This window comes from Lycium ferocissimum, chromosome 2 (genome assembly GCF_029784015.1).
Source record: "Lycium ferocissimum isolate CSIRO_LF1 chromosome 2, AGI_CSIRO_Lferr_CH_V1, whole genome shotgun sequence".
In the NCBI taxonomy this organism is placed as follows: domain Eukaryota; kingdom Viridiplantae; phylum Streptophyta; class Magnoliopsida; order Solanales; family Solanaceae; genus Lycium; species Lycium ferocissimum.
In genome coordinates, this window is record NC_081343.1 from 35,163,315 (window position 1) to 35,235,403 (window position 72,089).

Genomic DNA, 72,089 nt, shown 5'->3' on the forward strand with positions numbered 1-72,089 from the left:
CTCACCCCTACCTCGGCTCCCGTCGAATCCGGGGAGTCTTCCGTCGGACGCACCGACGAAGAACCAACCGTCGATCCGCGGGCCGGACCCCAACTCTGCCGCTCATCGATGGGCAATCTCTCATCATATGCCCTACCTGACCACAAGCGTAACAAGCATCTGAACCCTGGCGGCACTGTCCAGAGTGTAATCTACCGCACTGACTGTATCGCGACACCGGAGGTCTCCTATGACTATAATCTCCCCCAAACTGAGAACCTGGGGCCCTCGAACTCTGGCCCTGTCCTGAACGGAAAGAGCGATCAGATCTTCTGCCCGTAAACCGGGAGGTGCACTCGTCACCGACCGGCCCGAGTGTCTAGAATATGTCCGCCTTGGACCCCCCTCTCGTACTCATCGTTCGTGCTCATAGATCTGGCCCTTTTGCTTTGCCCTCTATCAACATCACGATCACCCCTCTGTGGAGGTTGTTGTCCTTCGAGATTCTAGGCATGGGCTTGAATGCGGGAAATATCCATCCCATCTTGCAATGAAGCCGTTAAACAATCTTTAAATAAATGTGGCCCTAAGCCACTCACAAATCTATGCACCCTGTCGCCCATGTCGGCTACCATAGTAGGAGCATATCTAGCCAAAGAATTAAATTTAAGGCTATACTCCCGGGCGCTCATGTTACCTTGCTTCAAATTTAAGAATTTATCCTCTCTAACTCGGCGGACCTCTGGCGGCAAATAATGACGAATGAAAGCATCAACAAATTTTTGCCACACGGGAGGAGGCGCATTCTCTTGCCTCGATGCTATCCAATTATTGTACCATAAAACCGCCACATCTCGGAGTCTATATGATGCCAACTCCACTGATTCGATCTCGGAAGCATGAATAATCCGCAACGTTCTCAACATTTCATCAATAAAGCCTTGCGGATCTTCATCCGGCTTTGACCCGAAGAATTTCGGAGGATTCAGGCTCATGAAGTCACGGGCTCTAGTACTAGCTGAACGATTACTAGGGCCCGCATTTTGCCGTTGTGCCAGAGCGTCCACCAACTGTGTTAATAAATTAATAGCCTCGGTCACTTGTTGACCCGATGTAGCTTGGGCGAGGCCCCCGGAGGCATGGTGAGCAGGAATGAAGCCCTTCGCTCTTCCGTAGCTTCGGAATGGTAAGTAATGGAGGCATTAGATAAGCCCTTACGATGTGATTCTCCTCATCTATATTCATAGGCGGCTCTCTTTCTGCCCGTCTTTTCATCGTAGTCTTGCCCTTCTGGGCGGCTTTAGCTTTTCCTTTCGGCGGCATTTCTGAAATCACAACATACTATTAGGAAGGATAAAATCTTAGACTCGGCTCTATTGCACGATTTCCTAAGAAGAAAGATGGTCATTTTTTCTAAATGCCCTGTAGCCTCCTGTTTATTAGCGTGGTGCGCAACACACCATAAACAAGACTCTACTAGACACGGCTCGTAGACACTTCCTAGGACCGAATGCCGAATACCACTGGTCACGACCCGAACTACATGACGGGTATCCGGGGCTAACCACCGAACACCACTCGTATTACTACTTATCTACTCCCAGTCATAACATATACTCATAATCATAGAAATCTATGAACATTTGAAACATAATTGCTTTTATAAACGTAAGCCCTTTGGCTATCAAGATGATATAAACATGCATATACACACAAGCTATGGGACCATACTACCCACACTGCGTATCTACGAGCCTCTACTAGAGTACTAGACATATGGATGGGAGAGGACCCCGTCGTGCTCAATAATGGATATATACACATATGTACCAAAAGAATAATCAACGGCACCTCCGGAGAATGGAGTGCTCTCAAATCAGCCGCTAGCTCCTATGAGTCTGGATCACCTCCCCCGTTCACGCGGGCATGAACACGTGTCCGAAGAAAAGGATGTCGCACGAATATTGTACCGAGGCGTAAGGCATAAAAAATAATAAGACATCAATGAAATAAGGAGGCATCAATGAAGAGCAATCCGTAACTGACTGAATCATAAAGGAAGTAATGCATGCTGGCTTACGGTCATACTCATCATCATATCATATATGCATAAATGTATAAGCTGCCCGACCATATAGGTGCGGTGTGATAATCAATAACATTAGCAATAAAGATTAGCCCGCGTCCGGTGCCTCCCGCGTCCGGGGTATCATCTCATGCCGCCCACTAGTGGTGTCTGCCCATGCCATCTGGCCATGGTGTATAGCTGCCCGCCTTGGCGGTGACTGCCCGGCCAACTAGGCGCGATGTAATATCATCATGTACTCATTATATCATGCTCATCATAGTATACTCATCATAATATGCTTATCATAACATACTTATAGCAATACATGCATAGAGACTCATAAATAATCATACTTTATCGGGGTGACGTAAGGTCGTGGACCCCCGATTACATTATGGAGCATTCGTAAGTGTTCTGCCTCACCTTAAAGGAACAAACATAAGGTGAGTGTACATAATGATTAACATCAATAGATTTCATATGACTTCATTAGCTTTACGGGGACATTATATCATAACTATAGTATCTCTTGACTTAAGCTTGCCATTATCATTATCGTATTCATCTCATATCTCTTATCTCGTACGGCTATTCATGAACAAGGACTCATAGCTTTCACAGGGATGGAACATTCATAAGAAAGAGGAAATTCATGCCATAGGACTCATGCCTTATAAAGAAAGGGCTAGCCTCACATACCTTTATCGTTTAACTATTCTATCGCTTGCTCGTTCTCCTTGAATGCACTTGGTTATACCTTCAATGGAATTCGTGTCGTCATTAGATAAACAATCATGAAAACGTACTTACTAAAGCTAGAGAAATTTGGGCAGCATTTCCTTTGTTTATACTACTTTCCTCCATATTCCATATCAACTCCCAACATTCGTAACAACAATCACAATATCATAAACGATAGGCATCATCTAATTACGTTTCCCACAATTCATGATTTCACTACAATTCTTCATAATTATGACAAAAGTCAATCATCGCATTATTTCATATCCAATACTTCTTTCATGTTCTAAATATCATTTATAACGTATTTGTATCATCAACATAACCATTTCCATGATTCAACTCAACTACCATTCAATAATGACACTATCCTCATATTTGTGACCCATTTCCTATACTCTTTCACAATCCATGTGTTTCAACTTATAAATACTTCAAATAACATGAAAAAGTCATGAAACTCACCTTAGATAATGGAGGAATAGGCCTTGATTGATGATACACTTTTTGCACAAAAACCCTATTTCATCTCTCTTGGGTTTCCTTGATTTGTATGACTTTTAATGGGTTTCCTTCACTTGGTTCACTTGATTTCTTGTTGATGATCTTTGATTTCTCTTGTTTTCTTATGGATGAAATGTTTGGAACACTAGAGTTTTCTTGAATGGAGGAGGTGAAGAATGAAATGAAATGAAATGAAAGTGGTCCCTTATATAAAATTAATTCAAATTTCCGACCAAGATATACGGACCAACATACGGTCCGTATGTTTTCTACGGGCCGTATGTCTGGCCGTAGATCTGGTCCAGTGAATTATGGTATTCTGGGATGAATCTACGGTTGGACATATGGTTCGTAGATTTTATACTGCCAGTATGTCTGGCCGTAGGTTGCCCAGTTTTTTCGAGAATTGTTTCGTCGACTCGTTTGATCTCCAATCCTTATGGAACCTTCTTAACACTTGTTTATCACTTCATTACCATTCTAAGGGACGTTATAACTCTTCCTTAGGGCATCATTCATACACCATTAGTTCAACACTCGTAATTCTTATTCGTTACTCGACATATGACTCGCTACCCTTAACAACTTTCTTTCCTTAACTCGAATGTCTTTGGAAATCTTAATAGAACCATCAAATACTATTTCTTACTTGTCCAAACCTCGTATACATCATACCCCTCGCTTATCTATTCACTGTACACTAACGGGGAATTTTCCGAGGTGTAACAATACCAACCCAGGTAAAAGCTTACAATGCAACTACAGGTAAGTTCTTTAAAACCCATCATTTTAAATTTCAGGCAAAAGCCTTGTCGGAACCTTCCCCAGACGGGGAACCATCAACGAGTAGAGTGAAAGAACAGGCCTAAGGTAAAAGAAAAATTGACCACATCAACAATAGGCCTAATTATTTTCCTTCACCTAGGGCCTATAGACCCAATGTACAATACCCAATAGTAATGGGCCCCTACGGGCTACAATCCTAAAGATTTGGCAGATAGAATCCAAAAAGATCTGCAAATCCGCACCCCACGCCAAACCAAAAAAATGGAAAAGCAGGTGGGCCCAAGAGTAGGGCATCTAACAAATGCTTCCACACCCAAACCAGTTCCCCCTTTGAGTATACTAGAAAAACTCTCCACACCCAATGGGGTGGTTTTCCGGCGCTCAAAAATCACCAACCCCATGGAAGATACCATATCTCTCCACAATCATTCTCCAGCTAGTGATATGACTGTTGTCCCATCCCAAGATATCACTATTATGACACATGGTGAAACCCAAACGTCGTCGTTTGTTTGAAACGCATCATCGTCCTCAAGAGCAAGCCCAAATAGACCTTGAACCTAGCAAAAATGGGAGACCAAAACCAACCGTTGAACCCCCTATCGGAAAAAGCGACACCGCCGGTAAGGATAGAAAGGATACCGACGTCTTGGCCAGAACTACCACTGCAGGGAGCATGCTTGACTCTCAAATGTCAAGTGAATCAGTCTCCGGTGACACTACTAGTCCAAAACCCCCAATATTTAGCACAAGTGGTAACAGTAGCTCTGAATCAAGGGTTCGAGAACTATGGCAGTCAACTATGGCAAGTAGCAATGTTGCAAGCCCAAAACATGCCAAACTTCTTAACCCTAACCATGGAGGACATGAATACCCTAATGAATCAGCTGAGTGTGATGCTGCCTCTCTTCCCAATCCAAACCCCGATGAATCCACTGATAAAGCCTGAGTTCATCCCATGGACATCGAGCCGGACACTTTTTCTTTTGAACCCGGAATCACCGACAACCCAGCAATAGCAGCTATCCCTTACTGGACTCTAGAAGCCAACCAAACAAAAATGCACAAGCGACTAAAAGAGTCAAATCAGGTGTTGGAGGACATTCTAGTGCTTTCATAAAACAAGAAACCAATGGCCATGCTCATTCTCAGCAACAAGGAAGTCACCTTCAAAGCGCCCTGGCCATAAGCTCTTATTGTACTATTTCCTCGAAACATGATAAAATGCAAAATAGAACTCCGCACGAAGATGACAATGGAGAAGTCATAGGCAAATGTGCTTCTGGACCTAACAATGTTGGAGAAGAATAAAAGAAGATAATGATAGAAAACCCGTCACCCATGGGGAAGGGGAAGGATCAGAAGAGAAAATCTCCAAAATCAAAGAGTTATCTCATGAATTTCCTAATTTGGAATGCTAGAAGTGCTAATAGCTCCGAGTTTAGGAGACAATGTGAAGCTATGGTAAGTGTGCACAAGCCTGCTTTTCTTGTCCTGCTAGAAATGAGAATGACCCAGCATAAGCACCTATGCAACGTCTTAAAATTCTCGGGTCAAATACAACTACCTGTGGTGAGTTTATCAGTTGGAATTGTTGTGCTTTGGAAGGAAGAATTACTTAAAGTGGAGAATGTCTCAACCACAAATCAAGGCATCAATGTCACTGTTAAGGTTTTCCCATCCCCTAACCCATGGATTTTTACTGCTGTCTATTCTAGCCCCATTTATGCTAATAGGCGTATTCTTTGGGAAGAGTTAACCAACACTTCTAGGACTAATAACCTTAGCTGGCTTATGGCGGGTGACTTCAATGAGGTCTTAGGGGCACAGGATAAGTTGGGAGGTAACAACATCAATATTTCTGGGTCTAACCTGTTTTGGAAATGCTTAAATGACTGCACTTCACTGGTAGTAAATACACTTGGTGTAATAATAGATTCTCTAATGCCCAAGCTTTAATCTTTGAAATAATTGACAGATGTTTTGCTAATGAAGGCTGGATTCTTGACTTCCCTGAATCAAAAGTCACTCACCTGCCCAAAACTCATTCAGACCATTGGCCAATGCTGTTAACTTTGCACAAAAATTCCCCTACCACCATTGATAAACCCTTTAGGTTTGAATCAATGTGGTGCAGTCACCCATTCCTCCCTTTGCTTATCCAACAATGTTTTAGTACAAAGGGGAACCTTCATGAGACTACTGAGAATTTCCAAAACCTTGCCACCATCTGGAACAATCAGACTTTTGGAAACATCTTCCATAAAAAGAAGAACATCTGGCTAGACTAGGGGGTATCCAAAAATCTGAGAGGAATCCTATTAGCATATTTTTGCAAGACCTGCGAGAACCTCCAAGTTGAGTACTCTTCCATTCTCAGAAGTGAAGAAGAGTTCTGGAGACTTAAGTCTAGAATTTCATGGCTGCCTGAAGAGGATGCCAACACAAGATTCTTTCATACCTCCACCACTAACAGAAGAAGAAAAAATAAAATCCTTTCATTGACTAATGAGGTTGGGCTTGATATAACTGAACCCCTTGAAATCAATAACACCATTAGAGACTATTTTGTCAAGCTCTAAACTTCTGACCATTCCTACCTAATAGGCACTTTCCAGAAACCTATGAGACACACACCCTGAGTAATGCTTCTAGAAATGCACTAGATGCCCAAATTAGAGATAGTGAGATTCACCAAGCCATTGTGTCCTTTAAACCCCTCAAGGCCCCTGGGCCTGATGGCCTCCATCCTCTGTTTTATCAGAAGCTCTGGAACACTGTGAAAACTAAAGTTACTGAGTTTATCAAAGGAGTTTTTCATAACCAAGCCATGGAACCTAAGATGAATACAACTTTACTCTGCCTCATCCCAAGATGTCCTGATGCTTCAATGTTAAAAAACTTCAGACCCATTGGCCTTTGTAACATTGTCTACAAGGTTTTTACTAAAATCCTGGTTAATAGACTAAAACCTTTCCTGCCTACTATCATTGGTCCAAACCAAGCTAGTTTTATGTCCAATAGGAGGGCTACTGATAATGCCATCATTGTCCAAGAGTACATCTCTCATTTCAGTAAGATGAAAGGGAAGAATGCCAACATGATCGTAAAAATTGATTTAGAAAAGGCTTTGACAGGATTGAATGGTCCTTTATTAGAATAGCTCTCAAAAAGCTAGGCTTTCCCCCTAAGTTCGTATCCATTATCCTCTCTTGTATCTCCACAAGCTCCATCTCCATCCTAGTCAATGGTGGAAAAACTGAATTCTTCTTACCTTCTAGAGGCATAAGACAAGGTGACCTAATATCTCCATACATATTCATTATGTGTATGGAGATCCTTCCAGAGAAATTGATCAGCAGGTTGTTTTAAAAGACTATTTCCCCATAAAGATCACACCTGCTAGGCCAAAAATCTCCCATCTCTTCTTTGCTGATAACTTAACCCTTTTTACCAGAGCAGATGGGAAGAATTTTAACACCATCATGAATCTGCTGAAGGATTTTAACAAAATCTCTGGCCAAAAAATTTAAACTTTGACAAGTCCAAAGTCATCTTTTCCAAAAACTGCCATGACCACCATACTTCCTTCTGCTCAGGGATTCTCCAAATCAAAAGGGGTAAGGAGTTTGGCAAGTATTTGGGTTTTCCTATCTTCTACACAAATCCTACCAATAGTGACTTCAAGTTCATCTTGGATAACATGCACCAACTGGTTGGACAAAATTCCTAAACATGGCTGGTAGCACTGTCCTTTGTAAGGCAACCTTAGCTAGCATCCCTACCCATGTCATGCAATACATTATGATCCCAACCCACATCTTGAAGAACTTCAATAAAATCTAAAGAGATTTTATCTAGGGTACTACTGCTTAAAAGAAAAGGTTACACCTCATAGGTTGGGAATCTGTCACCAAGCCTAAAGAGGAAAGGGGCCTCGGCATCCCTAAAGCTGAGCACATAAACAAGGAAAGCCATGCCATTCTTTCCTGGAGAATGTACAATAATCATAACTCCCTTTGGGTAAAAACCCTTTACCATAAGCACTGCAATAGAAGGGCTGGGACTCATGCTAAATCTAGAACCTGGCAATGCATCCTTAATGGGTGGAAAATTTGCTCAAACAATACTAAGTGGATTGTTCATAAGGGAACCAGAGTCAACATGTTCATGGATAGCTGGTTGCAAAACCAAGAGCCTATAAGAAACATCATCCATGGTCCTCTCAGCCAAGAGGATCAAAGGACTATGGCCAGTCACTTCCATACAAATGGGAAATGGGACCTTGGGATTTTTTCCTTTTCCTATGTTCAAAACCCTTAGGAATTCCATTGAGAGTACCTTCATACCTCACTCCACCACTTCTGAAGACAAGCTAGTTTGGAAAAACACTTCTGATGGGAATTTCTCTATAATGCAAGCTTACCTCTCTGTTCATTCAGACTGCTTAAAGAACCAAAGCCAAACTACAAAATCTTTCTCCTGGATCTGGAAACTTCAAATCCCAAATAATATTAAATACTTTCTCTAGCTACCTCACCATAGAATACTGCCCACAAGTGCCTATCTCCATCACATACGCCTGAACATCAACCCTATTTGTCACTACTGTAATGAGGGTGCTGAAAATATTCCCCATATCTTCTTTAATTGCCCTAATGTTGTGCAATACTGGAACAACCTTAGAAACAATTGCACTAATTCTGATTGTTATAATGACATGCTTTTCACCAACACTGAATGGCCTGACACTTGGATAAAACTTAGGCATGAAAATTTCAATAGCCACAAGCCTTAGGAAAACCTCTTCCTTTTTGTTTTTGGGATATTTGGCTAAGTAGGAATAACAACCTCTTTAACAACAAGAGGGACAAAATCCCTATGAGCAAAACCATCAGTCAAGCGACTGAATTTCTCTTTTGTGCTAGAAAGAATATCTGTAAGTTAACCAGGAATGAAGTCACCTTAAAATGGGAACCCCCTTCTAGGGGTCACTTTAAGCTTAATACTGACAGTACAGCTAACTTAAAAAATGGTATTGGGGGGATTGGGGGAACCATTAGAAACTCAAATGGTGACTGGGTTTTGAGTTTCTTTAAAAGTTCCATCAACATGACCAATAACATGAATGAAATTCTTACCTTTCGACAAGGACTGCAAATGGCAGTAGTTAATAATCTTATGCCATTACTGGTGGAAGTTGACTCACATGAAGTAATCAATATGCTCAATAATGGGAATGAAATTTTTAACCCCATTATTTTTTACTGCAGGTCATTGCTAATGAAGCTGAGGAAGCCACTGGTGCAGCACATATACCGAGAACAGAATAGAGTGGCGGATGCCTTAGCAAAAGAAGGAATGAAGGAAGAAGTTTTTGATCACCTGAAGTTTTTGCTAGTTCCTTCAGTGTTTGCAAATGAAGTATTTTGGGCAGACATTCTAGGAGCTACTTCTAAATGATTTATTCCGAGTTGTAATGTTTTTGAGAAACTTGTAAACTATGATGCTACCTAGTGTAGCACGAATGGTGCAATCTGCACTAACTAGAATATATATATATATATATATATATATATATATATATATATATATATATATATGAAGTATCGTTTATTGACCAAAAAAAAAAATTGAACATAAACTTCCTAATCTCAACATCTCCACCTTAGCCTTAGTAAAAACAAGACTTTCTATGGCTATGTCGACATCTTCATGACTTCATCCTCCCTACACTTGTTGAAAAAGGACTCTTGGTCACATTTCCACAATCTCCATTAATGTCCAAGCCAATCTCACAAACAAAACACTCCCACCTAAACTCTTTCGCTTACACTATAACGATAATAACTTAAACTTATATACATCTGAATGCAATAATCTTTCATGGATTGTGTTAAAAAAAGTTTTATACTATCACTTCAGGGGCAGACCTAGTATATTAGCTATATATAGGTTCGTCCAAAGAATAGTTTTGGTACAAACCATTTATATACATACTAGTTTCTGGAAACGTGCGTTGCACGTTTGTTCCATATCATTATTATAAAATTTACATATACCTAAAAAGTTGAGTAATAAGATATGAATATCGGTGACGTGAAGGGTGGAGTTGCTAATTAGTAAACTCTTTGTTTCATAATGTGTTATGTTCGTATTCAACTTCAGTTAGATGTTTCCTCTTTAAGATGATTATTAATCTTTCCTTACACGAAAGTCGAATTTAATATTGTTCATATGTGTAGCACGAAAGTCCAATTTAATATTATTGTTCATATGTGTAGTATTAGACAACACTTCTGAATTCTATAATATAAATGGGATTAATAATTGATTTGTTAATTATGATATTACACAAGAATTTTGCATATAAACACAAACAAAACCTATATATTTTAACTCCCTCGAGCAATAAGAGAGAAAACGTCGAAGAAGTAAACACCAACAACGTATCGAGAGAAATCTCATAAGTGGGGAGATCAACAAAAATAACAAAAAATGTATACGAAGAGAGTTCTTCGGGCAGCCAAACGCTTGTGCGGCCTTGAAAGCAATGCTGGAACTCCAAATTTGGTAGAATGTACAAAGCACATGTAGCCATCCACTTTAGTTCCTCTTATCAGATTCATTGAGGTTAAGGTTGGATTATCTTTTCTTTGAAGACTTCTCTTTATTTGGAATCTGAGCTTCCATCTCCTCCGACTCTCGGCTTTAAAATTTTCACTGGGGAGTTTCTTGATACTTTGATTACTACAAGCCTACTCCAGAATTGAAAATAATTCGCACATCATCTGCCAATACTTAGATTAACAATTGTGAATAAAGAATGGCGTTGTCCATTTGTTTATGAGTCTCATCGACACTTGCAATTGCAAATGATAGAACTTAATAGCTGCAAATGAAGAAAGAGGGATTTGAGGAATGGATTGGACAGAAATGCAATAACATTGTCCGGTGACATGGTTTATACAAAATCTTGGGAAATCATTATATTTATAAGCCAAGAAGTAGGTTAAAAATTTTATGTAGAAATCTCAACAGTCACATTAGAGAAAAGGATTTAAATATTTGATGGTTTCTTTTCATATCCGTTACAAGCAAAATATGGTACATTAATATTAGAGACTTTTGACTCCCCAGATTATTGCTGCTTTATTAATTAAGTTTAACTATGCAATTATTGTTGAAAGCTGTCAAAATCAAAGAAAACGTACACAACGTTGCCTTGAGATCATTCCGTTCAGCAGGTTCATTGTACATATAGTAACTGGTGTGTTGTTGTCTTGCTAATTGTAACTTACAATTAAATAGTAGTCCATCAAACTAACAATGTATAATTACCAATTTGTACAATACAATAAAAAGAATATGATAAGACAGAAGGATGGGGCATTTGGTATTTCAACTTTGACATTTGGAGCTTCCCGCTTTCAGTATAGTATGATGATGATTATATAATTCACTAAATTGGTATTAAAAATAAATTACAAACCAATAAATCAAAGGGCTTGTGGCAGAATTCTAAATTTGAATTCTGAATGTCCAAACGCCTATTTATTGTATAAGATAACTAGTGAATGTCCGCGCTTCGCGCGGTTATAAAATATATTATGTTATAATTATGGAAATTGAATATAGATAAGATTAGTGTAAATAAGTAAATAAAGGCCTACACTAATAAATCTACATGTTGTTTAAAATATTTATTTCTTCCAAGGAAAGAAAAATGTTACAATATATATAAATGTACAAAAGTTAAAACTAACATGCTAATAAATATAAAAATGATAACTTTACTGAAAAGAAAAAAATTACGTGGTTGTTACCCTCGGATCCTCCCTCTCTCTCTCTCTCTGCGTAGATTCATATACCAAACAAAAAAAATCAAACTCTCAAAATACACAAATAACTCAATAACCTGCTATTAACAAATTAAGAAGGGGAAAAAATAACACAATAAAATAAGATAATTATACTGTCAGTAATGACTAAGATCACTATTTAGCCTGTCAAAATTTGCTGAAATCCTCATGATCCATTCGACTTGTAATTTTTGCCTTATAAACTTTTACAAATTTTTCCTCAAACTGTTGCAAGGCGCTACTCATTAGCGAGCATAGGAGACCTTCATTGCGAGCCATCTTTCTCTTTTTGCTTCTGCACAGAATCATCACCACTCACTATACCATTTACATCTATATAAAAATATTATTTTCAATAAAACTTGATGCATGATATACAGATTCGAGGCATACTAATCTCTTCTAATCAACAATAATTTATAAAAGCTAAGGGCATTTAAATGAGAATATACAGTGTTGAAACACAGGCCAGAAATGAACTTGTAATTTTGTGGCTTATGACCTTCTGCAAATGTGTCCTCTTTCTGTTACACAGTACCTATGCATGCATCATCACCATTCATTATACCACTTATTTTTATATTAAAGTATTCCAGTCCAACAAAACTTCATGCATGATATACAAATTCCATATATATATATATATTAGAAACTAAGGATTTTATGGAAGAAACGCTAGGAAAAGAGAGCTAAAAAATAAGCAATTATGTGAAGAACAAATTACAATAGGAGATGTTTAAACTGAACCATTGGCTGTAAAACTCAAATTGTTTCTTTTCCGGGTGGTATTTTCGACTCATATATCATCAAAGGGAATGTCTATTGCAAGGAATATTTTGGGCTCAAAAATATTCAAGGATTACTGAAAAGACTGAGTGGTTTGGTCATTAGTTCAAATTCCATCAATGCATAAAAAAAAGAAGGTATATGAACACAAGGGATATGAATGGTCCCCAATTAGCCGTCAGTTCATTCGCTAGAATTTAAGGAAAATATTTATTACATTATAATTGTAACTGCACTATTATGAGTCAACTGTTACACTCTTCCTTTTGGAAGGATGAAATAATTAAAAATATACTTGATAGGAAAAATGAGAAGAAAAGTCAAAAAAAAAGGAAAAAAAAAGATAAATCACTTACTAGGATATATAGAGAGGTGTCACATCACCTTGTCTATACCTAGCTTTATATTATATATAGATTATGTCTTATTTTCCATATTACTAGTGTCAGTCTTAACTAGAGAGAGACGAAAGTTTGAATCTTGCTTTGTCCTATGTTCAACTAGCTACGCCTGCAAAACTCATTAGTCCTATTAACAAAGTATGCCACGTTGCTATCATCCAAGTATAGTTTATACTCTTTGATTTGAATATTGAATATTCTATGCTTCGGAAAGTCGCATCCCATTGGCTTAATTTCCTACTTCCTTTGAGGATATCGCAGCAGACCACGTTAAATGTTTCCTTACCAACAGCACGTGCATTTACTCGGGTATATCAAATGTATATGTATATTAAAGTTTATCAAAAATCTCAATCCCTTTGCTTAGTGATAGATGAGGAAGAAGAGCGTTGACCTCTGCTTTGAGATATATGGGGCTTAACTGCTAAGCTTCCAGATTTTGTCCTCCATTTTTTGCATCCATAACTCTGCAACTCAAGCACCATGAGGTTAGCTCCACTATTCTTTGTTTTTGTCTTTCAATGTACATGTGTTAATTGTACCATTAAGGTTGTTGCTTCATTTTTTTATGTTTTGGATTGATTATGGACCTTAATATATAGGACTTCCAGCTCCTATGCTGTTTGATTCATTGTTATTCTCATTGGACTTCACTGTCTCTGATTGCTGCTGTTGCAAATTTGATATATATGTTCCAATATTTATGTGTTGCTCCGTAAGATTTTTTTTTTTTCTGCTTTTCGGTGTTTGATCTGATTCTGTATGCTGCCAACAAGCTCTCTCTATGCCGTTCGATTTGTATTTTATGGCACTAGTGGAGGTAGAGCTCCTGCTTGAACTTGTATATGCAATTGATTTTTTTTTTAAAAAAAAAAGTATAGTAAAAAAAGAAAATTACTTAGTTTGACACTAATCCTACAAAATAATAATATTGTGCACCAACTGACTTGGAATGCGGGATACACGCTATGTTTAATGGCCGCTTTAGTCATAGTGTGAATTGTGACTAAAGACCAACAACACTTGTGCAGATCTTGTGTGCACCAAAATGATCAGAGCTCATGAATCACCTCTCTGTTTAATGAATGCTTTTTTCATCGTTAAATGTGAAGCTGTCTATCAGGACTATCATACCCATTTCATATCTACACATTTTAATTTGATCCCTCCATCTATGGTCATCAACAATAACTACATACCTGCTGTAATCCCACAAGTGAGGTCTGGTAGGATGTAGGCAGAGCTTAGCCCTACCTTTGTGGGGGTAGAAATGGTCTTTCCGATAGACCCTCAGCACAAAATAAATGCATCCAGCACAGGGTTGTAAATAAAATAGGACAGTAAAGTAGCAAGATACAAAACAAATGCAACAACAGATAGTAGTATACATTGAAGACTAAGAAACTACGCGATATCAAAAAATACACCTAAAAAGAGAGAAGAGGAGAGGGGAGCTAGCCCCCTGCCTCTCCCCACAAAGTGTGACAACTCTCAACTACTTACTAGTCTTCTATCCTAATCCTCGATCTCTATACCTTTCTATCTAAGGTCATATCCTCGGTCAGCTGAAGTTGTACCATATCCTGTCTAATCATCTCTCCCCTGTTCTTTTTCGGTCTATCTCTACCTCTCCTAACCCCTGCTACAGCCAACCTCTCACACCTCCGTACTGACGCATCCTCGCACCTCATCTTCACATGCCCGGACCATCTAAATCTCACTTCCCTCATCTTGTCTGCCAAGGAAGCCACTGCCATCTTGCCCGTATAACTTCGTTCCTAATCATATCTCTCCTAGTATGCTCACACATCCATCTGAGCATCCTCATCTCTACGATGTTCATCTTCTGAAAGCGGACGTTCTTGACAGGCCAGTTCTCTGCCCTATACAACAAAATTGGTCTAACTAGCACTCTGTAGAACTTACGTGATAAATTATTCTTATCACACGGTACCCCCGAGGCGAGCCTCCTTTTATGGTTATCGCTTACTAGATTTGATTTCTTGTCAATTGTAGTTCAATATGACTGACTCTTTAGTCGACCTTATGGGATATGTTCTCATTTAGGGTCAAAGGTCTGAGTTTGAACTAAGTTCATATGGATATTGAATCATGTTTATGCATCGCTGAAACTGTGAAATTGGACATCTTAATCATCGTCCATTTGCATTTCTCTTTATCATGCCTCTTCTCCTACACCGTCTAATGTGGTTGCCTTCAGATCTATGGTCTTAAATTGAGTTTCTTGAATCTTCCTCTAATTAAGTCATTGCACTTCTTTGAGTCTCACCTATGGTAATGCAAACCGCTATTGAGACTTCAAATTTTTTGAGAAATACGTAGATTGTCGCTCAGTCGTCAATTGGCCTCGATGCACAATGTTTGGTGGTATGTAACTCTTCTAACAACTTTTGACGTGAATGGACCGAAGTAGCAATGTGTTAGACATGAATGGACCGAAGTACAAATGTGTTAGTGAAATTGCCTCAGGAGCTGGTTCATTGTGCCCGTGACCTTTTGATGTGGTCTTTTAGGTCACTCTAGGTTTGTAAGGTGAAATAGCATATACCTTAAGTGAAATTAGTGCTTACCTGATCAATTATCAGGGCATAATGTCAAATTATCAGGTCAAGTCTCAAGTAAAGTAATCAACTAAATTACCCTGAATTATTGACTTACGGTTTTCATTCTCCCCAGAGACCTAGATTAAATCTATCAAAACTGATAATGTTTAGAGATAAAACAAGCTACCGGATTTTATTGTGATCTAACCAGTTACTGTTAAGCATAAACAGATCAGAAACTGTGCAATTTATCTACAGGGAAAAGTTTTTAATCCACTTGTACAGATATATATGGAGCTGATTTATTTGATTCAAACATTCACTTAGCTGCTGCTTCTATGGTTTCTTTTTATATCACGGTGCAAACTGTAGCACAGAAAGGTGCAGGATAATCATGGGATATGGCTTTAATTTTCATATGTAGAGGATGGCACCTACCGTAAAATATGAAAGCTATGAGAGTTGACATTTCCTTTAGAACTATAGTGATTTTCCAGTAAGTTAGAGGCTTTAAATTTGTTAGATGTCGTGTCGAGCAGTTTGAAATTCAGAGGTCATAGGTACATTGATACTAAATGGTTTGGCTTCAGTTAGTATTTATTTTCTGAACTTTCATATATATATCTTGTAGAGTATCATGCTGACCAAAACTTCCTACAAGGAGCAGTTCATGAGGCATTTATGTCCACTGAGCGTGAAATGTTTTTGTTATTATTGCTGTATCTATGTAATCCAGTTTTTGATCGTCAGAAAAGATATTACTTGCAAAAAAACAATGTTATCCCTCTTAGTTTTAAATTCAATATATACTTATCTATCTGTTAGAATTTCTGATTTTACATTTAATTACCTTAATTCTTATGATTTTGATTATAAAAATATTGATTCATTACAGGTCAAGGACAATTTTTGGGATTTCTCTTTCCCTACTCATCATCAACATGGCAGCTATAATGGAGCGTGCTGATGAAAATCTCCTTCCAGCTGTTTACAAAGAAGTCAGTGAAACTTTTAAGGCTGGGCCATCTGATCTTGGTTATCTCACATTCATAAGGAATTTCGTCCAGGGGATTGCATCACCAGTGGCAGGTATTTTAGTCATAAATTATGACCGTCCCACTGTTCTTGCCATAGGTATCCTGTGCTGGTCCCTATCAACTGGTGCAGTGGGTGCTAGTAAGTATTTTATGCAGGTTGGATTTTGGAGAGCAATAAATGGCTTCGGACTAGCAATCGTGATACCTGCACTCCAGTCCTTTATAGCAGATAGCTATAAGGATGAGTCTAGAGGAACTGGATTTGGATTTCTTAGTCTTGTTGGAACTGTAGGTGGAATAGGAGGTGGAGCTATTGCTACTGTTATGGCAGGCTGCGAATTCTGGGGCATTCCAGGATGGCGCTTTGCCTTCGTTATGATGGCAACTTTCAGTATTTTTATTGCGTTTCTTGTCTTCACATTTGTTGTTGATCCAAGAAAAAGAGGTAGTATGGAGCATGACATTGCAAAAAATAGTACTGACAGGTACAGGTTGGTTGTTGTAGCTTCATTTTCTTTGCTCTAGTTAAACATTCTTTAACTCTTTTCGTGATCCTATTTTTAGGGAGGACTTGATAGAGAAGGGGAGTACCAACTCAGTGTCGATTTGGATAGAGTCTTGGACAGCCATGAAAGCTGTCATGAAAGTGCAAACGTTTCAGTTCATTGTTTTGCAAGGTCTTGTTGGGTCCTTACCTTGGACAGCCATGGTTTTCTTTACATTGTGGTTTGAACTAATTGGTGAGTAGCCTGTATTTCATGTTTAGTACGTCGGCTTCTCTTTTACCTATTAATTACTCCGTCAACTCCATTTTATATGGCATTCTTAATTTCATTTTTATTTTGTTTCAAAAACGACACATTTATATATTTGGAAACTCTTCAACTTTAAACTTCATATGTTTGCACTCAATGACAAGCTCTTATAGCCATAGAAATGTCGTGGCATGTTTAAAACCACAACTTCACAATGTACTTTTGGTCTTTCTTTTTTCTTGAATTCAGTGCACAGTCAAACTACGCTATATAAAAGGAAAGAAGGGAGTATCATAATCAGTTCATGACTGCTCGTTGTGTTGATAATAAACATGAATTGATTATGCAGGTTTTGATCACAATAGTTCAGCAACCCTTGTCAGTCTATTTGCTGCAGGATGTGCGATAGGATCCTTTTTTGGTGGTGTAGTTGCAGATAGAATAATTCGAATGTACCCTAATTCAGGGCGTATCATGTGTGCACAATTTAGTGCTTTTATGGGCATCCCATTCTCATGGTTCCTTCTTCGAGTTGTCCCCCAGTCTGTGAGCAGCTACTTCACATTCGCTGTGACACTATTCCTGATGGGGCTTACAATCAGCTGGAATTCTACTGCTTCAAATGGTCCCATGTTTGCAGAAGTTGTGCCTTCAAAACACAGGACCATGATTTATGCATTTGATCGTGCCTTTGAGGTTTCGTTTTCTTCCTTTGCAGCGCCAATTGTAGGAATTCTCGCGGAGAAACTATATGGTTATGATACCAAGTCTGTTGATCCGGTGTTAGGATCTACGAAAGAGGCCTTAGCATTGTCAAAAGGCCTCTTTTCAATGATGGTCCTGCCTTTTGGTTTATGTTGCTTATTTTATACCCCGTTGTATTGGACATTCAAGAAGGACCGAGAGAATGCAAGAATAACCAGCATAAAAGAAACAGAGATGATATGACAAACACTTCTTCACTTTTTTGTTAGTTAATTACTTCTTCTAAGTTTTCTGAATTTTCACTTACTGAAAGCATTAGCGCGGATTATTAGACCTCTACAGAGTTCATCTCTTAAAACAGAGGAACAAATGCATTGGTGTTGAATCGTGTCGATGTGGCTATTCTGGCATAAGAGATTCTGAGGCACTCCAATGGTAAAGCAGTTTGCTAAGCATAAAGGTGATGTGCTGATGATGCTGCTTGGGAGCTACATTTGTGAGTACCCCTGCCAATGTAACTTTTGAACAAAATAGCATGCCGGGTGAATTCAAGAATAGATGCATGTTGGCATTCCAGCCTTCCTTCTCCTTTCAAGAAGAGCTAATGGGAGTTTTTCGGTTTGCAAATAATAAAACCTATTGTGTATTAACTCCACAATATCTTTGCACGTTTGCACGGGTGTCACATACATGTGTTGCATAAATTGTAATTAGAACGAAGTTTTAGTCACTAACATGACATCTTATGAAATTTTAATTCTCTTATTCAAAAAATTTGGTATTTTTCTTTCCGTTCCTCTTTACTTTTTTGACCAAATTTTCTGGCCACAGATGACTATAGCTATATCTTTCATTTCTTTCCAAGATGGAGTACTTCAAAGTTCAAACCAACCTCGAAATAGAGATTCTACACAATGTTTCACTACACATGAAAGCTAGTTATTTTGTAATAACATTCTAAGGATTCCTCATCAACTATAAATGTTTATTGTTCGAGCAATGAATTCCAATAAAATCTGTCTGGTCTTTTCGGCATCAAATTCATGATAACTGGTTTTTCCAAAATAAATCACAACGTATGAATACCATGTACAAATGAATAAAACAAATCTATAGTAAATGTATCTTACATTTAACCTGTATGTTATACATGCTTAACATTGAATCCTTCAACAATCAGACACACAATTTATGGAGCTATAAATTTGTGAACACGATTTACAGCCAGCACCCTTTAGATTGACCTTATTGTCTTTCTCACATTTGATTTAAACAACATAGGGTTGTCTCTCAACAGGCCTCACTGCAGAAAAAGGAAAAAATGAAACCAGAATGCAGGAAATAAAATTGGCAAAAATGAATACGCCGTTGCCGGGGACCGAACCCGGGTCACCCGGGTGACAGGCGAAAATACTTAGCACTATGCTACATCGACAGCTTTTGGTTTGCTTCGGCACGGCTTGCTTACTTATAAATCAACTTTGGTATCTGAGACAATGTATCTATGTTAGGAAACGAGGCTTTCCTTATCTAATCTCAAAGCAGAAAAAATCCTTCTCTTCCCTTAGCCATCAAAGACCAGTAGTGACATGCACAGAATATTGTCAGCTCAATATCACTAATTTATACTCAAGACTTGTAAGTGAGTTTAATATGAACTGCATTGATTTTATTGACAGGTACTTTGTATTATTTTCGTTATCCTATTATATATACATACAACTATATGAGAAAAAAGTTTGTGAAAAAATGTCAGATGACACCATTACCAAAAGATGTCTCTGCAACAATATCAATGTCAAACCTCTGCGAACAATGTTTGTAATGACACCCACAGAGTAGTTTATACCACTTAAAGTGGGAGGGGATTGGGGTAACTCATACAATAAAGTGGCATTTAGATTTTATCTTGGAGACAATCATAGGGCGCACGTACGTTTGGGATACAACTATAAAAATTGAAAACGCATTGTTTGCATCATGTTAATTAAATAGGAGTATATCATATAGTTCATACAGCTAGCTAGGTACCCCTATTTAACATGATCAGAAGTATGCCCGTGATCCGATACCCAACGTACTTGTCAGCTATATCAGCAAATAAGTTAGTTACTTTACAAAGATGTTCAATTTATCATCACTACTACTGCAAAAAGAAAGCAAAAGAGTCAAAAAGAAAAGGAAGAAATAAAGAGAGCCACTATGACCCCATTGGTGAATTGCTGCCTATTCATGATATATAATTTCCCCTATCATGTCCCTCGTTCATAGATGAGTTTAAATTCTGTAAATTAGTAATAATTTCAATATTATCAAATCAGTTAACAGATAACTACAAGTAATCATCATAAAAAATAATGAGAGACATATATAAATGTTATTGGGTGCTTCGTTCTTGATCCAAATACTATATAATTTAATATATAGATCTACTAATTATAACATACAAATTAATATATTGTCTTAGCGCCCAAGGTACCAACTCTAGATTAAAAGTTAGTTGAGATGTAAAAATCTCGAGTATATGCCACTGATAATCATACTATACCAAAAGCGGGGAGCTCCAAATGTCAAAGTTGAAATACCAAAATGCCCCTTAAAAGTTGAACGACATTATTATTCTTCTGTCTTATAATATTCTTTTTATTGTATTGTACAAATTGGTAATTATACATTGTAAGTTTGATGGACTACTATTTAATTGTAAGTTACAAGTAGCAAGACGACAACTCACTAGTTATATATGTACAATGAACCTGCTGAAGGGAATGATCTCAAGGCAACGTTGGGTATGTTGATGGAAATCAGGCATGTTGACACCCAATTTCGTCCCTCCTTTATTCTAATTTATTTCTTGGAGTTTCTAAATTTATTAACGAGCTAAGTATTTCGTTTTCACCACTATTTTATTTTTCTACTACTATTTACTTTCATTACTTTATTACAAATTTTAAATGGTTCGTCACATACTAATTACCATTTGTATTTACATAGCATATATTGTACTAGATATTAAATTAAAAGCCAAGAATAAATTAATTGAAGCAAGAAAAGGGCCACATTTTCTGACCAAAAACAATTCAGCCCAATAATTAAATCACCCCATTATCCTTATACCCGATCCAGCCCACTACCCGGCCCAACCTCGTTATTTTCATCAGAAAACCTAATCTCTTTCTCCTCTCCTCTTCACGCCGCACTTTTCTTTTCTCTCTTCCCTCTCTCCCTCACCCATTTTCAGTTAGCATACAACCTCTATTTCGCCTCCACAGATTTTGCCTTCCCTATTTCCACATAACAACGTTCCTATATCTGCTTTGCTCTGTCGTTGACAGAGAAAGGATCTTCGTTTTCTCACTACAAACACAACAAATCTCCGAAGGGCAGAGAAAAATCGATCCATTTTGGGATGAATCTGCAGCAAATCACATGCAGATAACGGGTCCATTTGACCCGATTCAAAATCATTCAAAAACCCCGCTCCAAATCTCAGTCCGTGACCCTCTTTCAAAACCCTAATGCTGCCTATAAATACGCCTGAAATCTTCAGCCGAAAGGGGGATTTTTACCGCATTCAACATATTGATCCTTCCATTGCTTTAGATTTTGAATCTGTTCAAATTCCAGTCTGTTTCGAGTCACTTTTACTTACGTTTCAAGATTATTCAAAAAAAATCAAACCAAACTTCCTTTAAACAAGAGTATTCGGTTCTATCGAAATCTTCGGTTCGAAAGACTTTTTTTTTTCGAGTTCGAGTTCGTCGCAGTCGAGTGTAAATCCGTGACGCCAACGCCCCACTTCACTGTACCCACAAAAGGTCGGTCAATCTCCCTTCGTTATCTATTTATTAGTGGCCTATGTACTTTCCTGTTTGTTTCACATGTTGATGTGTTCATTTGTCCGATAATTAGCTGTTAGGTTGGTTTGATGTTTGTTAATATTAATAGATGACTGTGCCAGTTTCTGCTTAGATTCGGCTTGTATAGGTTCATATATGTTTAGCATATAAATTAGTTGGTTAGCTTAGCCTTAATGTGTGTTGATATATATCTACTTGAATATCAGATTTAAAGGGATAATTTGTTGGCATGAATGTGGCAAATGAGTTTAAATATTTACATCCTCAATTTCGGATCTGTTTAAATCATTGATAATCACCGTAGTTAAAAGCCTGCTTGCCTCTTTGTTGTTGCTGTTGTCATTATTTAAACAACTAAGTGTTCTGCAAAAGTTTTAAAGTCAAATAAGCTTTCTAAAGCTGTTTAAAACTTCAAATCTTTTATTTCTATCCAAGTGCGAATCAAACTCATGAGGTTGAGCTATAGCTTGTAATCTGTAAAAGTCGCCTCCCTTTCTCTGTTTCTCTCAGTATAATGCCAAAGTGACCTGGAACTCGGTTTTCCTTCGTTTTGTGCTTAAGTGGTAACTGATTTGTCACCTCTAATAGAGTCAAATGATTTACAAGAAGTGTTCAATCTAAAGTATGTCTTCTAAATGTTTGAACCCTTCCAGTTCCTTTTAGTTCCGAACTGTCTTTCATCCTGATGAAATAATCTAAGCAACTAACTATTATTTCTTTAAGATTTGATCGAGATCAAGTTGTCTTTCGAGTACATGTTCAGTTAAGTATGTCTTTTAAAACAGTTTAACGGAATCTTCCAACCCTTTGCCTTTGTCTCTGTTCACTATGTTCATTTGTTGTTGAGACTAGTTGCACTTTCAACTTTAATTAAACCAATTCGATATTTTAATTACGATCAGTGGTACGTTGTTTTGCTGATAGGAAAGTGTATTGATTTAGAAGCATGCCTGACGTGTCTATTAAGCCATCTCTTTCGTGTTAAAACAAGAACCTGCCTAGACATTACAATGCCCAGCTTTGTTCGTTGTTTCTTCTTGAGATTTCACCTACCTTTTTTGATAATTTGCTTAGATATAAACATCTTTTCCAGATTGTTTAGATGATCAAATGTTCTGATTTGTTACATATTGTACTTGATAGTACTGTTGATAAAAAAAGCATGTTAGCAAGTGTTTCGTTTTAGTGCTGATTCAGTTTAATTCAATTTTGTGAGATGTTGTGCCTCTATTTGGTTTGTGTATGAAGCATGAAGTAATTTTCCTTTAATCAATGCGGTTTCCCGTGTCGTTATGTTATAGGTTAGTTCAAATGCGTAAGTTTGAATCCTTGCTATTTTCCATGGCTTCTACGTATGTAGAACATGAAGTAACTTCTCTTTATTATGGTTCATAAACTGGTTTTAAGGAAAATGTTGAATGGTAGTCATATTGTAGGCCTCGGAGTTGAATGAATCTCATGCTCAGTCTTGTGTATATGTTTGCTTTCACCCTGTACGTAATTCTGTGTATGGAATATGATCTTGAGAATAAATGTTTTGAGACGTTTAAATGAAATCACTGCCAAGATGTTATGTAAGCACCTGTCATCACCAAAGTATAGATATAGATCTTAGATGTTTAAATGGCTGAGTATCCAGGACTTAGAGCCTGTCCAAAACCGAATACACATTCGGTATACATCTGAAATATACGCTGTGGTGTGTGCATCTTAGGTATATTGCATATAGGATTAAACAGATAAACAACACATAAGGTCCGATAATGCATACGTGTGCATCATATGCTATTTGGTTTATGGAATATATGCATATATATACACGAGATATACCTAGATATACACAATGTATACATGATCTATTGGTTTGTCTCGAACTTACATTATACATGCTTAACTTTATTTATTGACTGCATACTAATCTTTTTTCTTTCGTTTTATGCATGACTATCGTATACGAGTCCCTCGGACTTGTTTTCTCCGCATTTTGGTGTTGGGCCAAAAGCCCAACGTGATCTCCTCCGTGTCGGCCCTTCCTCTGTCCGCAGCAAAGAAAAATGAAAAGAAGAATCGGGGCTGAAGCCCAAACACCACGGCAGCAGTCTCAAAAATGGGCTGAGCCCATTTAGCTTATTGCCTCTTTATTTTATTTTTGTGCATTTAATTTGTATTGCATGACTAACTCTTTGTTTTGTTTTGTTAATTTAGGTGAACCTTAGATGATTTAGTAGTTTTAATTTTAGTAATGGGTAGTTAATTTAAGAAAAAAATTAATAATTAATCCCATAAGATTCATTTTCTCCTTTTACATTAGAGTTATTTATAGTATCTTAATATTTATTTTCAAAATAATTGATTTTTAAATAGCATATTTTGAATTAAAGGAGTTATGTCTTATTTATTACTATCTTAGAAATTTCGAAACATCACTAATACGCAGACATAAGATCAAATATATTTTATAAATAACTTTCTAAGTTTGGAATCAACTATACATATTCTTAAAGAATAGTTAATAAAAATAAAGAAAGACTCTCATCAACTATTTTGTTTATACTACTAGAGATGTAAAAACCAATTAATACCTCGCCATTTGAATTATGTCAGATATTTATTAAAACGCTGCATAAATCCCATTCTCTTCTACTTATATATTTTATGCAAATCTTACTTTAAATAGCATTTTTAGCTAAAGCCTAGTAGTATTTATAAGTTTTATTTTGGCATCTAAAGTTTCCTTTTTACGTAAGATTATTACATTTGGACAAGCTTTACTCAAAACTGCATTTTTTAAAAACCTTAGTAATATTTATGAGTATTAATCAAACGGCATCATTACACTCTTTCTTCAAAACTCTAACAATTTTTATAAATCTTATTTTGAATAATCTTACTATAATTTTTATTTAAGACTTTAGCAGTATTTATAAACTATTTTCTGAATATTAAAAATGTTATATTTACACTTAGCCTATTTAATTATAAGTCCGGTCGGATTAACCATTGTTAATGGAATTTAGAGGATGCCTAATACCTTCCCTCTAGATTAGTAGATCCCTTACCCGGAATTTCGGTTTCGCAGACTTTAACATAAAATCAAACTTTAGATAATTACTTTAATTATCTTAGGTGCCCTAATTCACCATAAATAATTAGGTGGCGACTCTTAACTTTAATTAACCCAGGAATTACCCGGATGTTGTAAACTATTTTGACTTAGGTGAAAATAGGGTATGACAAGGCATACGCAGCGGAAGCAAATAACCAGGATCAACTTGCATGTAATATAGACAACACATAATCAAAGATTTTAATCAAACATAAAATCGATACTTATCTCTTGGAGCGTGACTGCGGCTGCAAATCGAACCTTCAAGCACGAGCAAAAGTTGTCCACGTGTTCATCCTTCAGTTCCACAGTCTTCTGCTGTGTAACCCGAATAATACCAGAATTTGCGAAATTCGTGTGGGCGAATTTCTATGGAAAAGTTGAAGAAACTTCTAAAACCCTTGCCTCCTTGTGGAATAAGCCCCCTGGATTATAACTACAGGTTTTAGGGTTTTCATCCTTTTCCAAAACCTATTAGGTCTTTATTTTCCACCAAGAAATAATATTCCATTTAATTCTTTATTATTTGGGCACAGCAGGGACCACAGAATTTAATTAACGAGGCTTCCTATTATGGAATTAATTCGAAATATCTGAATTAATCCTACCATAATAAATTACGAATTATTCCACTAAAAAATCGTAAATCGCACTCCTCGGTTCAATTTCGAAATCTTTCATTAAATCTTATTTAACTCCCATGTTAAGATTACGTATACCAATCAATTAAATTACTGACAATTTAATTCATTGACTAATTGAATCCTTTATATTTCTGCTTAACTTACTTCATGTGACAGATACAAAATCCACCTGCAGGGTTTTCACATGAGACTTATAAGCATCTATAAAGGGGTATCATCAATCTCAAAGTCGAGACATGAATTCTATCAACTAATTATTATTTCACAAATGTAATTTTTCATTATCCAATTTACCAGGAATACATAGACCCGCAATTGAGTCGTACCTTTTAATAAATCAAAATAATGAACAAATCACATTGATCATAATAATTATATCAAGATTAAGAGTATAAGTACATTTAATGAACTAGAGAATTTGTTTTATATATTATTCGCATAAAAACACTTATCTCTACTTGGTCCGTTTTAATACATACAAAATGTACTAGCACAAGAAGACGGAACTATACCGTTCCCATAATGAAGATACATTATATTAATCTTGGGCTACAATCATACCGATGGCTTTGTCCAATTTCCATCTTAGATTGTGAACATAAATTTTACACTTATAAGAACCGACGATTTAATCTTCCGTGTATAAGTTAAACTCTATACACTAAATCATCTACTATATAAGTAAAGGACACACATACTAGTACATGATATATTTAATTCTTTATTAAACAATGAATAAATAATTGTTCTATAATAAATACTATATCCAAACACATGGTTAATAGTATATCCCAACAATCTCTCACTTACACTTTTAACCATGACAATTGTTAGAATATACCATGTCTAAACGCATGGTTAATGGTATATGCCCCAACATATGTTTTCCTTGATTTTGACAGCTTTCAACAATAATTGCATAGTTAAACTTAATTAATACAGTAGCAATAATCTGGGGAGTTAAAAGTCTCAAATATTAATGTAAGAAACCATAAAATATTTAAATCCCTTTCTCGAATGTGACTGTTGAGATTTCTACATAAAAAATTTAACCTACTTCTTGGCTTATAAATATAATGATTTCCCAAGATTTTGTATAAACCATGTCACCGGACAATGTTATTGCATTTCTGTCCAGTCCATTCCTCAAATCCCTTTTTCTTCATTTGCAGCTATTAAGTTCTACCATTTGCAATTGCAAGTGTCGATGAGACTCATAAACAAATGGACAACGCCATTCTTTATTCACTATTGTTAATCTAAGTATTGGTAGATGATGTGCGAATTATTTTCAATTCTGGAGTAGGCTTGTAGTAATGAAAGTATCCAGAAACTCCCTGGTGAAAATTTTAAAGCCAAGAGTCAGAGGAGATGGAAGCTCAGATTCCAAAGAGAAGTCTTCAAATAAAAGATAATCCAACCTTAACCTCAAAGAATCTGATAAGAGGAACTGAAGTGGATGGCTACATGTGCTTTGTACATTCTACCAAATTTGGAGTTCCAGCATTGCTTTCAAGGAAGCACAACCGTTTGGCTGCCCGAAGAACTTTCTTCGTATACATTTTTCGTTGTTTTTGTTGATCTCCCCACTTATGAGATTTATCTCGATACGTTGTTGGTGTTTACTTCTTCGGCGTTTTCTCTCTTATTGCTCAAGGGAGTTACAATATATAGGTTTTGTTTGTGTTTATATGTGATGCAATCCAAATTACCATGGTGACGACTCAAGTGTTCAAGCCGAGGAGACCCAAATTGAAGCTCGAGAGGATGTGGATTGAAGCCCAAGATCCGCCCCATAGAAAGAACAAGTCTAGCGACCCAAATTAGGACTTCTAGAAGCTCTAGTGTGAACATGAGGGCTGGTCTAATGTGAACGAAGGAAGCTTCCCTTTTTGTGTTTTCTAGGCTTATTAAAGGCTATTTTGACTTTCATAATGTATAGTGGCTTTCTAGGCTTCTAGGAGTATGCATTTTCTAGTCTTCTATGCACCTAGAAGACTACACTTCCATTTATTTCTTTTGACTAGTATATTTTAAGAACCTTATTTAAAGGTGCTTGTAAATCATTTGAAGGGAACCTATCTTGAAATATATGAATATTGAACTTTTCTCTCTAGTTGAGACTTGTTGTGATTTGGTGGACTCCAAATTGTACAACCTTGTTTTGATCATTCAATTTGCTAGAGATTGATATTCTCTTGAGGATTGTTGCATAAGATAGGTGCCTTTGATCCTTTTGGAAGGTAACTAGGACTAGTTCTTCTAGTTATTGTCCAATTGTTTATCAATTGTGTCTTTTTTCTATCTTGTCTTTATTTCCTTGCATCATTTGGTATCAGAGCCTAGTATAGATTTGTTCTAACAAATCTAGTCTTGGGTTTGGTATTCACAAAAAAAAAAAAAAAATCTGGAAAAATAATAATCCAAAATTGGTTTGAATTCCTTGTTTTATTGTTGATTCTAGTGTTAGATTCGAGTTCCTTAGAGTTCTTAGGTTCTAAATCTGAAGTTTTGAGTCAATTGAAGTTAGATTTTCAATTTCCACCATTGTTAGACCTTGAAACTTGAAGACTCAAAGTGGGTCTTATAGAAGAGGTTGAAATTGAGGGTTGAAAGTTGTTGGGTTGATTTCTCCTGGTTAAGAAGGGCAAGAATCCAAAAATTGGAAAGATTTGGAGTATTTCGGTGTTCTTGATCTTTTTGGTGAATCTGATTTTTGGTGTTTGAAGACTTGTGTTCTTGGATGTTCATATGTTCAATAAAAAGTTCATGAACTATTATTTCTAAAATCTCCAATCGTGCCATTAGTTTAGGTGTTTTGGGTGATCCATGGTGATATTTGAAAACTAGACATCAAGATGGTCATTTTGGTATATCATTTGAAATGTTTTGAATACTTGTGTTCTTGAGTGTTCATAAATATTTTGTGAATGTTCATGTGTGTTCTTGATAATTTTTGATTTACTAACTTTGTTTGATCTAATTTTGGTGATAAGTTAAGCTTTCAAGGTGTTAGGGAGTGTGAAAGTTGTTTTGGAAGTCAAAGGGACTAGTCAAGAGTTGATTCCCAAGGAGTTGGTGCATTGAACCCCTCCAAAATGTGGAGAAGGGGGCTGCACTCATTAGGAAAAGTCAAAAATCAGTTTGGAGTGTGTGAAAGGGTGTAGAGGCAAACAAATAGTCAAACCATTAATTGACACAAGTTCTCAAGTCAATTCTTGGGAAGACTAACAGTCACCTTGAGAAAAGAGTGTCCAAGTTCCTAATCACCTCTTGGGAAAATGAGAAGTTAAGTTTGCAAGTCCCTAGTCATCTTTTGGGAAGACGAGAAGCTACATTGAAACTTGTAGTAATTAAATTCCAAGACAAGTTGGTCAAAGGATATTAATTAGCAAGACTTAAGGGGGGGTGCCTTGCACATTTTAAGGGGGGTTGGGAAGCTTCTTAATCCTTTCTTTGTGACATAACTTCTAGCTAGTATCCATTGAGTAATTACCTACTCAAAGTTTACTAGTTCTTGAGCTATAACTTTTTCCGTGCTAATTCTTTCAAGCTTTTCTCATTTTAACTCGTCGTGAATTGTTTGACTCAAGTGCGCCACAATTAAAAGAGTCGTCCGACTATAGAGTCCATAATCTCACTCTAATCCCGAAGAGGTAGCATCTTTTGTATAATTTGGGAGATTGAATAGGAGTTGGTCAATCCGAGGAAGCTAAGTACTACAAGACGGAGTGAACCAAACCTATTGTATCATTGAGTGAACCGAGCGCCACCCAAATAAAGTAAGGGGAGTGAGTAAGGTGATTTTTAACTCATAACCTTTTCTTTGAGCTTTGTTATGCGGTATGATGGACCAAAGTGCAATGAGGACTAAACCCATTCAATCGGAAGTAAGAACTAGATGGCTTACACAAAGGAGAGGACCACTATTTCCAAGAAAAGGAGAGAGATTGCCTAAGCCAAGGTTTCAAAAATTGAAGGTGAATGTTTGTGGGTATAATGGCTTTGATCTAGAGCTTGACGATTTGTGTGACTCCACATTTATCTCTCTTATGCGGCTGATTGGTTGAATTTGACATGGGTTAAAAAGAGATATCCATATGACTATAATGGGTATCAAGTTGAATGGATGGTCAAGGTGGTAATATCTCGTGGAGATTATGTTGAAACGGTCCGATGTGATGTGTTTCCCCTAAAAATAAGTCACTTATGCTTTGGACGACGGTTTCGAAAACACGACGTTCCAAATGTACGAGATTGGATAAGGTATGTCATGGACGAGGAAGGATGGCCTCTCTTTCCATTCCCACTTCCGAAAGAAAATCCCAATAGTGCATATGTCTCTTCTATGCCTATAGGGGAGTGTAATGCCATGCAAAATGGGAAGTCGGGTTGATCTGGAATGAGTGGGCTGCCACAAAAGAAACAAGAGAGTGGAATTGAAAAGAACATGAGAGAAAAGAAAAATAATGAGGGAGATGAAGTTCTTCACTCTAACACTCATAATGTTTCTTTTTCCTCTAGTTGTTTGAATTCTTTTGTAGGTATCATTGGAAACAATCTTGAGAATGAGCCTCATACAATGGAAACTCATGAAAAGGATGCAACAATTTCGGAAGAGCAGAATTGTCCAAAAGCGGGACTTGAAGGTAAAAAAGATCAATCTTGTGAGCCTAAAGGTACTTCTAAATTGACTTTAGATGCTAATGTTAAGCATGTTGATTGTGTGAGTATGACTAAGGAATTATCTTGTTTGGGCTTAAAATCTTCTTTGTCTTGTGATGATAAACTGAATGAATCTTGTGGAGATACACTAGTTGTTCTCGGTTGTGATCTGGCGAAACTACTTGTGAGTTTGATGTGATGAAAACTAGTGTTGACACTTGTGATGAGAGTCTTAATGCAAAAGACACAACTTTCCGTGGTTGGAAGGAGTAAAAACAAGTTGATTGATTTTAATGTTTTGTCTTTAGAAAGCAATCTTGAACCTTGTGTGTGTGTGAGTAATATTCCATTATTAGTTGATGATTATTCTGGATATGATGGAATTGTTGGCCATAAATGTGATTGTTTGGAATTAGGCACACCACCCATGTTTGATAAGGAAGAAAGCAATTCATCTTTGAGTCTTTCTAATGTTGAATACTGCGCATGATAATGAAATTGACTTAAATGATGAGTTTGAACATGTGGAATTCAATGATGATGTGAACTTGGGTGAGACCTTTCTTGTGAAACTATTTTTACTTGGAGATGCTTGTTTGTTTAATGATGAGTTTGAGTTTCTTAATACTCTTTCTTGTGATGGAATTAACTCCTTGTTGGATAGTTCACTTGATAAAGGACATTGTCTTGGAAAGGAAAGTGTGGGAAGTTGCTTAAGTAATAAATCTTCTTTGTGTGGTCCAAATCGTGATCTTGTGCTTAATAGTATTCATGATTGTGAAAGTGAACTTACTTGATGGTGAAGTGACCTTAAGTAGCACTTTTCTTTACTATTTGTTTGCGTATGATGAGGGTCATGATTGTTTTAGGAGCTTTTGTGATGTGGAGGACTTAAAGTGTGAAGTGTGCTAGACATGTAGGAAGTGATCTTAAAGAGGATTGGGAAAGTAGTGCGAGAATTCTTTAATAGTGAAGAAGAATGTGAGGATGAGTTCTCATAGGAGCGAGAATTTGAGTTGAAATGTCTAGGTGTGAATAAACTTGAAGCGGAAAAGGAAAGTAGAATGGTGGATGCTTGTTCTAGTGTCTATTACTTTACTTATTGTGATCCTTACATGGATCACTCACTTGAGATAGGCTATACCAAGTTCCTTAGCTTGAAATGTGGAAGTTATGCATTTGAATCCTGGGATAATAGTCATGATCTTAGAGGTAAAATTCTTCCTTTTGATAAGTTTGATTGCTTATTTGACTTTTTTGTGGGTTCTTGTCAAAGGAAAAGACGAGAGAAGTATGAGAAATCTGGTCATTACACATGGTTTGATCTCTTTGATGTTTCTAAGATCAATGATGGCACATATTCTTACCTCATGATTCATGCTTCTGCAGAGTACTCTTGTAGTAATTGGATACATCATTGTCACTCTTGTTTGTTGTTACTATTCGAGTTACTAGTAGATATGCTTGAAACATATGCTAAGCTTGATGTGTTGACCATTTTTGTTTCTGACCCCGGAATTGATCATAAGGTTTATAACTTGTTGGAATTGATGACTTTGGGGTGGGCTGGTACGTTACTTCGGTATTGGGAGTTGAGTTATTCTACTTGTTTTGTATTAGCCTTGGAAAGAATTTAGTGTATTTTAAGGCGAATCAGGTGGAAAGCCATTGGAAAGATCCTCCTTGGACATCATTGTGGTATGCGACCACGACTTGCAAACTCCATGAAGATGGTAGGTTTTCTTGGCTCGTGCTTCTTCTTGGGCTTTCCAAATCCATGACAGTAATCTCTATTATCTTTGGGCAGTTTTGTAGCACTCTTGTTTTATATCATGATTATTCACTCATGTTGCTACTTAATTGTTACCCGATTGAGACTTGGAAGCTACACATACTCATTCTCGTCCATGTTTTGCAGGGATCGAATTTGAGGACAAATTCTTTTCAAAAGAGGGAGAATGATGTAGTCCATATAGCCATGATGATGATCCCCGTGCCATAATGATGTGGTTGAGGTTGATCTTGCGGTCGAGGTTGATATTAATGTTGTAATTTCGAGGATGAAATTCTTCCAAGAAAGGGAGGATGATGCAATCCAAATTACCATGGTGACGACTCAAGTGTTCAATCCGGGAGACCCAAATTGAAGCTCGAGAGGATGTGGATTGAAGCCCAAGATGCCACGGAAAAGAACAAGTCTAGCGACCCAAATTAGGACTTCTAGAAGCTCTAGTGTGAACATGAGGGGCTGGTCTAATGTGAACGAAGGAAGCTTCCCTTTTTGTGTTTTCTAGGCTTATTAAAGGCTATTTTGACTTTCATAATGTATAGTGGCTTTCTAGGCTTCTAGGAGTATGCATTTTGTAGTCTTCTATGCACTGAAGACTACACTTCCATTTATTTCTTTTGACTAGTATATTTTAAGAACCTTATTTAAAGGTGCTTGTAATTCATTTGAAAGGGAACCTATCTTGAAATATATGAATATTGAACTTTTCTCTCTAGTTGAGACTTGTTGTGATTTGGTGGACTCCAAATTGTACAACCTTGTTTTGATCATTCAATTTGCAAGAGATTGTTATTCTCTTGAGGATTGTTGCATAAGATAGGTGCCTTTGATCCTTTTGGAAGGTAACTAGGACTAGTTATTCTAGTTATTGTCCAATTGTTTATCAATTGTGTCTTCTTTCTATCTTGTCTTTATTTCCTTGCATCAATATGCAAAATTCTTGTGTGGTATCATAATTAACAAATCAATTGTTAATCCATTTATATTATAGAATTCAGAAGTGTTGTCTAATCCTACACATATGAACAATAATATTAAATTGGACTTTCGTGGCTACACATATGAACAATATTAAATTCGACTTTCATGTAAGGAAAGATCAATAATCATCTTAAAGAGGAAACATCTAACTGAAGTTGAATATGAACATAACACATTATGAAACAAAGAGATTACTAATTACCAACTCCACCCTTCACGTCACCGATATTCATATTTTATTACTCAACCTTTTAGGTATTACTCAACCTTTTAGGTATATGTAAATTTTATAATAATGATATGGAACAAACGTGCAACGCACGTTTCCAGAAGCTAGTGAATTAAATGAATAATCAGAAAACAAAATAACTTAAAAGATTTAGAATACACATGCTATATTATTAATGTATTATATAAATTAAACCCCCCCCCCCCCCTAGAATATAAGAAAAGGGAAAGGAGTGATGTAAAGAGAATCTTTCAATCCCCAAGGGCCAAGCAAGGACAGTTTAATTTACTCTTTATAGCATCCATTTATATGGCAAAGAAAAATGTTGTTGTTTCTTGATTTATGCTTTTCTCTATGCCTTGTTCTTCTCATCCACAAATTCCTCCATGACAAGCACCCACCTAATTGCCTGCACCTCTGCTTTCCTTTCTGTCCCTGCAGTTCCTCATTTCTTTTTGTGTCTTCTTTCTCTCCTGTTTCTTTCACTTCCACCTATATATATATTATTGTACACGTAAAACAGTAATGTCAGAAGTGCTGAATGTGATCCTGAAATCAATGCACGGTTGAATTAATTGTATCACAGCAATGCTCTTTTCTTGATTTTAATTAAACTGTTTAAGCTATATACACTAACTAAAAAAAGTATTTACACTATTTAACGTACATGTGATAGCAAGTTTGTAAATCATTTTTAACACATCGTGACATTAATGTTTATCATAAAGATTTCCATGTACTTACCTTAATTATAAGTATATGATTAAGTGCATTGCAATGAAATATATTCAGGGTTTAACTCAATCCCAAAAATTAGCACAAGAGGTGAGGATTGTCCAAATCATATTGAAAAGACCACTCATCCCTTAAAGAATTGATGTGGGACTCTTCATATAAATAAATTTTACACCATTAATACATAGAAGTACTTAAATTCATAATTATGTATATTGATTGATAAAGTAAGCAGTATGCTACATGCTACAATAGGTTAAACTATTAGGATTACTGAGTAATCTCGAATAAGAAGAACCAAATGCAATAGCTGGAAAGGGAGAGAGGAAAAAAAAAAAAAAGAGGGAAAAGACAATATTAAGGTGATTTGGCTTGTGGGGTTGTGCTTTGGTGTTTGAAAGAAACTTGTCTTGCATTAATTGCTGAGGGAGTACACAACAATGTGACAATAATCATTTATTTAAGACTTATAGTAAGGTGTTTAACCATTCTCAGTAAAATAAAAATCTAAAAGAAAACATGAACAAATAAGAGAAAAACCTAAACTCTCACTTGTCCGCACAATTAAATTTGGGCCCACAAAAGCAAGTGATTGGCATGTGCATGTTGAATTATGCTGATGGAAGCTACATTTTAAGATTGCAAGGGACCAATTATGTCGTACCCCACCAGTTACTAGGGTGTAGTCAATCAATATCATGCTATTCAGACAATCTTGATAATCTAGTCTTTCAGCTACTGTTGTCCCCTCTTCCACTATGATTCTGGATCATATATAGGACATGGTCCAAAGTTGAGAATTATATACATAGGAGCCGATTGGACATGATTTCATCTCATCTCATGCGATGAAATCATGTTTGGACATGTAATTTGAATTTCTTAAGTTGCAGTTTCTTTTTATAAATATACAAAACTCACAAGTTGTGAAAACCATCAAAATTTTCCCAATTCTTATACAATCTTACCAAATGAGTAAATCATAGTTCATAATAAAATTAATACGCTACTGTGGGCGCTCTTTCTAAAAATACAACATGATTGATCACTTTAATTCAATAAAAGGAAAATTTAACATGAATAGTAATGTAACTATTCTTTAATATAATCTTCCCGCGTAGCATTTAACAATCTCTTACACACGAAGCATACGTTTCCCCGTCAGATGACCGAGAAGACGATTAATATTTAATACAAATGGTTGGTAAACATGATTGGTAAATATATCTTCCAACTTATGGGTCTTTTTTTACAAAATATAAACGTATGGGTCAAATTTTACATTTATATTTTTTGAAATCATGATTTCAAATCCCAAATCATGCCTTTTTGGATGATTTGGGATTTCATCTCATGAGATGAAATTAGAGATGAAATCGCATGTCCAAACGCCTACATAATATTTCCTTTTCTTCTTTTTTTCTTTTTGTAGTTTATGTGACAATTTATTCATTTTAAAACATTCCAATATCTTACATAATTCTACAATTAATATGTATAAATTTTATAATGTTGGCTTGAGATGAATAAAATAGAGAAACATGATCTGTGATGATTCAAATTGATATAGCCAATCCCAAGTTAATTGGGACTAAGGCATATATAGCTGCTATTTTTTTATTTTTATTTTTTTTTGTTGTTTTCATAAGTTTCTAAAATGCAAAATCATTTGACTAATCAAATTTTAAATTTTGATGTGATATGTGTTCTCTTTTAAACTGATTTTTAACTATAACTTCAATATGCTATACTTATGAGCAATCGAATAGTGCCACATAAAATGTGACGGATGGAGTAACTACTTTTAGGCTATTGAGTCTTAATAAAACTTAGTACATCCAAACCTAGGAGGAAATATAAGAAAAAAGATAATGAAATCATCTATGCATAATTTATTATTCTGCATGAAGACTATAATAAATTAAACCATGCAAACATGTCATAAGATAGGATTAATTCAGAGTTTTGATATATTAAATGCTTACCTCTTGGTCAGATTTTATTTTTGGAGAAGTCATAGGAGAGTGACCATCAACTGCTTCCCAGTGGTTTGAGGATATTTCTTTAATGGAAGGAGTAGTCATGGGTGAGGAGTCAGCTGCTTCACTACTTAGCTTAATAGACCTTTCTTCAATTGATGGAGTTGGAGCAGGACTTGGACTATTTGAACTTACATAAGCTGAAATGCTCTGCGTTCCCACATCTCTTGTAATGTTAATGTCTTTCTTCTCTACAATTACAAGTGTAGAAACACAAAAAATATTGTGAGTAGAATAAATTAAGGATGATTAATAGTAGTGTTGAACGTTTAATTAAGAAAATGAAAGTATATTCTCTCTAATAGGTTAAACTTTTAAATGAGGTGATCGTGTGTTTGAACATGTTATCAGGTAAAAGTTCTGGGGTCAAGTGAAAAATTTCACACATGAGGAGACAAACATGTTGGAAAAATAATTAACTAAAGAAAAGTGTAGATAACTTAACTTGAGGTAGTCACACATCTTAACAAAAACATTGTGAGTAGAACAAAAGGATAGTTAACAACGTTCAAAATATAATTAAGTAAATAAAAGGGCATCATCTTTAACAAGTTAAGCTTTTAGACGGGGCGTTCACATATTTTAACATGGTACTAAAGGAGACAGGCATCATTGTTTAAATCTTATTGCCACCATTATGAAAAAGAATTTTCACGTGTACGGCCCATGAAAAGGTATCAGACCTGCACGTGATGGGATGCGTTGAAGATATAATAAAATAAAAAAATTGTACCCTCTATAATTGCTTAAGCCATTAGATTAGGCAGTCACACATTTTAACAAATAACAGTAATGAAGAAATGAAAAGAAAACAAGTGTTTCTCACCTTTGCTTGGGATTTGGATTTCAACTTCATGTGTATGCAAAGAAGGTTTTACATGGTGATTTGTTTGGAATTGTCCTGTATTCTGTATCTGAGAAGGATGAATGAGAGATCCAGAGATGGCAATTCTGCTTGTTGGTTGGCGAAATGATCTTGCACTAAGTATTTTTGTAGACAAACACTCCAATGGAACTTCCCCTGAATACGGATTGCATATGTATTTCTCAGCTTCATTCCACTTTGAATGCAGAGCCAAACCATCTGGTGACATGTATTCCCAACTGTATATTGTCTTTGCCTGTAATGCTGCACTTAAAAACAAGCCCAAAATTCTTTAAACATGAAAATTTTCATCCATCATAATCATCTTTAATTGTTCAAATGACTCACCTTTCAGGGCACTGGTAAAAGAATATTTTGATGGATCAATTTCCTCTGGAGAAAAAGATTAGAGCTTTATTAGATACAGAAGTCCAAACCATGTAATTATACGTAATTCAAGATTTCATTTGTATTCATGTTACCTCTTAAGGTGTAGCCAGGGGAGGAAGCAGTGCTTGAAATAGTGACACTTGATCTGAAAGATTTTGCCTCTTCTCTAAAACTTCTAATATAAGATGCAGAGTGCCTTCTTGAATTGGTTTTTTCTCTGCTAAGTCTAGCCTTAGTAGCCCATTCTCTCAAGTTGAACTCTGATTCATCTTGCTTTCTTGACTGTTCCATGCTAGGAGGATTCGTGTTTTTTGGAATACAATGTAGGTGATGAAAATTTTGATGGCACTTCTTTTTTTATTTTTAAGAAATACTTATATAGGAGGGTAAGTCCAAGAACCCTCTAGTTGATGAATCAGCAAAAATACTCAACAGCATGAACTTTATAACGTGTTACTTCCAAGTTAAAATTCCTGTCCTTCAGCAACCTATGCCATGTTTAAGTAATTGGAAATGAAAAAATCACAAAGAAAATGAGCTATAAGTAGGCCACATGAATATTTGGTTTATCTGCAAGTAGCAAGATCAGACAGAGTTCTAATCTGATCTTGCTTTTGCATAAATAAAACGGAGAAGAGCCTAAAATACCCTTTGAACTATTAGATTTTGTGCAAAAATATTCTCCATCCACCTTTAGGGTCTAAAATATCCCGACGTTAACCTTTAGGGCCTAAATTACCCTTATTTTTAACGGACCCATTTCAAAACCCAATTAACAATTTTATTTATTACATGGCAGCCTCTCATTGGATAACAATATAATTAATTTAAACCAATTAATCCCCCATTTAACCCGATCCAACTAATAAGCCCGACCCTCCAGGTCCATTCTTGTACTGTCCATTCTTGTACTGAGTCTCTTATTTGAAATACAAGTTTGAAACTAGATAACATCAGCTTTTAAACTTTAGGTTTCTTTTAAATTGATAAAAGAAGTTGATAATTGAAGTGTTAAAGTCATTTCGTTGCTGTTATTCTTGATAATGGAAGATGTAATGTGTTGTTCTTTTATAATAGATGATGTAGGATTGTGTATTTATATAAGCAAGATCCCTAAAGGTTTCTGGTGCATGAAGGAGCCAAGTCTGGTGGTGGGCTCTACTTAGTCTGTCCTCTACTTGATGTGGTGACACATATAACGCCCAGTTTATGTTCTCAACGTTACACCAAGAAGAAAGTTGCATTTTCTAAGAACCCTAGTAAGAAGAGGAAGGAGACTAGGCGGATTTGTAATGAAATGGGTTATAGGGTTTTTCAATTTGGTTTGTTAGGATTTATTTGGGGCGGGTCAAGGTTTAGGTGGTGGATCGGGTTAAATGGGTTGGGAGTTAATTACATTTAGTTAATTATATGACTAACCAATTAAAGAGTGTCACGTAATAAATGAAATGGGTCCGTTAAAAATAAGGGTATTTGGTAGAAGTGTTAACCTCAGGGTATTTTAGGCTCCAAAGGTTAACGTCATGCATTTTGTGCCGAAAGGTGGATGAAGGGTATTTTCGCATCAAATCTAATAGCATTTGATATGTATTTTTTCCATCCATAAATAAAAAATGGAGGGGGATCTTTGGTGAACAATTGATTTAATAGGGATTTGCCTCATACACACCGAAAATGTAAAGAAACAGCGCCCAATACTACTACATGTGTAGTTTCGTCCTTACATTTTAGTACAGATGAACAAAGAGTACTACATAATAGCCTGGAATTTCATGTTGATTCATCAAACATTTCATAAAGGGATGTGCATTGTGATCATAGTTGATTATTGACATTATGAGTATTTATGATCAATCATTTAGTTAAACAGGCCATCTTATAGTTTCCAAATGCAGCTATTAAATAAAAAACGAAGAGCATTTTGAAGAAGTGATCACAAATCTCTGTCTACTAACTCCTTATCGAACCTAAAATGTAGTTGTATTTTGAGTTACCTCGCGGTGATTAAAACCTTCTCTTATAGTTAAATCATTGTTATACTTGTGACATCAAAAAAGTTAATTAATTACTAGTTCCAACTTATTTATTCCTTTAAGGAGTTCCTAATAAGCTCACAAAGCTTAATATTCCATCCTTGAGCGAAAATCATTTTCACCCCCTAATTTTGCTTTAAAAATCAAACTCCCCCCTCAACTATGAACAATAGATATTATCCTCCTTTTATCCTATGCAATGTCTATTTTACCCTTGACATTTTCAATCCTTCATCTATATAGTACCTTTTTATATTATATAAAATTTATTTTTTTAACCTAGGTATTTATAGATTTTTATTTAAATTCCTATTATAAGTAGAATAATCCTTTTATAAATTTATCACAAAATCTAATGTTACTTTGTATGTTTGATATTTTAATACAAACACACACTCACATATTACCTGTTATTTTACATATATGTATATGTAGATTTAAGTTTCACTTCTAGCTTATTCTCGATTGTCAATATATAAACAAGTTTTAGTTATCATTAATGGAATATTTTAAATTATAATTTAAAATTCATTTATAATATAAATAGATAATCTTTTAGGAATTTGTTATAGAATATACCTCTATTTTTATTAATTATTTTGTATTACCTGCATTGAAAGATATTTATAAAGTTATTATTATCTGTTATTTTACTTGTGTAAATAGATATCAAAGTTTTGTTATTAATAAAAAGAATTATTTTTCTTCTCATTTACTTCATTGTAGAACGGCATTAAGTTATATACTCAACTAGTATTTCTTGCCTTTCTTTTTCCGTCTCGAAAGTAATATTTATTTTCTTATAGGAAATTTGTTACATAGATTAAAGAGATAATAAAAAAATCATGATTTTAAAGAAGTAAAAGTAAAAAAGACAAGTTGATAATGTAAGGGTAAAATAGGAATTTAAAAAAGTCAATTAGGAAAAAGGGGGGAGAATGACTATTGTTCAACGTTGAGGGGGAGTTTGATTTTTAAAGCAAAGTTGTGTCCATCCTTCCCTATTTATGTGTTATAATTTCCTTTTTAGTTTGTTTCGGAAAGAATCTCAATACTTTTTTATTTAGAAAGGATTTAATTTTACCCTGATGAGATGACTTATAGTCATACAAATATTTATGATTTGTGTAGAACACAAGTTTTAAATATTTTTGAGTTTAAATGTGGTGCACCATCAGCGTACCATATTTTTACACCATCAGGTAACAATGACCTGCTATAGCAAGTTACCAAAATTTTCAAAGTTTTTATTTTGATAAATATTTTGCAAAAAAGAATGTCAAATAATGTGCGTTTCTCTCTCTCCGTCTCAAACCCATTGTCTCCCCCACCCTAAAAAAGTCAATCTATTTTCTCTCTCTGCTCGTTCTACACACAGAACTGTAGGGGTGGCAAAATGAGTAAAAAATATGGTTATTCGACCAACCCAATCCATTTAAAATGGATTGGATACCCAACCCATTTAAAATGGATCTAATATGAATCAACCCATATTATCCACTTAAAATATGGGTAAATTAGTGGATAAAATGGGTAAAACTCATAACATATAAGGTGAGTTTGGTATGCCAATTTTCTCATGTTTGTTTGTTTAAAAATTTTGAAAAAATATTTTCTTTAGAAAAATAAGTTCGTTAAAAATGAGGAAAATGACTTTCCTGATAAAATTAGAAAAAACAAGTCCCACATTTGACATTCACCAACAACCCCACCACCCACCACCTCACCCCCCCCCCCCCCCCAACCCCTCCAACTTTTTAAAATTTCTAATATTTTTTTTTGGTTTTCTACACGACCCACCCCACCACCCCTAAAAAAAATTTGTTTTTTTTTTTTTTTTTTTTTTTGTATTTTACACCTCCTACGCCCTGCGACAACCCCACCTACCACTACCCAACTCACCCTCCCCCCCCCCACCAAACCAAGCCCCTCGAATTTTTTTTTAAGGTTCTAATATTTTTTTTTTCGTTTTCTACACTACCCCCCCCCCCCCACAAACCCCTTGACCCACACCCCACCACCCTAAAAAAAAAACAATTTTAAAAAAAAAAGTTTTTTGAAGATTTTTTTTTTTTTTTTTTTTAGAAGTTTGGAAGGGGAGGAATGGTGGGACTTAGGTGGATATTTTCCGGAAAAAAAAAATTCTTAGAGGTCGTGTCATTAGAAAGTTTAAGTTCTATTCTTCCCGCAAATGTTGAGGCGCAACTATGTGCTAGGGATTAGATTTGTGGACAAGAAGGTAATTTAATCTTCTCCATATTAGTAGCTACATGAGGCCAACATTTTTGAAGTAATTTTGGATATTATGGATACCCATATTATCCACCGGGTAACCCATTTTTTATCCGTATTAAATATGGGCGGATCGGGTAATTGATCCATTTTTTATTAATCATTTTCGACCCGGCCCATATCCGACTCGACCCGCCCGTTTGTCACCCCTACACACAAGCAACACCTTGAATGGATCAACCATTTCTATCTGTGAGTTTTCCCTCAAAGTTCCTTGTCACTACTCTAATGCATCTTTTGCTATTCATCTTCAATCCATAACTGCTTTTGCCAATTATTCCATATCTTTAATAAAATCTAACTTTCTTGGATATAGATTTTTCTTTTGGGTTTGTTTCCGGGGTTTATTGGTATTTTTCCATGAAGATTAAATGTTTTTTGAACTGTCCATAGCAAAGGAGAGAACATATGCTGAAAAAAGGGTGCCCTAGTTTCTCCATTTTGTAAGGACTATGTCTTCATTTTCGATCTCTTTCAACTTACGAATTAGGTTTTCATGAAACAAGAAAACGACATAAATTGAAGTCTCTAAGAAAAATCGATGGAATAAAGCAGAGAGCCATTTTCTGTTGCTGCTATGATGTTGCCTACATCTAAGAGAGAAGAAAGGTAGACTGAGAAAGGAAATACATTTAAAAGTAGAAAATAATTATGATTACAGTACAAATAAAATTATAATTGTCTTTACTGTTTTTTAATTATAATGATAATTTGGGGTCAATCCCACTTTACCCCCCTAACATTTAGGGGTTGGAAACAATACCCCCTTCACATATTGAATGGGAACGATATCCCCCTTATGCAATAGAAAAATATATAACTCTTATTATTACCCCATTCACCTATTACATTGAAGATAATGTACTCCTTTTAGGATATATAAAACACACAAAAAAAAAAAAAAAACTTTATATAACAACAATTCCATCATCTTACTAGCAAACAAAAATTCCTTCATCTAAATATATTTCATAAGAATTTCTAAAACTCCACATAAGATAATTGACTAATTTTGCATATTTTCTTGAATTTTGTATATAATAACTTTTTCTCTATTGCAGAAATTTTAGCAATGATGTCAAAATAATAAAAAAAAAACTCTTAAATTTTTTGCAAAAAGTAAGAAAGACGAAAGCAAATTATTGTTTTGGATGAACATACTATACTTCTCCTTTTAATAAAATGCCATGTTAGGTTCGGGGAACATAAGAAATAGTGACGGATCCATAATTTTAATAAGCGAGATTGTATGATATAAGCTAGCAATCTTATGTGAAATTTTAGAAATTCTTATGAAATATATTTAGATGAAAGAATTTTTTTTTTTTTTTTTTGGTAGTAAGATGAAGGAGTTGTTGTTATGTAACAGATTAATTTGTGTATGTGTGTTCTTTGTGTTCTAAATTTTATACTAAAAGAAGTACATTCTTCAATGGAATAGGTTAATGGGATAATGATAATAGTTATGTATTTTTTGTATTTTAATTCTAAAAAGTAAAGGAAAAAATATTTTTATTCAGAAAAAAAAGATTCTTACCAAAAAATATTGCAGAAGGGGGTTATTGTTTCCATTTAATATATGGATGGGATATCGTTTCCCAACCCTTAAATGTTAGGGGGGTAAAATAGGATTGACTCAACAATTTGTTAAACTTAAAATATATTTCATTTTACCTCTAAAATTACCTGATAGTGTAAAAAAATTGGTGCACTGACAGTGCACCAAACTTAAACTCAATATTTTTTACTTTCTTAAACTACGCGTTCAATGAGATACCACCATATAAATTGGGACAGATGGAGTAATAAAAAGTGGTACCCAACAGTGAAAAGTGCATGTTGATGTACTCCGGGCAACATTCAGAAGTTTTAAAGAAATGATTCCCTCTTGTTAATTTACGAAAATTCATTTTCTTGGCTGCCAGAAGATATCCAATGAAATAATGACACGTGTTGCTGGTCACGTTGCCATATCCAAGAAGATATATATGGGGTAATGATATATTATCAAAGAATTGACGAAGGTTTATTCGACAGTGTTGTGTTATTTTCAGTCTAGACAGGAAAGATTGTGAAAGAGAAATTAGGGTAATAGTGGGACAGTGCATGGAAAAAATCTAAGGGCAAGTAAATTTAATTATATTATTGTTAAAAATAAAAAAGAGTGAGGGGCAGGAGATTGATGTATGTTTTCATTCATGTGGACAACCATGAATCCATGTGAAGATGTCAAGATCATTATCTTAATAATGAGTGGGGCGAAAATACTAAGTTGGTCCCCTTCTTGCTGGCCATATTGGCGATCATCCTCACATTTTGTCTCAATTGTATGCAAAGTAGGTTTCAATGGCAGAGGATAGATATTAGATAGAGTAATTTGTTTTATGTCTCATCGGGTCATTTGATCCTTCTTTGATTCAACCATTTTAATCCTAGTAGTTGTAATGGGTAGGCAGTGATCAACACCTAATAACAAGCTTAACGCCCACCAAACATATCTTGAACCAATTGTTCAAGTGGCTAAACCATTGTACAAACATGCAACAAGGCTTCAAAAGCGACCCAACCATCATGCAATACGTATGACAAAAACACATAACATGGGTTGAAGGCATCTTCATAACAAAATAAGACATGTTGAGATGGACGAGATCACAATACAAATCCATATAACAAAGCATAGATATTTGTATTTGGCTTTTATAATCGAAATTGGAAAAAAAGAATCTTTATACTATCCGTGGCCAAAAGCTAAATGTACTCCAATCTTTATTATTACTTGATTGAATGTGGTTTTGGTTCATTTGCACACAAAATTCGTAAAAGTGGGCTTAGTTGGCTAGGCCACAGCCATTGAGGCAAAGTTTTTGGGCTCGAAAGAAGAGATGGCAGTCAATTTCAATATTCCTGACATTAACGTGCATGCATAGTACTAATATTGTCAAAGTGTATATCCACTATCTGGTCTCACTTTTTGAGTAGCCATTTTCCACCTCAAAGGACAATATGCCCCAAGAATCTTTTACCTACCACATTTGATGTAAGAGAATGCCAAAATTACATCAGAGCACAGTATCCATCTACTTCACGTCCACTTCTGCATGTAAATACCATAAGACAATCAAGTTTGCACAACTGTAAAGAGTCATACTTTCACCCAAATTCAATCTATCAATCAACGACTACGTCTCATACGTGATGCTTTTGGTTTCACTAACTCTCAAGGAGTCATGTCATAAGTCATAACTAAATCCCCGTTGGGTTTACTTAAGTAATATATATACTAATCAATGTTTTAAGAGGCGGGAACGCGAGAGGAGGCATTTTACACATCATCGTGTAAGGCGTAAACCCCATAAAAAATGGGCGTAAGTCCCATAAATTTACGGGGCGCAAGTCTCATGTATCTTTAGTTTTATAATTTTATTATTAAGAGAATAAGTAAAAGTAAAAATTTCATTAAAATTTACGCAAATAAATTCAAATAAATCACCAATAATTATTATCTAAGAAAGGTAACAACACAGAAAATGATAATAGCCGAGATAATCTTTAAAATAAATCATCATCTACTTCGATCTCCACATCTACTATTACTTCCCAGTCTCAACTAATATTTGGACTGATTTTTGTTTACACATTTCAACGAAGGAGAAGGGTAAAAAATGAAACTCACCATATATGCTATGTAAGTTGGATTTTGTTTGATAGACACACTTAAGGACAAGTTCGGGGGTTCAATAGGAACAACGCTTAGTTGAGATACCAAAATGGAAAAAAAGTGCAAGTTTAGGGGCCGCATATGCATTAAGCCTATTTTCTATGAGGGTTGGTTTCATTCAATTATATATTTTAGAAAAAAGCAACACAACATGATAGCATAAAATATAGATATCGTTACACGAATAATAAAAATCATGATCAACAACAAAATTACTTTTAAAACAACAAAAATCAAATTTAACACTTAGGGCGTACGCTTTTACACCCAGGCTTACGCTTTTGCACTCGGGGCTTACGCCACAAATTTTAGGGTGTACGGCCTAACTATGGATCTGTGCCTTTCATTTGCCCCAAAATGTTTTTGGTACGCGGTAACAACTTGCCCCGCACACCTTTGAAAACACTGATACTAATACTACTAAGCACTGGCGTAGCCAAGAATTTTGCGAAGGATATATTTTTGAACTTTACGATGAACAGTGCATTAAAAATTTAAAATCAAACTACATAATATTTAAATAAATAAAAGAACACATAAATAGGCACCATTTTGAAGATTTTGAACACCCTTGACTGCTGGGCGACATGTCTCAGTTGTGTCAATGGTGCTCAAGTTTTAATATATACAGTAGCGGAACTAGGATTTTTACTAAGGGGTGTCAAAATATAAAAAAGTAAATATGCGACAAAATTAAGAGGGTTCAACATATATATATATATATATATATATATATATATATATATATATATATATATATATATATATATATATATATATAATATTCATTTTATGTATTATATAGATAGTATACTTTTTCGCCGAAGGGTGCTCGCCTAACCATCCTTTCACTAGTTTAGCTACCACGGCTGCTGAGGTTTATTCAATTTTTAATTGAATAGAGATGTTTTCTTATGCCTTTTGACTAATAAAGATCCATATTTTATGACGAGCTAATTTTATTTAATTAAAGAAGCTCCTAAATACTTTTGACATTTTTTTAGCTTTGATACATATTTATTTGATGATAAATATGGTGGAAATATAATTTGTATGACCTATATTGGTATGTCTATCAATATATATGTGTGTTGGAAGTGATTTGAAAATGAATTAAATGGGTATTGTGACTTAAAAATTAAGCTGGTCAAAGCTAGAGGCTATAGGGGCTTCTGCGATGAGCTCGCATTGCGAGGCTATCATGTGGAGAGACTGCCATTGACCAAAATGAGAGGCAGTACAGATTGGCACCGACGCGAGCAGGTTGCGAGAGAAGGTTGCGAGAGAATAAAACTGAAAGAGAGATTGGGAGTGTATCGGTTTGGGAGGACGATTTTCACCAAGGATTAAAAACTACAAATGTAAGTTAATAATGGTTTCTTTATGCTGTTCAACATCAAAATCTAAATCCCGCAAATTACTTGGATTTTCAAGAGTCCACCAAAGTGACCCAAAGTGTTAAGTTTGATCCCATTAAGATAATTCCTTCATTTTGGCTTGATTCATCCCAAATCATCGGAGCAAAATAAGCTTATTGGCACTGCCTCTATTGTGCATCACGTCTATTTTGTCGATTTCAAAATATTGTTTTTTTATAAGAAATATATTTCTCTACCTAAAGAAGGATACAATTTGACGTGTAGAGTAACGAGATTTTGGAAGCACACTTCTTTAGAACGAGCATTCACGTTGTTCTCTAAGGTGGAAAGTTGACATTTAGTCGAATTAATTGAGAAATATTGTCATATGTATTGCTTGACTGTTTTTTGTTGTTGTTGGTACATATATATTGACAATTTATTGTAGAAGTTGTGTTGTGTAAAGTTTTCCCTTACCTTTTGCTCCCTGAAATTAGTCTTTGTAACTTATTCCACATAAGTTGCCTATCAGCACTATCTCCACTTGAAAATGAAAAAAATGGCAATTAACAAGAAACATAATGAAGCATCCATAAAGAACAGAACATTAAAAAAATAGCGGTAACATATTTTCATGAATTTCTAGCTTAACTGAAATAGATCTATGTTTGTACTAAAAAAATGGAAAATAAATGAAACATACAAAATTATCTTTAACCTCTACGCACCGAAAGTCTCCAATAATTCCTCCAAATTTGTCTTGAAAATCAGGATATATTTTTTACATGTTGAATCTTGAGAAACAACTTCACATGCTTTAGAATCAACTGCTAATACTCCAATCTGGACATCTTCTGAAAAATCAACTCGTAAGCTATCACAAGACACCTGAATTTCGCAACAGCTTATACGATCGTGTGATTTGTGATCACTTATTTAAATCTTCCCATTTAGGCTTACGTAAAAATCTGGTGGTCTGACCAGAAGCAAGATCACCAACAACTGACGTTGCAATCCAATAAACATATGGCTCAGGCAAAGCTGCAAAGGTTGAATCGATTGAGGTTTGAGAATTTCCATCATGATAAAATTTATTAGACACGTTAGCGTTCCAAAGAAGGGTGTTGTTGTAAGCTATGTTGACCTTGAGATCATCATAATAGAAGTCAAAATTATGATTCGGGTTCTGAACCGAGAAAGTGAGGATCCAATTATCAGGATTTTGCACAACCAAAGGTTGAATATCACGAGTAAACACAGAAAACGAAGAGGACGAGACCGCCTCAATTTGGAATTTGGGCTCGTGAAGCACTGCAATATCATCTTGAAGATAAAATATCCAAACAGCTAGTGTGATACCAATTGCTATAGCTAATCCAAACAATAAGATTTTGTAACGCCACATTGTACTTAGATTTTTTGGTGGAATCAACAGTCATTGTATTTTTCATATTTAATTTCTCCATTTGATTTCCCAACTTGGTAGAATCAATAGTACTTATAGTTTCCAACATATCTGATTTCGACATTTGATTTCACAAAAAGGAACTCGACAAAGAAAGAATCTAACGGTGTGAAAGATGAAATTTAGTGAATAATAGCAAAGGAGACTTGCAGTAGTAGAATGTATTATTTGGTTTGGTGTATGGAGCTTTATATAGATTAATTAATGATGGCCTGATCCATTGTCGAGTCAAAAAAGGAATATGAGAAAGGAGAATTATTTTCTAAAGCTTACGTTTGATGCTTTTGGTAATCTTTTCCGAAACCTAAATGATTTTTGTTCAAAGTGCAGCTGGGTTTAGTATTTTTGGAAATGTTTCCTAAAACCTAACCATAATCATACGCCATTAAATTTTCTAATTAAAATCCAATCCTAATTAAAGATGGCTAGAATTTTTGAAGTGTTAAAGACTCCTTACCCTCTGTATAGAAACTAGTGTTTTAAAAGGCGGGGCGTTTCACATTTGCTTCGGCGAGGCATAAGCCCCGATGCACGGGGCGTAAGCCCTATGGGTATTTAAGTTTTAGTATTTCATAAAATAATATAATATAATTCAATAAATATTTTTAAATAGGAAATTACATTAAAAAAAAAACTGTAGATATATAATATATATGCTTGATACTCACAATAAAACTCATTTAAATATGAATCCTTAAGTATAGACACATATACAAAAAGTTTAGTGTTGCCTTTTTTATTTTTCATACGTGTTGTCTATTATTTCATTAGTAACATTAGTATTTATTTAGTGAGGATCAATTCAAGTCAATAAGTTATTAGCCATGTGTTTTAAAGACACTACCTAGGATGTTATTGTAAAAATTTTATTTAATAATATGAAGATTTGAGTAGTTTAGTTCAAAGGTTTGAAATATTGCTCTTAAAATATAGATAGTGTTTTTTCTTTCTTTTGTTATATATGTATGTTGTACTTCTTTTTATAATCTTCAATATTATCCAAAAGAAATTTAAACCATAAAATTCATCGATAAAAGTTTGGGGGCCTAAAGCAAAAGCTTTACTAGCCTCACCCTTTAGCTACCCCTGCTTACGACTTGTAATTATAAATAACATAATTTTACAAGTATAAACAATACAATGAAATAAAAGCTATTATGGAATACAAATCAACTCTAACATCTTAACTTTCAAACAATGAAAAAATCACAATTTCTTAAAACAATATTACTATCATACTGTTCATTTTATATCAATAAACTTTATCAGTATTATGATTAAAACGTAACTCCTTCATGCATAAAATTAATTACTTTCAAATAGCGAATAATAAAATATGATAATTTTGATACATAAGGACAAAGACCAATGACAAGTGAAATGTACAAATCGGCTATGTATTTTTAAAAGAAATATTAAGTGATATTCATCCTCACGATGTTCTCAAATAGTAATTATGCAATACTACATCTTGTTATTTGAGTTACTCCCAATCTTCTTATTTATATAGATGAAAAAATATTAAGTATCATTCATTTGTTAAAGAATTATGAGGGTCAACGATTATAATTAATGAATTTTATATATAATTTGTATAAGCACTGTTAGGCGAGCCCCGGGAATTGATCGTTAGGCGTGTTTAGAGCGTACAGTCGAGCGCTTAGAGCGTAAGCCTCACAGGAACTAAGCCTCGGACATGAGCCCCGGGACGTTTTGCCAGTGCCTCGCCTCGAGGCGAGCTCCTGGACGAGTTCTGAAACTGCCTTTTAAAACACTCATAGAAACTTCTAATAATATGCAACATGTTAAACTGGCTGTAGAATTTTTAATTCTAGTCATGGAATTTATCTAAAATCTTTTTCGCTAGTTAATTATACAATCATACCTCTTTATAAACAATCATCTTCTATAATATTATTTCACTTGAAATCGACTTTTATGTTGTAGTTTACCTTTATAACAATCTTTTACCTATAGCAACTTTTATCTTTATAACTTTGTAAGATTACCTCCTTATAATAGCTCAAATATCAATGTATTTATTATTTCATAATAACCAAAAAATTATGTACTGCCTTCGATCAAGAATTGCTCTTACATATTGTTGAACACATAGGACAATAGACTGATGAGATCAAAAACCTCACCACATTACATTGTAAGACACCTGCTTCTAAGTTCTACTTATCCCTGCACTCAGAGGCAGGCCCAGGATTTTAAGACGGCGGGAGCACCATTATCTTAAATACACGGCAACAAAATTTTTAATGACGACTGAGGGATAATACCGTGTCGGATCGATCACTAATAGCATAGCAACAGCAAAAATACAAGTATATAGGCGAAAAAAATTGTGTTGGAGCCGAGATTTGATCTCGGGTGGTGACCAGTGAGCACTCAAGAGCACTCCTACCAACTGAACTACTTTTGCAATTATATTTGAGAGGTTCTTTTAAAATATATCATAGTATTTCAAGGTATATAAATATATATTTATAGGGTTTTTTTCAAAGTTGGGGGGCACGTGTCCCCCCTACCCAACACGTTGGGTCCGCCCCTGCTTGCACCTACATATTTTGCCGGTAAGTGGCTGATAAAATAGTCAAACACAAATTTCCTAGGTGTAATATAAAAGAATAGATAACAAGTGTTGGATATAAGTGAAATAATATTATAGAAGGCGATTGTTTATAAAGAAGTTTGACTGTAGCAACAAGTTTGTTATAATAAAACCATGCTACCATTATATGGAGTTCAAGACGAAACATCTAAAAGGAGGTGGATGGAAAAGGCACACTACAGAGTACAACAAAGCTAGATACAACATCAATTACAATATTCCTATAGTTTGACAAAAAGTAACAACAGAAGGTAGCATAATGAAATGTAATCTTTCTTCCGTCCTATTCTTCTCTGGTACTGTGGATTTGCAAGTCACTGAAAAGTAAGGTAAAAGACCATTCATAAGATAAGCTGTTATCCACTGCATTCCTCCAAGGAAATGCAAGTAAAATATGTATTAACAAGGGCTGTTGATCTTAGCTAGGCATGCATCTCTTGACATGTTAAAGAATATAATTAGTACCTCGGTTCTACCAAGTGATTGTCCAAAATCAGAAAGATCTTAAGCAGCAGCTTCACTATTCGGAGATGGAAGTTTCTGCATGACCTTGTGAGTTCTAACCCTCTTTACCCTGCAACTGAAGAGATATGATTTATTTTGAAGATTAGTAAAACCTACATATAATAAACTTGATCAACTCAGAAATACTATGATTTTATACAAGGTCCACATCCGAGTAACACGCTAATCTCAAGTTGAATCATCAATCATGTTTTCTTTGGCTAAATGCTGGTAACAATAAGCATTAACAGAATTGTGACATACTACATTTTTTGCTAAAACAACTAGCTAAAACAGAATTGTGACGTACTACATTTTTGCTAAATGCTCATAAATCGTGAGTTGATATCATGAGAAAAATGAGTGCATTTTTCACTTTATAACAGGATTGTCTATCTCATGTATCAGTTCCCTTCCGCCCTCCATCAGAGGTGGTCTGAGCAGCAATCAGAAAGACAAGTAATGTGGTTCACATATTCCAGAACAATGAAGAAGAAAATCAAAGGTGGAAAATCAAAGGTGCTTTTACATTGACCAACAACAGAACTAGGAGAAACTTTTGATTTCTTTGATAAGTCAAAAAAGAACTAGGAAAATCCAAAAGGTCATAATCAAACAAAACTATGCAGATTCTTCAGAGACATATAACTTGTCTGCAAAGAAATCAAGGAAGATCTAAAGTGGACAGTCTCATATATGAACAGATTAAGAGATTTATTCTCAGTGGATATTTCTTATCCTGTTTGCCCTGCTATACCAATTACAGCAAAAATTCTATTACAAGTCTATAAAGATATCCATTCCAGTCAATGCATTTGTTTTCTTATGCTAGGCAATAAAGCATGTCAATCCTGAATTTCAGCATCTTTAAATAGCCAGCTAGAATAAATGGGAACTCAATCTTGGAAATCTCTATCAGTTTAATTTAGTATAGTATTTGCATTACCAACCTTAAAGAATTAATGCGCTTCTCAATGATTTCTTTCTGTTCAACATCAAAAGCAGACCATTTTTCATCTGATGCAGCAGTATCACCAGTTCCTATATCTGCATATGAAATAGGTATAGAGAATGGTCATTCAAATGCCAGTTACCAAAAACGGAGCAAACTGTCATATGCTTGAACCAACCTTGACATAAAAGAATGGATTTGTCACCATAGCAGTTTAGTCTCCAATACACATTACCATCAGCGTTTAAAAAGAAAGGCTCCGTCCTAACAGCTTCAGATCTTTGATTATCTGTAGACAAAATAATAGTCAGAACCCAAATATATGAAAATGTTCAATATAATCATTGAAGTTACAATAGGCCAGGCATCATAACAAACAAGTATAAATCATATTTCATATAGAAATTTCATTTGAGAATGAAGTGAAAGCTTGATGGGAAAATAGCAATATATGTTGCTGTAATCTTGCTCTGGACTTGGTGTTAATGAGCTTCTCTTTATCATCTCTAATTGCATGGAGCAGCTGTCTGATGATTGTGACAAAGGTAGGATTTTCCATGTTTTCACTATGGAATGTGGGTTAATAGCCGACAACCGACTAAGCTGTATGCCGTATCGTCAAGGTACTATAATTTACTTTCTGAGACGGATGGTGATGTATCTATTTTAAAAGCTCTATGATTTCACAAGGCAAATCTAAGTCAGCAAGCAAATGCTATAGTTTAAGAGGAAAAAAAAATCCCGAAATACAGGCACGTTCAAAACAAACAATTAAAATCTCAAACATCATAAATGGTGAAATAAATGACAGCAATTAAAATAGGTGGTTGCATCCATCAATACCCCAGCAGCTTGCAGCATGCTGAATGGGAACATTTTTTCTTCAAGTTACGACAATAATCTAACTGTCACTTATCATGGCATAATATCGATACAAAATGCTAATAGTCCTAAGTTGTTTTACAAGACACTCAATGTCTCAATATTAAGAACCTAAGGTTTTCAGGACCTGAATCAACTGATGCTTATATCAAACTGAAATTAAGTCTTAATGAAGTCCAAGATAACTGCTGTCCGCCTATTTGTCTATCTCTACCTCTCCATCATAGATAGATAGAGAGAGAGAGAGAGAGAGAGACGTGATAAACCTGCAATATATAATTTACATCAAGAATGACCTTGTGATTACAACTATAGGTTCACTGCTGTAGGAATCGGCTTTGCGGATAACATTTTTGTGGCAAGTGAATAAGGAAAATCTTCTACCTTATCTATAGTAAGACAAATAGAATAAATGTAACCAGTACATCTTAATTGCACCTCTTAAATTGTTATACTAGAACAAGACTCTCCGCGTTAAAACTAAATTGTTTAATTTCTGTCTTGGGGATCCAGGTATCCTATAAGGTAATAACAGATGACATGGTTCTAAAGCTAGAAAAAAAGAGATTAACAAGTCTGTTACTGGTCCACATCACGTCAACATGATCAACTAAAAATCTAGTAATATCTTATTCCATATTGGACTTCCTTTAACATGACTGTTAGATATGCACATTTATGCGAGCCATATAGGAAAATAAATGAACTTAAAACTTGCATGTAGAACTAAGCACGTACACTTTGAATAAGTGTTCTTTGACTCCATCACAGAAGCATGAGCTTCTGCTGCTTCAAGTTTAATTTGAGTAACAATGGCTTCATGTTCCGATATTGAGATTGGAGCACCATTCTTTTCGATAATGGCTTGAGCTATCTCGTTCTGCATTTTGTGCTTCAGGCGCTTCTCCTGTACAAGTAATAACATTTCATATTTCAGTTTTCATAACATGAAGCACAATGAGGCTAAGTTTTTTTTTTTTTTTTTTTTTTTTTCTCCTTCCATACCTCTTCTTTTGCAGCAGCAACTTTTTCTTTTGCTTCCTTTGCCTTTTCAGCAAATTTTGAGTTTTGATCATCAATCCAATCCCTTATCTTTCTGGAAAAATTGTATATATAAATTCATTTTGACAAAAAGACAAAGAAAATAGAAAATGTAATGACGAACGGGGAACTAGGAATATTCTTACACAGTTTCAAGAATTTCATCGCAGATAAAATTTAATATCTTGAGCTTTTCTGAGGGATTCAAGTTCTCAAATTCTTCAGCGTCATCACCTATTGAATCCAAGCCCATGGTTTTTGAAACAATAGGAGATTCAGAGATGCAGATTTTAACATCAGAATAACATGAGTTTTTTCCTTCTGTCGAGGTTTCGGCAGAAAATCTGGAAAATACATTCATATACAAATGTTAGAAGATGCAAGTGATGTGCTCCTTAAACAAATCAAGAAAAAGATATACCTTTCCTCTTCCTCCTCTTTTAAGAAAGATAGTAAGTTATTAAGAAACTGTATCGTCAAAGAACATTTTCCACGTCGTGAACTTCTCCCCTGCATTATATCTCTAAGAACAGCTTCTGGTTGCCCCTTCTTGATGTCAAGTATCTATCAAAAGTGAAAAGTAGAACAATTGAGAAATGTAAAATTTGATCAGATAATTGTGTAGACCTAAATGCTGCAGATCTAGAAACAGAAAAGAGCCACAGGCAACAAATCAAGGCAGTAAAACTGGATAAGAAAGCACTGAATACTTATAAAACAGAATTTCAAAAAAAAAATATGGGGAAAGCTCATGTTCAGCTTAGCAGCTCTGCATCAGACATGCCCCATGTACCGATTTCCAAGATTTTGGGAACAAAAATGAAATAATGAACTATGGAAAAACAAAAAGTCACCTATGTGTAAGAAAGCATGAAATTCAGTAATTATGCTATGACTAGTGCTCATCCACATTACAGCATGAATGCATGTAAAATATTTTCAAGAAGATCCCATAATAGAGTTTTACTCGGTATTAAGCTACTTGCCTTTCCGAAGGCCGCACAAAACTCTAAAAATTGAAATGCATTCCCAACATCTTCCGACTGTAAATCAATGCCACCAACAGCTGTCAAACCAGTGCCCTGGGGCAATGAAGTCAAGGCAAAAGGATCATTTTCAATAGTGTTATCCTTCACAGAATCTTCCTCGACAGATACAGATCTTTCCTTGTTGTTCTTTCCAGAATCTTGAGATTCTTCTGATGGAGTTTCTTCCACTGATCTCTTTTTGTTAGGACTGCTTATCGTGCCATTCACTTCAGTTGATCCCTCTTGCTTGACTCTCTTAGATTTTTCCTTGCCGAGAAGACTAATTTTCTTAGGCTTTTCATTAACCTTTTTCCTTTTACATCCCGCAGATTGCTTATCAGTGGGATTTTTTGACAAATAAGAAGGATTCACATTTACGTCTATCATCTCTTCAATACAATTTTCCTTCCCAATATTTTCAGTAGAAACAATGCTTTCCTCCTCCTGTCAATGTTCAGAAACAAGGTATCAGAGCTAATGAGCAGACAAATATTTCCTGTTATCAGTGGCATAATTATATAACAGCAAAATTACATTCTTCGGCATATTAATCTTTTTCCGTGAGGCACTCTTGTCTTTCAGAGCTTGGATTTGATCAACATTAGTGATCCCGTTAGTCTGCAGCATATCTGAAACAGAAGAATATCCAGTTGCCTTTGCTGTCTTCACAAGTTGACCAGTGGGTTGGCAACCCCGTCTCTTCCTGTGAATTGAGCCAGTAAGTAATTGATATTCTATTTTAAAAGAACAAAATATAAAGAACAAACTAAAGAAGGCAACCCACATGCAAAAACTGCAGTTACAAATGTCTCTGCATTTTGGACATTTCCAATCCTCCAAAAGAGATACTTCTTTTGCAATCTCACCATACCTAGTTTAAAAGCTCATAAAACATAAGTACACATTTGCAATAAAAAGAATGGTCGTTATCAGAAAAATGGTGGGAAGCTTTTAACCTGTTTAGTAGGCATTTTTCACAGATATGAATTGGACAAGGCTTATTATTTCGCATACTCTTACACCCAGCCGTAATGTCCAAAGTCTTTTGGCGGCACTGCATGGAGTTCAGTAAAAGTTAGTACAATAGATACTGAAAGAACAAAAGTGTGAAGTATGGCAGGCCCTTAATCTGCAATTCTATGAAGCTTGTAAGGGAGAACAAATGGTGCAGTAGCCGCATGTCAATACAAATGACACTTCACGTTAACCAACTTAGTATTGTATTGAAGCACAAATCTCCACCGAGTTTGTCTTGCTTCAAATACATTTTCCAAATTAAAGTATTCAAATAATAACTTTTACTTGAAAACATAAGGAAATTCATCCAAACCATTGTTCAGTTTTAGACTCTTTCATCAAGAAGGAACTTTACATCTCCTGTGAAACCAACATTGGAAAAGGAGCATAATCTTTCCATTATGATTTGCTACTAAAATGAAATCATGTATTAATTTCTAAAATGGTCATGTGCCTAATGCAGAAAATAAGTTCCTCAACAAACTATAGACAAAGTTAGAAACATGCTTCATTACTTAAGAAATCCAAAAATAGCAATATGTGGCAGATACTTTTTTGTATCTGACTGCAGCAAAACGATGCATGTGAAGAGGTAATGTTGATTTTGAACAATAAGTACTACATCAATGAACAATGCATCAAAGCAGAAGCACATGATCAATAAGGAAAAATATTATATTTCCATACGAGTAAACTTAAATGGCAAAAGACCACACACGTTGTAACAGGATTAGACCTAGTGTATAAGCCATGGGTTCAAACCACTACGCAGTAACAAGTAAAATGTCTTCTAGTTTTCTCTTGTTCGGTTGGTCAAATTTTTTGAAATACATTTTCTCTAGGAAAACAAGTTCCTTAAAAATGAGAAAAGTGACTTCCCTAGTGCAAGTACGGAAAACAAGTTTCACAAGCAACATTATGTTGATTTTGTGCTCTCCACCCTCATACCCACCATCCCACACCCCACACTCGACTTCTCATAGTATTTGTCTACATTTTATACAAATACTTTTAGAATAACACTCTTTGCTTACATAAGAAACACACTTATTTTCCCAAAAAAAACATTTTCATTCATACCAAGCACACCCCTAGTGTATAAGACATGGGTTGGAACCCATTGCTTTTGGATCTAACACATTAGAATCTGTATCCTTCTTTTTTTTTTCGTGATAAACAAAAGATATGCTTTGTTCCACCTTATCAGTGGTTAATGGCTCACCTCTCTACCATTCCCCATTAAAAATACAAAACTTGGTTCACCACCCAAAATTTGAAATAATAACATGCAACCACTACACATCTCATGCTACACTACATTTGCTAATGAACCAAAACCCTAAAAGCCCTTCATAATCTATACATTAAGGGGTCATTTGGTTCGCAGACTAAATTATACCGGGATTATAGTCTAAGGATTGTAATCCCTAGACTAATTCCGGCAGATAAAATAATTTCAAGTATGATGGAATAAGGTGAGATATCCAAGATTAAGTTTGGGACTAAATTTATACTGTATTTGATTGACAATGTAAATTTAACCCAGACTTAATCGAAGACATTTCACCTTATCCCGCGTACCAAACGACTCTTTTGAAGCAACAGAGCAGCAACATTTGCTCGTCGAACTAATTATAACTCTGAAATCACTAATTCTACATCATGGATCAACCCGCAAACAGTAGTTTTGGAATCAAATAATTCCTAATTTAGAAACACATTACCAAAACCCCATTTCTTTATTGGTTTTCTTTCTAATTAACACATAAAGTAAGCAAAAATGAAGAGATATACAACAACAACATACCCAGTATAATTCCACAAAGTGGGGTCTGGAGCGCAGACCTTACCCCTACCTTGAAAGGTCGAGAGGTTGTTTCCAATGGACCCTCAGGTCAAGAAAAGCAATTCAAAGCAATCCAGGAAAAGAAATAACGAAAATGAAGAAGAAATAGCCTGATGGCATAAAAGAATTACCTGATGGCATGTCTTGCCGTTATTAGAATCATAGATTCGACCATGAACAAGACGTATTCCTGGATTATTATTGCGCTTGGCGGGTGAAGAAGAAATAGCCTTTTCACTGACCTTTTCTTTCTTAATTGGGCTTTTCATTTTCCCTTCCTTCTTCTTCTCAGTACCTGAAGCAACTGCCATTTTAATTTTCAAAGATTCAAAGAAATAAGAATGATTTTGCAATAAGATTTTTGTTTCTGGGTTTTTATTTCTGTTTCTTCCTAGATGGCGGGAAATTGAATTGGGAAATTGAAATTGTTGGATCCAAAAGGAAATTGGTTTTTCGAAATTTACCCGCCATTCGTGACGCTTCAACTATTTTAAAAGGAATGCCACTTTTAGCACCATCTTGCCCCTACCATTGGATGTGAATACATTTTTACTTTTAACCACGTAAATAAAATATTACTCTCCGTCCCAATTTATGTGATGGAGTTTAAGAAATAAAAGAAGATTTTGGGACTTGTGTTCGACAATGAGTATTGGATAATTGTGTGGTTATAAATCATCTCAATAAGGGTAAAATGGGTATTTAATTTAAATTGTTACTAAATATAGAATTATGTCATTCATCTTTTCTTGACTAAAAAGAATTGTCTCATATAAATTGAGACGGAGGGAGTACTAGCTTTGTCTCAATTTATGCGATGATGTTTGACTGGACATGGAATTTAACAAATAAAGGAAGACTTTTGGGACTTGTAATCTAAAATAAGCTTTAAATATTTGTATGATTCTAAATCATCTCGTTAAAGGTAAAATGAGTATTTTAAAGTTAAATTGTTATTACTAAATATAGAAAAATATTTCATTCTTTTTTCACTGATTAAAAAGGAAATAATGTCAGATAAGTTGGGACGGGAGGGTATTAGAGAATATGTTTGAGTTATACAGAATTTTTAAAAAAAAAAAAAAATTAAACATAATGAATGTTGTTCCTATTTAGATAGTTGGAAAAATAAAGAAATCATGTCTCATGGAAGTTTTCAGATGCCCTATTGTGATATATGAAGACTTGTCTGAAAATATTTATGAAAATCGTTGTTATTTTGTGACCTAATACTAAAAAGAAAACACCAAAAAAAAATTATCAGCATTCTTGACAGATTTATCAAATACACAAATTATATATTGAAATTTGATTGTTTAGAGATGTGGGAATTAAGACGTTGGCCCTGTACACTCCTAAAAAAATTGATCGTGACAATTTCAAGTCTTAAAAATAACTAATTATGAGTTAATATTATAAAAGAAGTAACTTTTAATATAAAAAAGTATATAGTGAGACATTGTCATTTGTTGAACTGAATATAAAAAGGATAACTCATTTCTAATCCATTTCGTGATATACTATTTCATCCTTATTGCTTTAAATTTGTGTCTCTACCATTTGACTTTTAATAATATATTGTAAATGATTTTATGTGCCTCGAGGGTTCAGACTGCTGTCAACTTGACAAAGAACTTCACTTATAAGATGGGTTTTGAAAAAGAAATAAATTGTTTTTTTTTTTTTTACAGTTGGGTTCTTTTTTTCCTATTCGTAAATATTAGGAAGTAACATCGAAAGTATAATTGTTACATTAAATAGTTCAATATAAGGTGAACTTTTATTGAATTAAAGTTCCTAAATATTAGACTTCCTATCTAGTTCAATAAGTAAGATTTAGTGACCAAATTACGGAAAAGGGCCAAAAATGTCTCTGGGCTATCTCAAATGGTCCAAATATACTCTTCATCCACCTGTTTTGCTAAAATACCCCTCCACTCACCTTTCTGACTCACTTTTGTCCTTAAAACTAATAGACCTCTATTTATTTATTTTTTGGTAACATTATTTATTTATTTATTTTTTAAATAACATAAGAAAATAATCTTTTTTAAGTTTTAATTTTTTTTTTCTCTTTTTTCTTTTTAAAATAACAATTCACAATAAAGACTCTGATCTGTCATATCCCTATTAGACGAAATTAAAAGCCGACATACGCAACTATGTCATAAAACATACAAATTATTTTATTTATTCCCACAAAAACAACAAAAAATATAAAATTATTATCTTATTCGTTCACCCAATTTTGTCATATAACATACAATTATTTTATTTGATCACCAAAAAAATAGCAGAAAATAAAATGAATTTGGTGTTAACAAAAACAACAAAAATAAAATTAAAGGTATTGATTGCTTCATAAAATTAATTTGTTATGAACAATAATAACAGAACAAAAAATAATAAACATTTCTTGCTATTTTTGTGGTCAACAAATAAAATAATTTGTATGTTTTATGACAAATATCTTTGGGTAGGGGAGGGTTTAATTAAAGGGAAAAAGGTTTTACTTCGTCCAATAGGGATATGACACGTAATACATAATAACTATAAAAATTATAACTGAGTATAAGACAGATTTGAGCCTCAATTGTCACTTTACAAAGTAAAAGAGAGAAAAAAAAATTAAAACTATTTTTAAAAAGATAAAAAGGTTTTTTTTTTTTTGGGTTGGGGCGGGGGGGGGGGAGATGTTATTTTTTAAGGGCAAACGTGACCCGAAAAGGTGAGTGAAGGGGTAACTTTTTCAAAATAGGTGAAGGAAGGGTGGATTTAGACCTTTTTGAGATAGTCCATGAGCATTTTTGGCCATTTTTCGTTTATTCCCTTATCTATGTCGAAAAGTAACTCACCACAAAAATAATCCACATTAGGGATTGAGTGACCATATTTTTTATTTATCGTCATTACAAATGTAAAAGCATTGAAATCGTATTGAACATTATAATAATTCAAATTAATTTTTTTGCGCAGAAAGTCAAGTTTTGATGAAAAATATGTTTGGTAGCATGTTGATATCTCAAAAAAAGGGAGGGCGGGTTACTATTTGAATAGAAGAAAATGGTCTTTTCAGATTTCTTGTGTGTTATTTTTCAGATTTCTTATGTGTAAAAATAAAGATCTCTTATAAAAAGAACATAAAACTAAAAATATTTCGTAAGTGGGCTACAAAATCATCTCTCTCTTATCAAAGTTCGATAAAAAATAGAGGGGTTCGGCTTTTTGCCTAAGGCTAGATGGTGTTAGATAACCAATTTTAATTAATAAACAAAAAGAGATCTATCTGATTGGACAGTTAGTAAGAGTACCCGAGCATTCACTGCTGAAATTCAAATACATACAGAGCCATCACAACAAAATAGTACTAAAATAGGAACATACCTTTAATCATGGTTGTTCAAGGGTCGTTGTGAATCGCCTTTGATCTGACTTCTAGCCTTGAAAAGAATATTTGAAAACCCTAGAGTCTTCTAGTCTTTGACTATCACAAAGGAGATGTCACACTGATAGAGTCAAAGACGTTTATATTACAACCGTGAGTCAAAGACGTTTATATAGGTCAGCTAGGATTATTAGGCAAAAAACTTTAATTCTAGGGACGTCTCTATAAATAACGGTTGCCCTAAGGATTGACTCATAATAAATTATTTTCTTCCATCAACGAAACTACCATATATATTTGCATTACCATATAACATAATTTGAATATTTACTTAATTGAGAGATAAGGTGATTAATTAATTATATTACCTAATATTGTGGGCTACATTAGAAGTCTTATAAAGACACACTAAAATTCTATCATTTTCCTACTTGGCCTACATGTTATAATTAGACAATTCTTTATGAGTGACAATCATAGTAATATGGACATAGACTTTATTCACTCAACTAAATAGCTATGCAACAATCACTTTCGCTAGAATATATTAATAAACAAATCATGATGGTCATGCTAAACTCTTCATTCCATGTATTACAATGTACAATATGTCAGCAACTTGATGAATGAATTTAATATAAATCATTCAGATTCCAAGTTTATTGATCTCATGATCACAATATAATACATGAAAGTTGCGTGTGCACAATCATGTATAACAAAAGAAATAATAGTGTTTATACAAACTGCTAGAGAACAAAGCAAGACCAAAATGAGTTAGTGAGCTTCATATTACATGATCCTTGAAACTATTAATTAGTAAATCTTTCGTCATACGCTCATCAATCATCAAAACAAGTACTACCATAATCAAAATCAGATGTTGTTTTTTTCGCATAGTCTCTAACCATCAAAACTGTATATCTATATTACAAAAAAATCTCAAAGAGTCTTGAATCAAAAAGCGATAATCTTCAATCATAACGTCTGTGATGTAATTTCATAGCATGTTAAACTCGGTCTCAATGTGGATACTACAACAATGGTTTACTTATACAAGACACATCATCTCCAATAAGAAGGAAAATGTCTCGCAAAGTAAATTTATTAGTGTCTTTACATTCACCCTAATTAGAGTCTGAATATCCAATGAACTACAATGAGTCAGATTGTATTTGAGCTTAAGATCCCTAATTTCTTGCAAATATATTTAAATCATTTTACCAGTTTCCCAATTATCATGACCGCAAAGACAATATGAGGTCTAATGCAGTCTTGTGCATACATAAGACTCCCAACAGATGAAGCATAGAGAATGCCTTTCATTTTCTCTTGCTCAAATACATTTTATGAACATTGATTCAATGAGAGTTTAAAACACTAATCAATGATGTTCTCCATAAATTCCAATGAAAAAACAATATTATGAAATTTAATATAACATTTACGGGGAGTTTGTTTTAGTCCATAAATGATTTGTTTCATAGGAAATCAAGGTGACTTTGATCCTTATGTGAAAATCCTTTAAGCTGATGCACGTATAACTCCTCTTCAAGGGGATCGTTTTCACATCCAGCTCTAAATCAAAATAATCTACTAATGTCATGATTATTCTTAAAGAATGTTCATTGGAGAGAAAGTTTATGATAATCAATGTCTTCTCTTTGAGTGAAACTGTAACATGTCTCAATTTTGTATTTACGTTTGCACTCATTAAATATTTGTGGTTAAATTCAAATTATGAAAATTTATGTGTATACACATGTGAAAGTTAGTATTTAAGCATGTATCAAGTGCACAAAAGATTGGAGTTGAAAGGAATCGAAAAGAAACAAATTTGAAATTCTGTGTCAAGATGCGGCTGACATACAGACCGCATATCGAACATGCGGGTCGCATGTCCAACCATATGTGAGGTCCTAGAAATCACTGAATGTTGGGAAATTTTAAGTCTCTAAACTCGATATGCGAAGCCAATGTATGGTCCGCATGTTGTACCGTTTATTGAAGGTAAAAATGTTAGAATTTCAGGTCTCTGAAGTAGAACTGTGTGGCCACATACAAGCCGCATAGTGGACATACGAACTGTATGTCCCACCTTCTGTTGAAGGTCTCGAAAGTCGATTTTGACTTGGTTCAGGATTTGACATATGGTCCATATATGGGCCGCATATTCGATATGCAAACCGCATGTGGTGGCCGTCTGTTGTAGGTCGGGCCAAAAAATTATAAATACAAAATTTTTCTGGATTTTAAATTCCTCTTTGTGTTGATTGATATTTTAGGAGAAAATCACCATATGGCTTCCTCAATCATCTAAGGTGATTTCATACTCAATTCTCATGGATATCTCATTACATTAAGAAGGATTTAACATTAAATCATCATTGAATCTCTAGATTATTGAAGAATTCAACAAAGAGCAATTGAAGTAAAAAATTGAGGATTTCTTCAAAGATAAGAACTTCATCCCTTCTTTGTGATTCTAATTGGTTGAGAAAGTAGTAGGAGGAGTCTAAACCCTCGAATTGGGATTGAACTCATATTGCAAAGAATATGATTCTAAGTAGAAACCTGTTGTTGTATTGTACCCTATTTTAACCTAAGTCAAAATAGTTTACAACATCCAGGTAATTCCGGGGTTAATTAAGGTTAAGGAGTCGCCACCTAATTATTTACGGTGAATTAGGACACCTAAGGTTAATTAAAGTTATTTCTAAAGTTGATTTTTATTTTAAAGTCTACGAAACCAAAAAGATCTGAGTAAGGGTTCAACTAACCTAGAGGGAAGGTATTAGGCATCCTCTAAGTTCCATTAATAATGGTTAATCCGACCAGACTCAATTTAATTAGGCTAAATGTAAATATAACATTTTAGAAAATAAAGTAGTTCGTAAATATTGTTAAGGCCTTTAAAAATGTTATTTAGAATAAGGCTTGTACTAAATATGATGATCTTGCATAAGAGGAAACTTCAAATGCCATTTAAAATAGAATTTATAAATACTACTGAGGTTTTAGCTAAAAATACTATTTAAAGTAAGACTTGCATAAATATATAGGTAGAAGAAAATAGGGTTTATGCAGCGTTTTAACAAATGTTTGACATAATTCAAATGGTGAGGTATTAATTGATTTTTACATTTTTAGGAGTATAGACAAAAATACAAAATAGCTGATAAGAGTTTTCTTTATCTTTATTAACTATACTTTAAAAAATATGCATATTGACTCAAAACTTAGAGAGTTATTTATAAAATATATTTGATTTTAGGTTTGCGTATTAGTGATCTTTTGAAATTACGATAATAAGAATATGACTCCCTTTAATTCGAAAATATGAATTTATGCTATCAATTATTCTAGAAGTGAATATTATGGATACTATAAACAATTTAAATATATATAAAAAGAAAATGAAACTTATGGGATTAATTATTTGTTTCCTTAAATTAACTACCCTTTATACTAAAACTAAACCACTAGCTTCACTAGAGTTCGTCTAAGTTAAGAAAATGAAATAAGACAAAGTGTTAGCCATACAAAACAAATCAAAATACACAACAATAAAGTAAAAAGAGAGGGGAAGAAAATTAAATGGATCGGGCCCATTATTCCGTGCCCAATCATGCTGCGAATCGTTTCACGTCGTTTGCCTAAGCCCGAAAATTTATATTCGTTATGGCATTGTTCTTGTTATTGGGCTTGGCCCAGAATTTGTTTTTCCATTTTTTCTTTGCTGTGGATAGGGTGCTGGACAGAGAGGAATGATATTTTTCGTTGGGCCTTGGCCCAACACCGAATGCGGAAGACGAGTCCCTCGGACTCGTGTGCGAAGATCGTGCATAAAACAAAAGAAAAAGATTAGTATATGAACAATAAGGCTAAACACGTGAGAATACAAATTCAAGACAACTCCATAGATTATATATATATACCATGTATATTAAGTGCATTTCATGCATACACATTCATAGGGATGTAGTAGATATACTAACATATACGAATTCAAATAAGCACAAATCATCACGACATTTCACACAGATCTGCCTCCCTTTTTGTAAACATGACTATGTACCCCAAAAGTTAAGCCACTCCAATGAGGTAAATAACAAGTTCAGGCCTAAGTAAAAAAGAAGATACATTTTCCAGTAGAGTCATATGGTACTTCAAAGGCTAACCTTATATATAAGTAAGCGTGCACGGAACACAAAATATTTTGTATCATAAGTATAGGGACAATAGTCACCAAGTCCTTTCACCAGAACAAAACATCACGCAAGAAAAGAAGCATACCATTCCAACTCATACAGTGCCTTCGAATGCACAAATAAGTTCAAGTTTACCGAGAAATGATCATATGGTATGCAACTTGTATATTGATCATCCAAGCACATCACATGATTTTATAAGACTTAACAAGGTGTGGATAGGAACTTTCAGATATTAAGACTGGTTTTAAAGTCCTTTTAAAACATTCAGAGCATGTTCTGAGGATCGTAATACCGAACTGACAATAGACAAATGGTATCAGTCTAATACTAGGAAACAGGGCATGCAGGGACGTGTAAAATCTTAATCATCTTACTGATTCAAATTGTATGTCATTTTAGAAAAACGGCTCAATGCATTAAACACCACAGATCACAAATGGCTTCCATCTTAATTTGAGCTAGTATAGAGGTATTTTAAAACAGTCACAGGATTCGAGACGTACAACGGGATGGGAAATGCCAAGCAGGGAACTTAGGTACTGTTTTAGTATATTCTTAATCAACCTCTCAGGCAGTACAATAGCAGGTCGTTGGGTTCACTTTAATACGACAAATAAAGCCAAAACATGGTTTCGGCATAGAAACATGTAACTTCCATTCTCATTTAACTGGAAAGGGCTAAAATAGGATCATGATCAGTTTTAGTGGAACGTGTCATCATGCAAAATAGGCTGACCAACATACTTAAGGCATTCTCGGCATTAGTAGCTCATTTGACCAGATTATCATACTACATTCACTCTAGCAAAGAACCAACAGAACTAATACTCAAACAAACAACAAGCATGTCCCCTGCAAACAGATCAAAAAGGGCATATCTGAACGCTACTACATGATAATCTACTAACGCAGGATATATGCTCAAACTGGACAAATCACGCTAAACGATGATTAAGGACATGCTTAAACTAAAACAGGCTAACCTAATCAACTGGCTATGCTTGATATAATAGGCTATAACACATAAGACATACAAGAATAAGTTTAAGATAATCTACAGGGCTTCACAGTCCCATTAAATGTACAAACAGGTTCGAATCGATGTAAAGTGACCATAGTGCAAGCTTCCATCAATGTTATGAATACGAAATCATGGAAAATAACTCGATACATTATCCGACACTAAAACAACTCACTGTACTGATCGACATTCAAGCATTTAAAGGATTTCAACACACTTTGGCAGATCTGTAGCCTCGTAACCGAACAAACACATACAAACCACTGAATTTCACATTGTTTTACACAATCGAATCCCAAACTTCAATCTACAGCTAATATCACCGATTAAACTAGACAAACCAACGTATACAAAACTAAGCTACGTAACTAAAATATGAGACAAAACAAACTAAAAAATAGAAATTATGCAGAATTTAAAGGAGAACAGAAATAAATAGATAAAAGATCACCTTTTTTGTGTGCAGTGAACTGGTGTCGATGGCCTCGAATCTACTCCCGAATGTTAGTAGCCCCGAGTTTGCGTATACCCGGATTCGAAACAACCGAGCCAAAGAGAATAAAATGCTTGGTATCTTAACTTGATGTCAAGAAACGAAGAGAGTATTTTGTATTTCAGAGGATTCAAGCCGCTAAAGAAAGACCCTAAACAGAACGAAACTAGAACAAATCTCAGATTTAGGAAAAAACAGAGAAATGTTGAGAGTAGTAAGTATCCGTCCCCAAAAAATCTCCCCCCTTCGGCTGAGCCATAACGATGTATATATAGGAAAAGGTTAGGGTTTCGTTTTGGGCGCACTTTAGGCGGGATTTGAAGTCAAATTCGTTCAAAAATCAGAACGTTGGACTTCGAATCACGTGATTTGATTCGGTGTTACCAAAAATGGCCCGATCTTTTCTGTTACTCCATGATTGTCCGCGTCTTGAAGCCAAAAATGGAAGACTCCCCTCTGTCAATGACAGAATAAGCAAGTGGAGCAGATGTATGGATGATTTTTGTGCGGAAATGGAGAGACGAGACTGTTTTTGGCGAAAGGGCACTGAGATTTTGCTGAAAATGGAGAAGGCGTGAGGAGAGAGAAGGGGAGAGATGAAAGAGACGAAGGAGAGGTGAGATGCGGCTGAGAAAGAAAAGAGAAAGAGATTAGGGTAAAAAAAAAGTTATGGGCTGGCCGGGTCGGGTAGTTGGGCTTGATCGAGGAAAGGTTTTGTGGGCTGACGGATTGGTCCGAAAATGTTTATGGGCTGGTGGATTTAATGGATATTGTGTTTGTATTTTAGGCCATTAATTTGGCTGAAACATATTAGTCCTTCCTCCTCTATTCTAATTATGTTTGGGCTTCTAATTTAGTAACTAGTACAATATATATACTATGATAATTAATGATCGATATGTAGAGTATAATAAATGCCAACGAACCCTTTAAAAATTGTGATAAAGTAATACTATTAATGTTGATAGTAGAATAGTGCAAATGAAAGTAATAATATTAATAGTAGTAAAAATAGAAGCGAAAATAAAATATTTAGATTTAATTAATCTAAACGCCCAAGGAAATAAATTGGAATAAAGGAGGGACAAAATTGGGTGTCAACACCTGTCATGTCCCAAACCTGACCCTGACACAATATGCATTCGATGCTATGAACAACACCGCAAGCACCTTATAAAATCAATAAGCATCTATTCTCTTTTAATATTCTTTTAATATTTATTTAAATCCGTCATCTATGACTAACTGAAAGCATACTCATACTTATAAAAATCAAGGGAAGTCTAATATGAACAATCAATTATCAGATATGAATAATCAATTATCAGACGTGGAAAACACCTCAATAAGTCGTACAACAGTTTCAACAACTACCCATAACACAACGTCTAGCTATAAATCTTCTAAGAAACATAAACAGAGTCTAACACATTGGGATGCAGCTCGGAAACTAAAATAATGAAACTAAATAGGTGGGGTGTCCCATGAACAAGGGTTGGGCTCACCAATTAGTCTTGAAAGCATCAAGTTCTCCTACTTTGTACGCGTATCACGAACCTGTTCTTCTTCGTTACCTAACATACCATAAAAAACAATAATGGTATACCTGAGTACTGGGTAGTGAGTGAGTGTCTTCAGGACAATTGTTAATTACAAAATATAGAAGTAATAAGCGTAATTGAAAACAGTATTAAGAAACAGTTCAAAACAAATGATAACATCTCATGAATATCCAGTATAAGTCAATGATGAAGAACTAATCACTTTGAATCCTTAAGCCATTCTGGTTACCTTGAGTTCTTTCAAAAATAGTTCGAAATCCAAAGATAGAGTAAGTCAGAAACCTTAGTAAAATCACCAGTGAAAGCCAATAACATAAAAATATATCAATTTTAATCCATCAAACATTTTATCACATTAGATATTTTCAATCATGAACTCAATATCATCAACAAGCCACTCACAGACAACCAAAGTATAACACATGCCAATACAAAAAAAAAATCAATATAATGAAGGGATGACCACTTAAAGTTCCCTAAACTGCATAAAAGCACAACATTGAAGCTATCAACCCACGAAGGCTACCCTTCCTCCCATATAGATAGGCAAAGACCATACTCTGCTTATCAACCCTCGATGACCACCCTTCCTCTCGAATGGCTAGGCATGAACCACACCGGGGATACCAACCCTCGATGACCACTCTTCCTCCCGAATGGCAGGCATGAACCATATTAGGGATATCAACCCTCAATGACTACTCTTCCTCCCGAATGGCTAGGCATGAACCACATTTGTTCTATCAACCTCGATAACCACTTCCTCCTGAATGGCTTGGCATGAACCACACCGGGGCTATCAATCCTCGATGACCACTCTTTCTCCCAAATGGCTAGGCAAACCCCACTAGGATCCATAGTGACTATCCTTCCTCCCGAGTAGTTAGGCCAAACACAAAACAACATAAATCCTGGCCTATTAGTCGAATCACAATCATAGCATAGAAAGGCGAATCACTCATTATGGATTATGTTCATCATCAGGCTAATATGGGTATAGCAATGTCATTAATTAATTAATTAGAAACCAAGTTCAAATCATTAGTCAATTTCAATTCAACATAACTCGTTCATAGGGAAAAAATATGTCATCAAATATCTAAGACTTCGAAATCGAGTTTAAAGCATCTCTTATTGGGGTAACTCATGTTCAAAGTTCAAAGGTTTATAATTTAATTTCAATCAGATCTAGATAGGGGAAATCGCGAATATATATATATAGACACACACACACACATAAGTTTTAATGCGGGCTTGTCCATCACACACACAAACCTTGCTAAAGAAACCATTTTATTGATTGGAAGGTATGTTCGGAAAGAGACATACATCAATTCCCGCTAAAACACTACCCAACGGAATCTCTGAGGTTCAACAATCACTCTACATTAGATTTAGATGACAAAGGTTAGATATTTATACTTTTCTCTTGAATTTCCACCCTTTTAGGAAATAAGGGTTTTTAAGCCAATTTCATGTTCTTGCTTTCATATGATTCACCCATGAATTCTAATGTATTTAGAATGACATATGAACTAAAACAATCCCCATAAACTATACTAGAATTACAACGCTTACCTCACTGCGACTTATCAACGATTCTTTTCTTCAACTGTTCTTGAAATCGAATTCTCCCAATCTATGAAGTAGATGAGGATTCTAGTGTTACTCTTTGTTAGATAGAGGTAATAATCATGGGTTTGAGTATAGACTTACCTTAGAGGTTTGGGGGAGGCCTTAGGGTTGTTTTCCTCCAAAAAGCCGTCCAAAGCAAAGTGGGAAAAAGTTATAATAAAGTTAAGTTTCTATATAATTTAGGAAAATCGCACCATGCATAAAATGGCTTGGCGCAATGCGGCCCGAGATAAACCATGAGATGCACACGCCTTAATTTTCACTGAACTGAACAAAACTCCTAGCACATAGCTCCGATTGAGCTGGTTCATATATGGTTGGAGAGGTATTTAAAATGGATTCAAATTTAATGTTTTAAGTTTTCTCAAATTCCTAAATGAATTTTCACGTATACTGGCTGGAAGTCGGACCTATTGTAAACTTAGTCAACTCTATCGAATCTTATGCACCTTACTATTCGTTTTGATCTTAAAATAACTATTTCCACCCAAATTCATCCCGATAGGACTTCATATGGATAAAATGTCATATTAATACTCATTTAACACATTCACACCTAACCCGAATTTACGGAATGTTACAAAACCCTAGTTTTCATGAATAAGGGTGGGAGATCTAAAAATTGATCAAGTTTTAATCTTTATCACTCTAATTGATTTTTGGGTGATTCTCTAAGTATTTAAACATAGGTTTGAAATCGTTAGCGTGATTTGACATATGTCTTCTTTGAAAATCCTTTGTTAGCAAGAAAGGTGTTTGAACCAGACTCTATGCGCGTGCGGGGGAAAGCTCTCATTGAGTCTCTTTATTTTATTCTCTAATAGGTTATACTATGAACACTGGATTTACCCTATGCATGGGTTGTTGAGCTTAAAACTTTAATAATAGTTTTGAACATGATTTTATAAACCGAGTTATGGCTTTGAAATACCCATGAATTTGAACGATTGGGCTAATATGTCATGACTTATAAAACAACATAGATTTATAAACACATAATTTAATTAGCCTAACTATTCAGTAGGACGAATAGTTGTTATGGGTCCTAATGTGTCGCTTTGAGTAATCTATCCGTTTGGAGGATAAGTGGTCGCCATAAGTTAGTTCTCTGATGTGTCACTTTTTAACACTACTTGAGCCTATATTGGCATGACTTGGGCCTATAATGAAATGATGTAACTCTTGAACATAATAAACAGAAGTTGGATAATTTTTGGCACTGTTGATTTTATTGAGTTCATGATTTACTCTGCTTATTGAATTTTGAACTGTTTAATTATAATGTTTCATTATATTTCTTACTATTACTTTTGTTATATGAAATCTTACCACGGGACACTCACTGAGCACCTAGTATTCAGACATACCATTGTTATTTTTATGGTATGTTAGGTAACGAGAAAGTGAAATTACAGGGAGAGCATGTGGACTAGTAGTACTTACTGCTTTCAAATTTTTGGTGACTCCACTTGTTTGTTTGTGGGTGCAATAGCCCAGCCCGTTAGTGATATTATCCGCTTTGGGCCTAG

General features: G+C 34.9%; 3 protein-coding genes across 5 annotated transcripts; 1 reads left to right on the plus strand and 2 right to left on the minus strand.

Annotated features, from left to right (window-relative positions):
- Nucleotides 1–13,261: 13,261 nt before the first annotated feature.
- On the plus strand, nucleotides 13,262–18,860 carry LOC132035546 (uncharacterized). Of its 2 annotated transcripts, XM_059425853.1 has the most exons (5): nucleotides 13,262–13,615; nucleotides 16,587–16,780; nucleotides 17,021–17,213; nucleotides 17,293–17,468; nucleotides 17,833–18,860. In XM_059425853.1, the coding sequence occupies exons 1-5, from the start codon at nucleotides 13,611–13,613 to the stop codon at nucleotides 18,429–18,431; spliced, it is 1,167 nt and encodes a 388-aa protein (XP_059281836.1). In that variant the 5' UTR covers nucleotides 13,262–13,610; the 3' UTR covers nucleotides 18,432–18,860. The 2 variants fall into 2 exon arrangements, with proteins under 2 accessions (XP_059281836.1, XP_059281829.1); XM_059425846.1 differs by having other exon boundaries at nucleotides 13,263–13,615; nucleotides 16,587–17,213.
- Nucleotides 18,861–33,629: 14,769 nt separating this feature from the next.
- LOC132035559 (uncharacterized) lies at nucleotides 33,630–38,113 on the minus strand. The gene is made up of 5 exons (XM_059425861.1): nucleotides 37,584–38,113; nucleotides 37,450–37,494; nucleotides 37,063–37,365; nucleotides 36,183–36,427; nucleotides 33,630–33,954 (listed from the first exon to the last, which is right to left on the minus strand). Exons 1-5 carry the CDS (start codon nucleotides 37,780–37,782, stop codon nucleotides 33,748–33,750), a joined length of 999 nt encoding a protein of 332 aa, XP_059281844.1. The 5' UTR covers nucleotides 37,783–38,113; the 3' UTR covers nucleotides 33,630–33,747.
- A 12,897-nt stretch (nucleotides 38,114–51,010) lies between these two features.
- LOC132035566 (uncharacterized) lies at nucleotides 51,011–58,644 on the minus strand. Of its 2 annotated transcripts, none has more exons than XM_059425874.1 (13): nucleotides 58,382–58,644; nucleotides 56,344–56,441; nucleotides 56,172–56,258; nucleotides 55,922–56,090; nucleotides 55,346–55,831; nucleotides 54,781–54,923; nucleotides 54,506–54,703; nucleotides 54,324–54,414; nucleotides 54,057–54,225; nucleotides 52,615–52,725; nucleotides 52,435–52,531; nucleotides 51,446–51,554; nucleotides 51,011–51,297 (listed from the first exon to the last, which is right to left on the minus strand). In XM_059425874.1, the coding sequence occupies exons 1-12, from the start codon at nucleotides 58,559–58,561 to the stop codon at nucleotides 51,485–51,487; spliced, it is 1,899 nt and encodes a 632-aa protein (XP_059281857.1). In that variant the 5' UTR covers nucleotides 58,562–58,644; the 3' UTR covers nucleotides 51,011–51,297; nucleotides 51,446–51,484. The 2 variants fall into 2 exon arrangements, with proteins under 2 accessions (XP_059281857.1, XP_059281851.1); XM_059425868.1 differs by having other exon boundaries at nucleotides 51,446–51,560; nucleotides 58,382–58,643.
- Nucleotides 58,645–72,089: the final 13,445 nt, after the last annotated feature.

Coding starts and splice junctions, on each gene's coding strand:
- LOC132035546 (XM_059425846.1), top strand. Junction 17,214..17,292: donor GCAAAAAATAGTACTGACAG/GTACAGGTTGGT, acceptor TCCTATTTTTAG/GGAGGACTTGATAGAGAAGG. Junction 17,469..17,832: donor ATTGTGGTTTGAACTAATTG/GTGAGTAGCCTG, acceptor TTGATTATGCAG/GTTTTGATCACAATAGTTCA.
- LOC132035559 (XM_059425861.1), bottom strand. CDS start 37,782: ATGGAACAGTCAAGAAAGCAAGATGAATCAGAGTTCAACTTGAGAGAA. Junction 37,495..37,583: donor CCCTGGCTACACCTTAAGAG/GTAACATGAATA, acceptor CTTTTTCTCCAG/AGGAAATTGATCCATCAAAA. Junction 36,428..37,062: donor AATCCAAATCCCAAGCAAAG/GTGAGAAACACT, acceptor TTGTAATTGTAG/AGAAGAAAGACATTAACATT.
- LOC132035566 (XM_059425868.1), bottom strand. CDS start 58,561: ATGGCAGTTGCTTCAGGTACTGAGAAGAAGAAGGAAGGGAAAATGAAA. Junction 56,259..56,343: donor GAAAAATGCCTACTAAACAG/GTTAAAAGCTTC, acceptor CTTTTAAACTAG/GTATGGTGAGATTGCAAAAG. Junction 54,415..54,505: donor GATGAAATTCTTGAAACTGT/GTAAGAATATTC, acceptor CAATTTTTCCAG/AAAGATAAGGGATTGGATTG.